A 72,089-nucleotide genomic window follows, 5' to 3' on the forward strand; every position below is an offset into this window, starting at 1 on the left:
CTTTGGGGCTGCAAATCAGATATTGGAGAGAAAATTCTACTTTATGCCTTCAGTGGTTGATGCAATTTATGATGCCATTTGTTAAATATCCCATTTGGTGTGAAGTCAAACTGGATTAGAATCCTAGCTTTTTATGGGAAGAATTTTAGATTTCAATTAATTCAGATTCCTCAAATGTGTAAAAATATAGCACACACACATACATCTTGTGTTGTCTACAATTAATCTATTTTGCTCCTCAGAAACCTCTATGTACAGTCATAATTCAGATCCTCAGATATGAGCTTTGGGAAACATTGATTTAGGCTCATCCTTCATGCTAATGGCCATCTGATACTGAAGATTCATTTTGGATGATCATATGTTAGGCTTCTTGTGGGGGCCTGGGGCTAGCTATCTCATAAGCTCCCTCTTACTTGTCTGGACATTTTGTCACTCCCCTTTACTCTCTTGCAGTTTCCCCCCAGAGAAGAAAAACCAGACACCTGCTAAACTCTGCATCTTAACATTGTTTCTTTCTCTCCAGGTTACAAAGGAACATGCTTTCCTTTTCTTAAATATCATATCCTAGCTATTCCCACCCTACAACATAAAGAAGAAAATCGCTATGACCTATCTTCCCAAGCTTTGCTTTTTTAAAAACAACTTATTTTTATTTTAAACAAGCTTTGCTTTTGATATATTGATATTGACATATCAATAGGAGCATAAAGCATTTTAGGGTCTTCCCTTCCCTAATGGCTCAGGCTTAGGGAAGGAAGACTGCAATAAAATAGAAATTGAACAGGAAATGAAAACACAATGCTTTAATATTTTCAAAACATTATCTTTGTTACCTCTAGATCAATGGTTGTGAATTCTGACTGCTTATCAATATCACTGGCCCTTTGAAAATAAAACTAATGCATAGATAGAACATGAAAGATAGAGAATATCAGGAACTGATCAACTTGATGCTGGAAGAGTTTATGTGAATTGCTCACTACCACTTAGTAAGTCAGTACCCCTTCCCAGCTTGGTGCTCTGCCTTCTTCCTACACTGCCAAGCTGATCACCATGATTAACAGCTATTTGTATTCCTAAATAAATATACAAACCAATCTTGTAGTTTATTTTATACTTATACTGTAACGTGTGAGTGTGTGTGTGTCCACAGTTTACACGTAACCTTTGCCAAGCATGGTGTTGCATGCCTGTAATCCAAGTGACTGGAGGCTGAAGCAAGAACACCACAAGTCCAAAGCCAACTTCAGCAACTTACTGATGTCCTAAGCAGTGAGACTGTGTCTGAAAATTTAAAATAAAAAGGGTTGGGGATATGGTTCAGTGTTCAAATGCCCTTAAGTTTAATCCCTAGTACAAAAAAAAAAAAAATGGTGAAGTTCTTTCAGGATGCCTATTTCTAAGGAGAAGTTTCTTTTAGGAAAATGTCCTATGCGCTTGTTCTACAAAGAGCTGCTCCCTGCTGTTTGCCAGTGGTTGTGGAAAGCAGCTCATTTCTGTAATCATACCAGCACTGCCCCCTTGCCCTTCCCACCAATCCTATTCCAACTCCACAAAAATACTTCTGCAGTCACATTCACAGACATCTCATGCTTTTAATTTTCTTGCAAACTGTGAGAAGAAATAGAATAGTTGAGCAGAGATGTACAACTTGATTTCTTTTTTTCACTAATACCAGAGATCCCTAAATCCTATACCAAAAACCTGGAAGCATGGAAACACAATTCATGTAAGCCATTCATTTCTAATTACTTCTAAAGAATGAGTTCCTTACTACCTCTAAGATACCATGTCTTTCTGAGTCTCCTTTTTCTCCAATTCATATTCCTCAGCCTTTGCCTACTGCTTCCAGAATTGCTTTGGAGGAAAAGTTTGAAGTATATTCCCATTCATATTCTGTCTTTCCACACTCTCCTCCTCTTCCCCACTCCTACTCCCTTTTTCTCACTCTCCTTCACTCCTACTCCCTCTTTCTCACTCTCCTTCCCTCCCAATTTTCCTCTCTTCCTCTAAATACAAAGGGAACTTACAGCTATTTGTTTCTGTGTGACAGACCAGTAATTCTAGCAAAATGAGGCTCAGAAAATTAGCAGCAGGCAACCTACTCTCTTTCTCCAACTCCCCTGTTTAAAGGGGTTCTCCTGCCTGGAAAAGAAGATGTATAGTATATTGACTACCAGTGTTTTTCTTTATCTTCCTCTTTTTAGCTATGAACTCTCTGCTATCTGTTATAAAAAAAAAATACACTGTGATTTCTCAACTGAATACAATTTTAGTTTTCCATCTTGGGAAAAACAAGTAGCCATATGAAAGTAGTGTTGTTGTCTTCCAGGTGTGGTGGAACATGTCTGTAATCCCAGCAATTTGAGAGGCTGAGGCAGGAGGATCACAAGTTCAAGGCCAGCCTCAGCAACTCAGGGAAACCCTAAGTAACTTAGCAAGACCCTGTCTCAAAAAAAATTTTAAGAAAGTGCTGGATATGTGGCTCAGTCATAAAAATCCCCTCTGCATTCAATCCTTAGTACCAGTAACAGTAAATAAATAAATAAAATCTCAATAGTCAATAAAGACCTGTTCTACAGGATGCTGTGTACAGATATCATTGTGGAATATTACCCCATTCCTCTCAGGACACCCCTGTTCTGTCTGTTCCATTAGCAGCTATAAATAGCAACATCTACTTTACATGCAAAACACAATTTTTTCTCCTGGTTTCTCTAGGAGTTGAGAAAGGTATCAGTAGAGTAGAAGGGAGTCATGTATTTCATTACTGATCACTGCTGATGGAGTGGTTGTGGCCTTCTAGGAAGTGCTGCTGGTGATTAGGGTCATCACAGCATTTCTAGGTTCTAGAGAGCAAGTGACTATGGATGAAGGTACTGGCCAGATTGTTCACACCCAATTCCTTTGTTTCTCTGTTTTTCCATTTCCAGCCTGGATGTGTAAATACTACTGAAGTGGACATTCTCCAGAATGAGAAACCCACACAAAACAAGGAAGGTAAAATGTTTGTTGTGGCTGATATTGCTTCACACCTGGAACCACAGAACACCTCTATCCCTTTCAAAGAGCCTTTCTTGCTCCTCCAGATCTTCAGTCCTCACTTTAGGAATTGTGTCCCACCCAAGTTAGAAGGGCAGTGCTGACTGGTTCTGACAGGAAAGGTCAGGGAAACAGCCTCAAAACTGTCACAGAAAACGAAGTTCTGAAAAAATCTAATAGCAAGTAACATGAATACCATTGTTTTCTACATTAGAGAAAAACTGATTATCTCATTTTTTGATCAGTATAGCTTTTTGTGGACTTGAGTGCTGAATTTGCTAGAATCTTCACAGATGGTGATGATATTGTACATAGAAGACTTCAGGACTCCAAGTCACATATTGACTTGTCTTTTAGAATTATTGAATTATCACCCAGTAGAGATAATGAGACATGCTTATGTCAAATATGTGAAGAGAAGACTTGGTTGTATAGCTTTTGCAGATACTTTGAGTTAGGTTATATTTGGTTAGGAACTGGAATGATCCATTCAATTAAAAAAATTAGCAAGTCTCCACTAAATGGAGGTCAGGGAAACTTCGAACCTCCACTCCTACTAAAGGCTTAGGAAAAGAAGTTGGAAGTTATTTGAGAAAAAGTGATAATAGTGAGGGCATTTTTAGATAAAAGTCAGAGGAAAGGAAGAGTCTAAAAGGTATCTAATTAGAGAAAAAGTATAAGGACCCCCTTTAGCATCTAACTTGTGTGACACAACCATAAGTTAATGGTAGTGAAGCCAGAATTAAGGACAGGTAGTTAGTGTAGAAATAGAAAATCGGGTCAATTCGAGGAAATGAAGCCATGAAGCCATCTGCCTTTGGAAGTTGGAGACTGCCCCTGGAAGAATGGAATATCAAAGATCTCCGGAGCCCATTGATTACCAAATTTACCTGCCTTTATCAAGGACTGCAAACAAGGAGCTGCTAATTAATGCCCCCTGGCCCTTACCCGCCTGAATCACCTTGGCCCTCCCCCTGCCCTTGGCTTCTCACTTATGCAAAACCGGGCCTAGTCATGTAGGCAGGAAGGAGAGAGAGATAAGGGGGGAGAGAACTGGAGAACAAAAGAGACTTTAACCTATAAAAGATGCAGGGTGTGCTCACTTCTTGGGACTTTTAGAACATCAGCCATGGCCCCCTTCTCCCTGCCGGGAGAAGTCTGTATTATTCCCTTTAAATAAACCTGCTTAATATGCTTGCCTTGGCGTGCTTCTCTAGTGCTTAATCTTCAACATTAGAAGAAGCAGAACTCGTCACCGGTAAACGGCGGTATCAGATTTGGAGGTCCCACCGAGACTTACGCCAAGGTAAGTAAGCTTCTCTCTCCACACACCCCACATCTGTTTGAGGTGCATCTTTCTTTCTGTCTCTTTATTTTTGGAGGGCAAAATGGGCACCCGTCGGCTACTTAAATGCAGTTAGTGCAGCCGCCATCCTTAAGACTCGGGTGAGAGGTTTCCCGGCCCAGGCAAGTTTCCAATCACCTGCTCTGTAGGCATGTTGGACTGTGCTGAAGCCGTTTCCTACTTTTCTGTCCAGGCCCGGAGCACAATTGCCGCCAGTACACAGTGTCCCTAGTCCTGATCTGCCCAGGATGCGTGGAGGTGGAGGAAGGGTTGGAGCAACTGCGGGGTTCTCGGCCCGGGCTACTCTCGGGTGGACCCCAAAGGTTCCTTCTCCAGACTCCCCCTCCCGACAGCCCTGAAGGGTATCCAGGCTGATCGGTAGACAATGGCACTGAGGGAAAGCACCAATCACCTTTGCCTCCGTATGGGCCATACAGTGCACAACACTCCCGCACATCCACTCCCTCCTGGATGCTCCCCTTCCCTTGCCGGTCAGACATTAGGAATTCAAGCTGTAGGATTAAGGCCTGGGATGATTAGTATGAAAATGCCCAGGTTCCCTTTGTTCACATAGTTAGCCTTCACTAGTCTATCTAGAGTCTCCCCATTACTGTTCCCATGCTTAAATGTGCTCACTGTGTTCTCTTTAAGCTGCAAGAGGGAGGCATTTAAAAACCCCTCCCGTGAGACCCTCCAAGCAAAGGGTGTTATACGCCTAATAACCAATAGATGTCCCCTCACCCTCCGGAGATTCCTTTAGTTTACAGGGCAAGAAGATAGGTAAAAGGCACACTTTTTACTTTTGTCATCATTTTTCATAATTAGGAGTTTATAGTGGCAGGGAGGAAAGCAGTAATGCCCTTAAGTCTGAATCCTCCCAGGGTCTCTAGCACAGGGCAAACTAGAGCCCCAGCACTTTGCCAAAGGAGGCCAGAAATACTTTGGCAAAGCCAGGTAGTGAGAGACGGGTTTTCTGGACCGGATTGAAGCTCAAACTTAGGGAGACGTCCCTGCACATAGTCTCCGGCGCGGGCGCCTGAGGTCTATTTTTCTTTTCTTCCACTTAGATGGGAGCTTCACTCTCAACAGTATTGCCAGGTTCACCACTAGCCTGCATACTGCTAAATTGCAAATGATCAAGAAAAGTGCCTTTCATATGTTACCATGCTTGACAGCAATAATCTCTACCATGAGAGGAGAAAGCCTTGAGGAATCGCCCACTAAGGGAGGAAAATTGAGGGAACCCTCCCAACTTAAGATAGACAAAAATTTAAGGAGGCTTTTGGAGGATCCTAATAAATATTGAGATGTTTCAAAACTTATGCCAGGTATTTGACCTCACCTGGAAAATTATGCTATTAACCATCTAGAGTACAGGCAGTTCCCAGAAACCATCCTAACTGGGATTCAAATAATGAGTAGGATGCGTAAAAAAACTATTATGCAGCCTTCAGGAAAGTCCTGCTATTTTCATGGAGAGACTTAGGAAAGCAATAAGAAAGCACACCACTCTGAATCCTGAATCCATAAAGGGCCACCTACTTTTAAAGTATAAATTTATCATTTAGTCAGCCCCAAATATTTAGAGGAAATTTCAAAATTGGCACATGGCCCTGATCAATCCTCAGATGATCTTCTCCAGCTTGCATCTTCATGTTTTAATAGACATCAAAAGAAAAAAGGGAACATATAGGCAAGAAAAAGGACTTATTAAAGATCATTCAAACTGATAGAAACTTTTAATGCCTTGCAATAGTCCATGCAATTTGCCCATTTTAGGAGTTAAAAAGCAAACTGCCTAGTCCAAGACCTTAGAATAATGAAGCAGTAATTTCCCCCACCCTGTAGTTCTTAATTCATACACTTTTATCTTGGATTCCAACTGCTGCTTGGTTTACTGTTAGATTTAAAAGATGGTTTTTCCTGTTTATGCTAGACTCTGAATAGCAATTTGTTTGCCTTTGAGTAACCAGATACTGTATCTCAACTAACCTAGACAGTATTGCCTCAGGATTTAGATGGCCCTCACCTGTTCCGGACAAACCTTAGCTAAGGACTTAACAAAATTCAGAGATAAAACATCTGTGATTGTTCTCCAGTAAGTAAATGACATCCTTTATGTGTCTCCACCCAGGAGGAATATCAAAAGGCCATTGCAGAACTCCTAAACTTCTTAGCTAATAGGAATTAAAAGATCTCAAAAAATAAAGCTTAATTATGTCATCAACAGGTTCAATACTACAGGAAATAGCCACCATAGGACAATATTCTGCCCCAGGAAGGGGCCTTACTTCAAGCTCCTGTCCTCAGCTTACCTATGAAGCAAGATTTAACCTGTTTGTCACAAAAGGGGAAAATAAATCCTGGATAGACAGCCATAGGCAACTCAATAACCAATGGCATATCTCAGTGAGGAACTTAGCAAAGTAGCTTCATTCTCAAAAGAAATGGAAAATAAGGTCTCATAATTTTCTTTGACATTCAACCTGTCCTGATGAGATGACTAAAATACCCTAGGCACAAAGTTTCTGTTAAAACCTGTTAGGTCCTTCCAGATCTCAGTCAAGGCTTACATTGAAATGTAAATAAAAGAAGCCCAAAGACTCAGTAGGAGACCGGTCTCAAACCCAAGGAAAAAAAAGCTAAAAAAGAGCCTTACCTAAACTCCAGCAAAAGTGAATTTTATGGTGCTTTACTGAAGTAATTAACGGCCGTATCATTTTTCCAGGACTCTTGTTTTTTTTTTTTTTAATTCTATATATTTTTTGAGCTCATGATTTTTTTGATAAGTTCTATTTTTCTATTCAACTAGAGTTTTTGAACATCTGTTACATTGCAATGGAGATTCACCTATAAAGTTACAAGGCCTTTGATTTTGTGTTATTTGTATGTCGTGCTGTCTGGTGTTGTCTGTATCAAAACTGAGCGCTCCTAAAATTAAAATTTAAAAATGGATCCAAATACTTTTAATTCACGTGATTTAAAGGTTCAATTCAAATTGGGTACACTAATAAAAGTAAAATGTCTTTGAAAATAACTCACAAGTCTCTAGGTGGTCAAGCTAATAAAATATTGATGTTAATAATATGTCTAATATCAGTGCTGGCCATATGGCCCAACTTGCAGAGTGCCTGCCTCGCATGCTCCAGACCCAGGTTCGAGTCCCCAGCACTTTGGAATTGCGGAAGTAAAATGTCTAATATCAATTGTTTCTAAGACTTTTCCTCAACAGGAAAGAGACAGCAAATACTGTTCAGGACACTTGTCTGATTTCTTGGTTTTTACAGAATAAGTGAATTAGAGTTAACATGTATGGGATTATTCAAATGTGTTTGTAGAGACATCTAATTAATTTGCAAAGTTAAAATGCTAATTGTTAAATAGCATCAAGTACTCTTAACTCCTTAAATTCCATGGGGTATCATACTCAAACATTATTGGTGTTTTCATAGGTTAGTAAATAAAAGGGTTTAAACTTGCTTTGTGTCATCACTAAACTAAAAACAAGGTTACTAAGAGTTATGTCCTAACAAGTGGAATTCTATGTACAAAGGGTCCCAAAAGTTTCAACTGTGTTTCAATTAGAGTACTATAAATAACAAAATATTTAATCTTATTAAAATAGAGCAATTTATCTAAATTCAGAAATTTCATAAGAGTTGTTTCAGAATGTGAACAAAAAGGGGTCAACAGATAGGAAAGAGAAAATAAAAGGTTCTGGGTATGGAAATATATTTAGTAAAAGGGGAAAAGGAAATGTTTCTGTGTAAGAAAGTGATTGTGTGATGAAATACATGAGGGTCTAAGTAAGTGCTAAGAAAGTCTGTGTAAGTAAAGGGCAAGTTTCAACAAGTTTGCGTGTAACTAAGTTGGTTGTATGTATGTGAAACAGCTAAAGCTATTTAAGGTTTTTCCTAAAGTGAAATACTAATGTTCTGATATAAACCAAAGTTTAATCTATATGGTAAAATGACATGGTTAAATGGCAAGGATTTCTTAGAAACACTAATTTACTCTTAACTTTGTGTCTATTAAGTTTTTTTCTTTAGAACAATTAGTCTTAAAAATTGGGGCTTATACAATTATGGTTAAACAACTGTTAGAGTATTATACTGTGTTACAGAGTCTACATTTTTCTTTAAAAACTAAATTTGGTAAGATAAAAGTGTCAAGGTAATTGTGAAGTGGTCACTAGTTGTATATTAAATGTGTTCATATTTTTCAGGTATACAAGTTTTAAAGCAGGGAATTTATCAAGCTGCTATTCTCCAGATAAACTTGTCTGTAATGGTAATTTTAAACTTATAAAGAGTAAATTTTATTGGGGATTAATTTCTATCATTTAATGTTCTATTATAGGACCTGTTATCAATAGGGTATATGCAAAATTGGTTACTTTTTACACTGAGAAAAAGAATTTCAAATGTAAATGTATTTATAAAAGTTAGAGCCTGACTTGTTTAAAGGTTAATATTCTGAAACATGAAAACATTTTGCCACTTTGACATACGAAAGGAAAGTTGAAAGCTCTCTCAGCCTTTCTTTGATTCATGTTTTAGATACAATGTTAAATTGCGTTAATTATAAAGTTTGTATAGGCTCAGGAAACAGTATATGTAAACTACTTAATGATATTTAAGGAAGAAGCAAAGATCAACATCAGAATTAGAACACTTAAGATCTGTAAAGAGCCACGCCTTACCTGAGAGAAGGCTCTGCCTCCCACCTTACTGCATGTTAGAGTGACTCCAAAATAAGTCAGACTTCAGCTTATTTAAAGTTATAATCAAAAGATTGTTTTTTTGTTGTAAAATTACTATGATCTCAAATAGGGAATATAATGTGGTTCTCAGTCAAAATTCAAGATAGCTATTATACAAGCAGAATATATTTTTACTCTTGCTAATTTCATTTTGTAAAACTGTTACCTGTTAATGTTTTGCAGAAGTAGCTGCTTCAAGAACACGCAACCTAGGTAACTTGTGATAATAAGCCATCACCTAACAGATAGTGGTAACAGATACCAGAACAGATAGTGGTAACTTCCAGTACTAATGCAGACTCCAGTTAGATAAAAGGGTAAATAACTGTAAAGTTATGGACATTAAAGTTAAAGCCCAGTACTCTTACTTTATGACTGGTGAGACTGGCTTGCTGGATGATTAAGATCAAACTTAGAGATTGGAATTAAATACAGAAGGCAAGATAGACCAGTATTTGGATCTTTTGCCCTCAGTCAGCCTGAACCCAGGGAATAAGAGGACTTCTCTAAGGAGTGCTGCAACTCTGGGTCGCACAACCTCCTGATCAAGGAGATTGTTGAGACTAGAGGATGAAAAATCACTCAGTGCATCTGCTGCAAAGGAGGGTCATGGAAAAAGGGAGACATCCCTTTATGCTTCCAAAGGAAGTCACCTCATCAAGGAGACCCTACCTAACCAATAGCACTGGTGGAGCTAAGAATGCTGCTCTTAAGTTCTCTACAAGTGGCCCCTGTGGGAACTCAGCTGACTCTTTAACAAGACAGGAACCAGGTCAATTTGACCAGCTTGATCTTAGACACCCAGCAAAACAGTTAAAACCAAAATATAGCCATTCTTGGGCATTTAAAAGAAATAATAGTTAAATGTAACTTAAGATGTACACTTGGATTAGCCCACTAGAATAGAGACTGGAAGCTACAAATAAAAGATCCTTCAGCAAATGTGCCTGAAAACTCTCAAGAGAAACTGCCAGAAGTTTTTAGTCAGTTTAAGGTCTGCAGACCTTCCTAAGCTACACAGGTAGACTTAATCTATGTTTGCTCGTATGATTATCTAGCCCTAAGTAACGGAAGTATAGAGATCTCTACTAAACACAGGTTATACCAATAAAGGGATATTTTACAAAAATCAGATGACATTAAGTAGCTTAACTCTATTTTTTTGGGGACATCTATGACATTAAGAGTTAAATGTTGTGTTTACATTCCTGATCACCTGGACAATGTTAAAGTTCCCAAGTAAAGGACTTGTCCTTTCCAGCCTTTGCTAGGTCTAGTTATGGGAACAATTTCTCAGTTCTTCCACCTCCTGGTGAGAGATTGACTTCTGTCATTTTCATGATACTCAGTGGCATGTTCCAGATGCTGCAACATTTACTTTGTACTAATCTCATTTCAGTACTCATGTCTTTTTGTTCTTCTATCATAGAAGCACCCACCCCCAGATGACTTTACAACCTGCTCTTCCCCAACCAGACTTCTACCTTGGACCCCTCGATTGACCCGATTTTTAAAAAAGGAACTCCAAACTGCTTTACCCCTCGCTGCCCCCTTTCAGCTTCGAAGCAGCCAGAACGACCGACGCCCCCTTTTCCTTAAAGCAGTTAGGAGTTCCTATAGCTAAAGGGGGGAATGAAGCCAGAATTAAGGACAGGTAGTTAGTGTAGAAATAGAAAATCGGGTCAATTCGAGGAAATGAAGCCATGAAGCCATCTGCCTTTGGAAGTTGGAGACTGCCCCTGGAAGAATGGAATATCAAAGATCTCCGGAGCCCATTGATTACCAAATTTACCTGCCTTTATCAAGGACTGCAAACAAGGAGCTGCTAATTAATGCCCCCTGGCCCTTACCCGCCTGAATCACCTTGGCCCTCCCCCTGCCCTTGGCTTCTCACTTATGCAAAACCGGGCCTAGTCATGTAGGCAGGAAGGAGAGAGAGATAAGGGGGGAGAGAACTGGAGAACAAAAGAGACTTTAACCTATAAAAGATGCAGGGTGTGCTCACTTCTTGGGACTTTAGAACATCAGCCATGGCCCCCTTCTCCCTGCCGGGAGAAGTCTGTATTATTCCCTTTAAATAAACCTGCTTAATATGCTTGCCTTGGCGTGCTTCTCTAGTGCTTAATCTTCAACATTAGAAGAAGCAGAACTCGTCACCGGTAAACGGCAGTATCAGTAGTACTTTAGAGTTTGTTCTGGGAAAATGTGTAAGGGAAAACTGTCTGGAATTCAGTGACATTTCAGTAGCCCTTTGAAGCTGGGCACAGTACAGCATGTCTGTAAATCCAGCTAGTCCAAAGTCTGAGGTAGGAGGATCACAAGTTCTAGTAAGCCTGGAGAACTTAGTGAAAGCCTGTCTCAAATTTAAATAAAAAGCATTGTGGATATGGTGGAGAACCCATTGGTTCAGTCTCCAGTACAAGACAAAGTAAATAGCCCTCTGAAAACTCTTGGCTGTGATATCTGCATTTTTTTTTATTAATTCCACTAAAATTTTTGATACATATAAGAATTTCTAGCCTGTAGCAAGCATTCTGAGGACACAGTCCACAGGTTAGTCCGGCCTGAACATCCCCCAAAGTCAAGGTTCTCAGCCTCTGTTCATTTCTTTGAGAATCAGCTGTAATAATATTTCTTATGATTATATGTAATAACCCAAATAAATAATCCAGTAAGTTCCTGAAGTAATAATCTAGTTTTATGTGCCTAAAGAATATCAGGGTTATTTTTGCACTTTATTTTGAGATGTGGCATGTAAGTATTGAGTTTCAAAAATGTTTATCAAATATGTGAAGAGAAGACTTAGGTGTATAGCTGATTCTAAATATTCTAAAATCCTGGGATTGGTCAGTTTTCAAATATCACTTCTTAATTTTATTATGCTTTACTGAAATCCAACAAAATAGTTAAGATGTTTTTCCTCAGTCTCTAAGAAAGAATAATAGCCATAAAAGAAATTAGCCTAATATAGACAAGTTTTAAGGGATATACTATGCCTGATGATCTTTGATTTAATACAAAAATTTTTAAGAAGTTGTGTATTAGGGTTTTCCAAAGAAATAGAATTAACAGAATGTGTGTATGTGTGTGTGTGTGTGTGTGTGTGTGTGTGTACAGAGAGAGAATAAAATGTTTAAGGAATTAACTTAAGTGATGGTTTGGAGAGGCCAAAATCTGATGAGGGAGAGCAGAGGACAGAGAAGCACTACAGATTGAATCCAGAGGCAATCTAGAGGTAGAATTTCTTCTTATTCATGGGAAGCCAATCTTTGTTCTATTTAGACCTTCAACTGATTGATGTGGCCCACCCGCATTCTGGAGGGCAATCTGCTTTACTCAGAGTTCACCAAATGAGATGTTAGTCATAGGCATAACAAAACTCTCACAGCAACATCCAGAACAATGTTTGGCCACATATCTTGGCAGCATGGACCAGTCAAGTTGACACATAAAATTAACCACCACAGGCAGGACCTTTTATATGACAACAGCTAGGAAGGTTCAAGAACACAAGACTGAGGAAAATGACAAAATCATTTGCATATGTGACTGAACCACACTTTGAACTGCCTCTTATGACTTCAGAACTCATCTTCAAAAGCAAAAGTAAGCTTTTTCTGTGTCTTTTTTCCCCTGTCAGCTTCATCTGGACTTTAGTGGCATTTACTACTACTGGCCACAGCTCATGGACTGAACCCTCAGGAGGAGGCAGGGCAACACTGGCTCTGGGTGTGCCTGGACCCATGAGCCCATTGGAGACCATCATAGCTCTCATGCCCTGTCTCTCCTCTTTTCTCTGGTGTGCTGTGTGTACTGGCTTCCTCCATATAGAGGCAGACCCAGTCACAGTCTGTTCTCTAGTTCAGTTGAACAATCCAGAAGGATTGTTCCAGCCCCAGTAACAAAAATACTAGAGATTGCATTTCACACAGTGCACTTTGCACTTACAAATTCTATTTTAAAGGTCCATTTGGACCGCTATACCAGAATATCTTAGACTGGGCAATTTGTAAAAAACATAAATTTATTGCTGATGGTCCTGGATGCTGGGAAGTTCAAAGCAAAACGCAGGTCCTTTTTTGTAAGGATATTAATCCCAGTTCTGATGACAGAATTCTCATGGACTCTTCACATCTCAAAGGCTCCACTTCCAAACATCATCACCTGGAGAGATTAGGATTAAACATATGAATTGTGAGTGGGCACAAATATACAGATGGTAGTAGTCCCCCACACAGAAAGGGAAAAAAAGAATTTTTCTTAGTTGTAAAATGTGAAAGGAAATCATATGTGAACAGATTCATGTGCAGTAGAATCTGTTTCATTTAATAAATAATTTACATAGCACTATATATGAAAAATGCCTGTTCTAGACACCATGGGGAATAAAAGGACGTGTTAATCAAGTTAAAATATCTCAATTAAATAGTTGATTTTGCTCACAAAGTTCAAAATGAATTTCAAGTTATTAATTTAACTTTTGCCCATCTATAAACATTAAGACATTACAAAGACTTCATTTCTCTAACTCCCTAACCCTGTCAACTGCTAATTTTATTCCACCTCACTCTGTACCACATTGTATTATAATACATTTCCTTTTTATACAAAATGCTAAGTCTTTCACATTGCAAATAAGCCTCATAACTTTGCTGCCAAAAAAGGATCAATTTTTTATCTTCCTTATTCATAAAGTGATATTCTTTGTGGCTGTTTTCATTAAAGCCAAGAATCAAAGTTAAAGAATAAAAGTTAAAAGCCCTCAGTCACCAGGAAAAGAACAGCACTCTGACTAATGAAATTTGGACCTCTGATGTTTACCTGCACGTTAGACAAAAATTAGAAATTCCATAGTAACCTCAGCACCAGTACTGAGTTTCCTGAAGATTTAAAGCAACACCTCCCAATGATTTGGGCCATGGTCTTACACAGAATTTCATGATGCTCACATGAAGTGCATGCATGTTGAAATAATTATGGAAATATACAGATAGCATGTAACTTATCGGATCATTTTAGTATTATGACATCACAAATTGCAGCATTTTTTTCTTTTTAACAGTCTTTTTAATTACTTTTCAACTTAGCCAGAAAAAATTACTCTTATAACTCTCAACTTTTTGGGCACATTGGCACACGCCTGTAATCCCAGCAGCTCCAGAGGCCAAGGCAGAAGAATCAAGAGTTCAAAGCCAACCTCAGCAACAGAGGCACTGAGCAACTCAGTGAGACCCTTTCTCTAAATAAAATACAAAATAGGGCTGGGGATCTGAATCAGTGGTCAAGTGCCCCTGAGTTCAATTCCTAGTACCCCCAAAAAAGAAAACAAAATCTCTCAGCTATATTGTTTTATAAGCTCTGTTTATGTGACATGTAGATTCTTTTTTTTTTTAATTTAAAATAATTAAACCAAGATCTGAACATGGCATAGGCCAGTATTCCCAGCTGCTCCAGAAACCAATGTGGGAGGATGGCAAGTTTGAGACCACCCTCAGTAACTCAGCAAGACCCTATCTCAAGATTTAAAAAGAAAAAGTGGCTAGGATGTATCTCAGTGATAAGGCAATCCCTGGTACTGCAAAAATTTTTTTTAAAAAAATTAAGGGTAAAAAGAATAGAAAGTTCATATCTTAGAAGCTTTATTTTCCTTATCAAAATTTAATGTGATGCAACTGAAAATATAGCAGACACCAAAAATTTCAACTGTTATTATAACTGGTGGTCTTTCACTTGTCTAATTAAAAAAATAAATAAATAAACCTCAAATGTTATTTCAGAGTTCAGAAAACTGTTTAATCATGTTCAAATATGGCTAGTATCAGTTTATTTAGGCTTTTCTGTTTTTTTCAAACTGTAACCTTTGGTACTTCAGTCCCTGTGTCATTTAATTTTTAATTTTTCTTTGTAATACTTATCACAGTTTTAATCATATACACATTTGTGTGTCTGTGAAACTTGTTTCCCTGGTACAGGGTTGTAAGTGCCAATGAAGGAAGCAACATATGTATTTGTTTTGCTTCTATATCCCTTATGCTTAGCACTATATCAAGCATATAATAAATGTTCAATAAATGTTGAATGAGTGAATGAATGTCTAAACAAATGAAAGAAAAGAGCAGGACCAAGTCATTTAGCCCAGTCCTATTAGTAGCATATGCTGTGTTAAAGTGAATGGTCAGTGACAGGAAATAGGTTCTAAGGGGTTTGAGTTAGGACAAGAGAGGAGATTTAAAGGGGCCTTCCCAAAATAGTCTGGAAATGGATGATCCAGATGATTAGACTCAAGTCAAAGTGTGTTTTAAAAGGGCTAACACATAAATAATGGGAGCAATATATATAATGGGAAAAAATCAAGTCCAAAGGGTCCAGGTACAGAGCCAAGAAGTAATGTTGACAGAACATTTAGTTTCCGTCCAACTGAAAGTAGGTCAGGAACAAAACACGTTTGAACTTAGAGATACCAGCAAGTTTGCTGATAGGCCTGAGAGTGGACTCCATTGGGCATTTGAATCTACCCTCATCTAATTTTGACAAATTCTTTGCAAACCTATCTGGAAACTTTAATTCTGCAGGGCTTGAGCAGTTTTACTAGGCTCTCATCTTTCATTTCCATGTCTAAAGAAGTGCTCCAGGACACACCTAATGCTTGTTTTAAAGTAATAATACTTTGATATGTAAAAAAAAAAAAAAAAAATGCCATTTGGCTTCTTTCTTGAACTAACATTTTGGGGATAATTTTTTATCCCTCAGTCTCTAGATCTTTCTAAGCAACGGGTCTTTCTCAAAAAAGAGTCTTTAATGACTAGCTCTGACCTTTTGGAAAAATTAATTTAAAAAAATAACTGCAGCATCAAGAATTTGAGATGTGTGAAGCCTTAAGGTCACTAATTTTGCCAAGGTACCCAATAGCAAGACTAATATCATAACATAAATAGGCAGTATTAAGACAGGAAGTCAGGGCACTCTGGGGTGTCTGATCACACCATCAGAAAACAAGGCAGCAGAATCTGCAACATAGTATTCCACTCCATTCCTACATGAAAATCAAGGGTTATTTTCATCTTCTCGAGTTATTAAATTTCCATTTTATTTTATATCTACCTCTATTTTATTCTTAAATCAATACTTAATAAATGTTACTTAGCTTTGTCATTCCCCAACTCAGCACTCCCACCCTGCCCCCAAAATTTTATCAAACCTGCCATATTTTCTACAAATCATCAATTATTCCATTCCAATCAATATTCTTAACACATATGTTTAAGGACCAGTACCTCTATTGTGCTTGCATGTGATGTTTATGACAGCAGTGCCTTTTGGACTTTGATAGAAGTTTCATCAAACAATTTTTGAGTTACTTTACTGAATATGTGACACAAATTTACTTTCTAGAAAATCTGTGACTATGAATGGTATTTTGTCTTGATTCATTTTTCATTTTAATATAGCCTATGGTTTACAAAATATTAGAAGTCACAGTTCTACCCACACACCCACACCAACAACCTCCAACAGAAGGTGAGCTGCACCAACAGGTGAGTCAACCTAGAAAATGACCTTCAAATGATTATTTGTCACTATTAACGTTCCCTATCTGGTTGTCAGATCAGATCTATACAACCAGATAGTGAATGTTAATAGTGGATATTTTGAAAGATAATTTGTGTGGTCACCTATTTCATATAGATTTGCAGGTAAAAGGTGATGGAAGTTGCTAATGAGAGGACAAAATGTTGGGGACATTAAGTCACACATATGAAGTGATCACCAGGAAAAAGTTCTAATTCTTATTTCTATGGTACTGATTTCTTGAAACCTTTGGAAGTTTTTCCTTATCAACACTGTTATACTATTATAGTATATATTGCTTCTTTTTGAAAAATCGTTGATCAATAGTTTTTTCTTCAATAAATATTTCAAAGCAAACATCAATTTCTAATTTCCAATAATAATTAGATTTATTTATTGGTTTAGTCATAGCTCCCCACACACACACTTCTGACTCTTTTCTCCTAATATTTTACTGAAGAATGATGGTTCATTAATGATGTGACATAGGCTGCGCCAACGGCTGCGGATGGCCGCTCGCCGCTGGCCGGGGCGGGCGGTGGCCGGGCAGTGTCGCCGCCGCGCCAGGCAACGGGGCCAGAGCTCGCGGCCCGCGTCCGCTGCGGTGGAGTCCGCGCGCCCCCGCCGCCCGCGGGCGCGCCCCGGCGACCGGCCGCCCGCCCGCCCAGCGCTGAGGCTCGGCCGCCCCTCCCGAGGCCTCACGTGAGGCCGCCGCGCTTCCGGTGCGGCCGGCGGGGCGCCCGGCGTGAGCGGAGGGGCCGCGCTCGGCGCCCGCTCACGCCTGCTCGCAGGCATTTTTCCTGCAGCGATGCGCTCCCCTTCCCGTGCAGCCTTCGTTTCGCTGTTCCTAGGGTCTTCTTGTTTCTTTGCATTTTTCGCCCCCGCGGACTCCTTCCGTAGTGACTCCTCCAGGGTGGTGTCCAGTTCTGCTGCCTCCCCGAGCCCGCCGTCCTATCTAATCCGGATCAGTTACTCTTCAGGCGAGCACAGGTTCCATCCCGGTAGTGTTTCTTATTGTGCACCTGACTTGCTTTAACCGTGCCTGTCTGCATCACTTCAGTGAGAACCTCTGCCAGGAATTCTTACTCCCTTTGGAGAGAGAGCCTCTTCCCTCCGGGCGTCCTTAGGATCTTCTCTTAGGCTTTGTGACATTTTATAGTGCGCCCAAGTATGTAGAGTCCCACTCTTTAACCCTGCGGCCTGTCCTTCAGCTCTGGGTCCTTCAACTCTGGGCACTTCTCTGGAGTCCTTGGAAGAGCTTTCCCCACTTCCATTTTGCTCTTCCTTCTTTGAGGAAGACAACATTGTATTCACCCCTTCAACCTTGTCTTTACCTTTCATGTGCCATTTTAATTCTCATTTCCCGGAGAGGACTTCGATTTGTTCTATAATTCTGTTTTAACGCCCCCCACCACCACCACCACCACTACTGGGGTTGAACCCAGGGGCGCTTTACATTCCCAGTCCTTTTAGGTTTTGTTTTGTTTTGTTTTTTAATTTGTTTTAATTGGTTGTACATGACAGTAGAATGCATTCTGACACATTGTACACAAATGGAGCATAACTTTTCATTCCTCTCTCAGCCTTTTAGTTTTTTTGTCTTGAGACTGGGTCGTAAGTTGCTTAGGGCCCTGCAAAGTTGTCCAGGCTGGCCTTGCATTTGTGATTCTTCTGCCTCATTCTCCCGAGTAACTAGGATTACAGTGGTGTCCTATGGTGCCTAGTTTTGTTTTAAATTTTTATTTCTACAAACACTTTTTAAGAGTATATGTGCCCTACCCTTACAGTAGTCTACTGTTTTACGTGTTAATTCCTTGAGGAAACTATTCAGATCTCTTTGTGTTTGGATTTCTTGTTAGTGGCAGTTTTTTTGTGTGTGTGGGGGGGGTAAATGTTGTCTTCTTGCCTTGCATGGCAGGTCCTGGTTCAGTATTTGTATTATTATTGTCTAAGGCAAAAGGAAGCTGGCACAGAACCCTTGGTCTGTGTGGGGCTGGTTTTGAAAATGGGTGGGTTTTCCCTGGGAGCTTGTTACAGTAGGATGTCAGATCACACATTTCTCTCTGGTTTGTGCATCTTTCCTCTAGAAGCCCTCTTTACCTGGAGTCTGCTCCACTTTCTTCGTGGGGGCCTTAGGAGAGGGTGATGTTAGAAGCAGGCCTGGCCCCCTCTGCCGAGGTCTTCAACCTGCCTATGGGCTTCTGTGGGGTCAAGAGCCCCACTCCCTGTGTTGCCTGGATTGGATCCTCTGTTTGTTGGAAATTAGTGAAGCCTTTTGCTTGCCTGTGCATTCTCTTTCTTGTGGGTTTATTATGTCTATTAAAAATGTTTTTAATGGAACAATTGGCCAGTCATCTTGAGCAAGAATTCAAAACCTGTTCTCTTCATGCCACTCCCTTGCCTCCTTGAGGTCTTGGAAGAGGACTGGTGTCAGGTCCATAGTCCCTGTGGTCTCCTCAAGTTGAGAGAATGGTCCTGTCTTAGCTGGGGAAGACTAGTCAGACATGTGCAGCGAACATCACAATTTCAGACCTCATTTGGCTTTTCCCAGGACCAGGTGCATTGAGCTACACTGGGCAAGTGGCTCAGTTTGAGGCAGATCTGCAGTCAGTGATGGCTACACTTGGAGTATAGCCTGATGCAGTCCAGTAGTCTCATGCTTGCAGGTTGTGCAGGACATTAGCTCTGTCTGCCAGTCTTACTAGCAGAGTGGTCCATGGCACTCCCACAGCATTGATCAGCATCACTTTGTTTGAGTTTGAGATATGCAGACTTTCAGGCTCACCAGACTTAAATGGAATCAGAATCTACAACTTGGGATTGAATCCAGAGGTGCTTAATCATTGAACCACATCCCCAGTCCTTTTATATAGATATATTTAGAGATAGGGTGTTGCTGATTTGCTTAGGGCCTTGCTAAGTTGCTGAGACTGGCTTTGAACTTGTGTTCCTCCTGAGCTCAGCCTCCAGAGCTGCTGGGATAACAAATGAGCACCACTGCCCCCGGCACTAATGTCCTTTTTTGTTTCAGTATCTAGTGCAGGACTACTTCTGCATTTAATTGTCATGCCTCCTCCAAGCTGTGGTATTACCTAATCCCAAAGTATCTCTGCCATGATATTTATAAATCACAATGGGAAAAATAAAATAGTAACTACACAGTGGTACTTCCTGAAGCACACGACCAACATTAATGTTAACTGGTAATGAGACACTGATGTCAACCCTCCATGAGACAGAGCAAGGAGACATCACTCTGGTGGTGGTGCCAGAAGTGCAGTCCTGTCACAAGGAAATGCTGGACTCAAGTTGAGGGATGTTCACAGAATCCTGACCAGTGTTCCTCACAAGTGGCCAGGTACTGAAGGTCAGAGAATCTCAGAATTTATGGCAACAAGAGGACCAGGTGATGTGTATGCACATTAACGCTAAAGAAAGATCTCCAGACCAGGAAATAGGTGAATAGGTGCTTAGAGACATTATAGATGAGTTTGCAATAATTATTTTATTGATAGCATTCCATATGACTTGTCTTTTTTCCTTATAATTGTCATCTATACTATGTAAATCCCCAAAACTTTAGTTGCTTGAGTAAATAAATTACGCGATGAAAAGAAAAATAATGTGACATAGAATTTTCTACTGTATTTAAAATCACCATAAAGGAAAATTAATTCAGAAAAATTTTTATGGTTTTCCCTATGTGTTTATATGTCATAAGTTGATAAAATTATTCTCAAAACACATATTACTGATATTTTCTTGGGATAGTGTTAGGAGATAGGATTTATTTTGAAAATGTAGTAAAAATTTTAAAAAATATGTTTATTTTCTTAATTAAATATTTCTGGTGAAATGTAATTCTGGATTTGGTTATTCACCATGAATGAATGTTTTAAAACTCTGGAACATTTTTGAAATAAAGTTACATTTTGTTAAAGTAAGCAGAATGTTCAAAGTGTGCTGTTCTTAAGTTATATTGGTTATAATACATTCAAATATAGTTTCATTTTTTGTTAACTATTCAGAGCGCTCTGCTTTTGTCAACTTTGAAATTTTCCTGCCAGAATATAACACCTGTTTGAAATTGCCTGTCAGAATTTAGAGTTGAAAACTGTGGTGTTGCCACTTACATAACTAATTCTCTAACCTTCTTTTCAGATAAAATATTGGCAAATACAGTTAGACATTGGTTAAAAATATCAAAAGTTGCTGATAGGTAAGTATGTCAAGATGTCTACGTAAATTTAAAAGTTGCACAAGACAGTTAAGTTTGTAGTAAGAAACAATTGTTGGAAGGAGAGTTAAGATAAAAAAAATTGGTTTTTGTACTTTCTTTATACATATAGAAAACTTTCAAAGCATTCTTTTGTTACAGTTTAAAGGGCAACATGATCATTATTGCCGTAACTCCCAAGAGGTCCTATCTTTGTGCAATCACTACTCAGATACATAAGATAAAGCCAAGGAATTAAATATTTTCACTCCTACTCAAAGAACTGAATGCTAATTTACCGGCTATTTTTTGGCAACTCTGAGACTCTATAAATTCATCTGAACATTCACAATTTACTCTTGTTATTTCATGGTTTCAGAATCTGAATTAATCTCAGAGTTTAGATTTTTCTTTTTTAAAATCTGCTCTTAATGAAACACATATTCTTCACTTTGGGGCATTACCAAGACCTCTCTCTCCAACATTTTTTCTTTCTTCTCCCTTCAGTTTTTAAATTCAGATTTTTTTTTTTTTTTTTTTTTTTTTTAGTGGTAGTTTATTGGGATTGAACCAGGGGTGCTTAATCACTGAGCCACATCCAGCCCTTTTATTATTTCTACTTTGAGATAGGGTTTCACTAAGCTGAAAGGGTCGTGCTAAGTTGCTGAGGCTACCTCAAACTTGTGATCCTCTTGCTCAACCTCCCAAGTCGCTGGGATTACAGGCTTGTGCCATTATAACCAACCAAATGTAGATGTTTTCTAAAAAAAATATTTTTGTCAGTGATTCTTCTTTTACCTCATTTCTGTCATTACATTTGACAAGCACTTCCTTTTAATCCCTTCTCCTGGTTAACAAAGGATTGGAATGGACCCTTACAGCTGCCCTTCAACATGCAAACCTTTTCAATGTTGCTTCATTTTAATGGAAGAGTAGTGACTTAATGGCTCAGGTGTGGAATAGATAGAATCTTTAACTATATTTGTCCACCAAAAAGCCCACTGAGTGATTGCATGCATGTTATTGAAACATGAAAATTGCCATTGGGCTTTGCTCTGTAAGTGGGCAAGGATTCCTTGGCCCAATATTTTTATATCGCTTCTCTTACTGTGGAATGAGTATAACTTCAGGCAGAAAAACTAAGTAAATGTTTTTTCTCCCTAGTCTACTAAGTTATATGGAAAACAGTATGTAGAATATGACCCATTTCTTGTGCCACCTGACCCTTCTAATCCATGGCTGTCTGATGATACTACTTTCTGGGAACTTGAAGCAAGGTAATGACATTTTCTTTTCCTCCCAAATATGTCACTTATTCCAGGGACTGTGTGAAATAGGAATAACCCTGTCATTTATTAATTGTAATGATGATTTCCTCTTTACATTTGATTTGTGATTTAACATTATTGTTTGCGGTTTTTGAATCTTAGACATTTGCCTCTGCATTAAGATTTGCATTGTTGATGGAATGCTATTCAGCCTTACAAAAGAATGAAATCTTGTCATTCATGACAACATGGTTGGAAGTAGAGATCATTATGTTAAGCAAAATAAACCAGGCACAAAAGTATCATATGATCTCACTCATATGTGAAATGTAAAAAAGATGATCTTATGGAAGTTGAGAAGTTGAGAATGGTGGTTATAAGAGGCTGGGGAGAAAAGGAGTGGGGAAAAGTCCACCAATGGGTACTAAGTTATAGTTAGAAGTAAGTTTTGGTATGGTATTGTACTACAGTGTGACTATAGATAACAATTATGTACTACCTCTTAGAAGCTAGAAGAAAGAATTCTGAATGTATTCACCATAAAGACATGGTAAACATTTGAGGAGATAGATGTTTACCCTGATTTACACATTACATGATATATACATATCTTGAAATATTATGTCACTTTATAAATATAAACAATTGTTCATGTTTTATGTGTCAGTTTAAAAGTAAATTTAATTTTAAAAAATATTTGTACTGCTAGAAAAATTGCTTTAAAATTTGAAGTGCAAGTTTCTAGATGGATTAGTCAGATTTCAGATCTTCAGTTCTTGAAATATAGCTTATTGATATTAGCTTCTTTGAAAATCTACACAGCCCAAAAGGCCCATGTATTCAAGCAAAATGAGTGCTAAATCTGTACTTCTTAAGTTTAATACAATTATACCCTTATAAATTCAGTTTTAAAACAAAATTAACTTACAAACACATTAAAATACAAACTAATATTATGGCATTTGCAGATAAATGGATGGAATTGGAGAATATCATGCTAAGTGAAATAAACCAAACCCAAAAAACTAAAGGTCAAATGTTTTCCCTGATAAGTAGATGATGATACATAATGGGGGTGGGAGATGGGGGGGTGAGAGAAGAATGGAGGAACTTTAGATTACATAGAGTGAAATGAGAGGGAGGAGGGGGCAGGGGTATGAAAGATGGTGGGATGAGACAGACATCATTACCCTATGTACATGTATGATTACATGAATGGTGTGAATCTAAATTGTGCACAACCATAGAAACGAAAAGTTGTACCCCATTTGTGTACAATGAATCAAAATGCAGTCTGTAAACATAAAAAATAAAAATAAAAAAAGAAATCTAAAGCACATGACTCCAGTTACATAGGGGAAGCATACTATCTATCTGGATAGTTATGCAAAGATCATTGCATGTCTCTTTATACAGAGAGGATTAGGACTCTAACACTTCTCTAAATTGCATTATGGACCTTCTTTTACTTCTACAGCCAGCCATGGATCTTGAACACTTGACAAGTGTTTAAGACCTTAACACTTGACAAGTCCAGACTCCTCAGCCACAAGTTATAGATTTTGCAGATGAGGAAGATGGAAATCCCAATAGTCATGACTCGCCAGGATTAGGTCGCATGTTTAATTGCAGCAGAGTTATACATTAGTATGGCCTTTTGAACACTGATGCATCTCACCCCCACCACCAGCACTTCATTTTTTAGTGGTTAAGAAATGGGGTTTTAGGGCAAGAATGTCTGAATATTACTTATTACTTGTCTGACATCTCTCTGTGCCTCCATTTCCTCATCTATAATATGAGAAGAATAATAGTACTTATAAAGTTACTGGGAAAAAACTGAGAGATCATTTATTTAGATCACTTAGCACCTAAAACTGAGAGATTATTTATTTGGACCATTTAGCACCTAATGCACCTAATAAATATTAGACATTATTGTTACTCTAACTTATATCACACAGTGATTTATTAAGAGCCATCTATCAGATATTTATTTTTCTCCTGAATGATTAGTTAAAGAGGGGAACTTTAAAGCATACATGATTTTGAGGACAAATCTAATAACAGAAAATAGAAATTGTACTGAAAGAACTATATTTGGCTTTATCTCCTATAGCAACAAACTGAGCCAACAGAGGGTAAAACTATGGGGGTTTGGCATGGATGAGGCATTGAAAGACTCAGTTAGAAGAGAACAGTTCCTTAAATTTCTTGAGTCAGAATTCAGCTTAGAAATCTTAAGGTAAGACACCTGCTTGATTCTTACAACACAAGCCAGAGCAACACTCTCTCTGATGTAAAGTTATTTTGGATTTATGAAACCAATTATGCTTCTGTCAACATCGTAATTTTATGAATCTGTTGAACTTCTGCCACCTAATGGGAAGAGAAAAAGACAGAAGCAGTCCAATATTATCAATTCCTCCCAATAACTGACTTTTACACTGTCTTTGGATTTTTAACTATATACATTTAGTACTTGTGAAATGAACTCTAGAAAGAAGTATAGTATTTAGAACCATGTTTGGCAAAGTGGAGAATGGCAGTGGTATTTGTGCTGTTAAAATGTATGACCTATTTATCATACATAATTTACTTGTGATTATAACTTCTCAAGTAAGATGGAGAAGGGAGTCAACAATATATCAAATATTTTGAGATAAAGCTCTAAGGGCAGCTCCTTTTAATACAGCTTCAGGGCAGGTAAGAGCCCTGAAGAGCTGTTAATGAGGCAACGCATTTTTTTCTGCTCATCTGTAGTAACATCATTCTTATGTATTTTTAAATTTTCTAATTTAAAGAGCACCTGGAAACACCATTATTTAAAAGGAAACATTAGAATGGATTTTAATAGTTCTATTTAAGATCATTGAAGTTAGTGATAACTTTTCACTACAAGAAACTTGCATGAGTTCTTTTATTCATTATTCTTTTGAAACCTGATACCTTATTTTTACTTTTCCATGACTTAGAGTCCTGTGAAATTCGAACAGTATCTGGAGGAGTTGAATTTTCTACGTGTGCTCTCCTGCACTGTTGGGTAGCACTTGCCTATTTTCTTTCAAGTTTATGAGAAACCTTCTGGAAGGGCTTTTTTAAGACCTGCAGTTTAGCTACTGTAATTTTATTAGGCCTACTAATAATACTTGGTATATCTAAATCATATTACCAGTGAGTGAAGCAAGAATGCATAAAAAATAAACATAAAAGGATTTGTTTTGGAATAATAGAGAATGGGATAGTGTACTCTGCTCTAAAATTTTGAAAAGATAATGACATTATATAATTATTTGTGATGAGAAAATAAGTAATGAGTCTTACCTAGTCACAACACAAAATGATGGATGTTTAGATAGAAGTACAAAAGAAGGCCTAACCTGGAATTAGACATTGACAAAGGCATTCTGGGAGAAATGGCTTCCAGGCTGGGAGCTGGTGATGAGAAGATAACCAAACAAGACAGGAGGAGGGAAAAAAATTATGGGGCAAAGAGAGTAGCATGTGAATATTCTACTTCACACATGAATCAAATCACTTCCCATTCCTTATTCAGTCAGCCTTAACCATTTCAATTCTATACCTACTGATTTTTCATGCTAAGTAATTATATATAAAAATGTATTTAATATTTTATACATGTATATGCACATATATACTCTCTGAGTATCTACTACATACCTATCATGTTTTCTTTCTAAATATAGATAAATGAATTATAGAAAGGTATAACTAAATTATAGAAACTGAATTATATATAAGTAAATTATAGAAACTGAATTATAGAAAGATATAACTAAATGAATTATAGAAAGATAAGAATTTTGAACACCTGACATATACAAGAATGTTTTATATCCACTACTCCTCTGAATAATGTTATACTACATTTGCCTTTCATTATTTATGATCATCACACTTCTAATAATTCCAACAATGTAAGTAGTATTGCCTCACTTTAGAGAGAAACAAAATAATATCTGAGTTCAGTTTACACCTTGTGCAAACTCAGATTCCATGTACGTGGCATTCTTGGTTTTTTTTATAGACTATTTCCAAGCTACTGTCCACTTATCCCCAAATCTGAGCCCCAACCTGCTTCCACCTACTATCTGAATCACATGCTGAGGGAGACAAAACAGTTCACTTAGCCAAGAGGACTGTGAATTATATGTAAGTAAATTTTAGTACATTCTAAGTGGCAGCAGCCTTCTGAGGACCTACTCTTCATGGGAACATGCTAGTCACGTGAGCTTCTACTTTAAATATTAGAACAGGAAAAAAGTGAAGAGAACCTACTTATCCATCACCACTTATTACTCAAATACACCCTCTACTCCCTAAGGATGTGTGTTTTGCTCATTCCCTTTTCAGGGAAAGCATAAAGAGAATACTAAATAAATAAACAGCATAAATTTTATCATTGAGGGCCTAAAAATATACCCAGCATTTGTCAGTGACTTTTACATAAATTTATATCATTTAATCCAATGAAATTTCACCAAGATGGGCATTATCATTCTATTTTATTGATAAAGAAAGCAAGACTTTTCTTGAAGACATTAAAAAGTTTCCTTAGATTCCAGCTACTGTTAAATTAAAAAGAGTGGGATTTTAAATGAGCCTTTTTCATTCTACTAAGCTATTAAAACAATTACAGCAATGATGAGGATAAGGAAGGCAATGATGCTCTTAGGGAGGCAGTGGGAAGGAGTGGTTATGAGCTACAGATTTTCCAGAAACGAAACCCCAGTTATGCCACTAATGGAGGACAAACTTAAATAATCTTAATCTTCATATGCTCAGTTTGTCTTCTAACATGAGGGAAAATAATATCACCTAGTTTATGGAGTTGTGGAGACTGATTGTAGAGATAGATTAGGTATGTGATAGACACCTAGTGCCTGTATCCCCTTATCAGTGAGTGTGCTATTATTAATGTCTCTACACTTTGACAGTTTTTCCTTATTTCCAGGCTCATTTCATCTCGCAAATCACTACATCTCAAATAGCTTTCTTAGACCGCCCACTTTACATCCACATGCTAGCCTTAGCACTGGGGCTTATTTCTGGCTCAGCATTCCAAGACTGTCTAGCATGTACTCTTCCAAAGAGATTCTCATGTGCTTCCTGGGATTCTGGTCTTTTTCATGACTAGTTCTTTGAGAACTGACACTTTATTTTGTTTGATGTCTTCAAAGCATGCTGAAATCAACTTAAATGAGCATCAATTACCACACTCATGCAGCCTCAGATTGTACATCATATTCCTATTAGACTTCACAGTGTGTAAATCTGTGTTTTAGAAAGACAGTCTTGATCCTTCCTTTCTGAAAGTAATAATGGTTGTTTCATATTTAAGGCTTTGTCCACATTAGATTATCTACTATTATGTATCTCTGTAACAAAACAGTATCTGGAAATAAAAACTGGAAAATCAGTAGTCTGACTAGTATTTGATACTCTAATTGTAGTTAAAGTGACTTTTTACTGATTTCTGGTCTTTCATTAATACCCATATTAAAATTTAGTGGAGGGCAGAGCCAGAGAAACTGGGGGTGGGGGACAATGGGTCAGTTCCTGGTGCGACTCGGTGGAGTTCTTTAAAGGGGAAGTGAGCTGGACTACAGGGCGGACGCAGGGTGCGGTGGCTGGCTGCGGAGGTCCCCCGCGTTTTAAAATAATGCTGGCGGCGGAAGCGCGACCATGCAATGGCGAGCGCTTGTCCTAGAGCTGGTGCTCCTCCGGCTCGGCCTCCATGGAGTGTTGTGGCTTGTCTTCGGGCTGGGGCCCAGCATGGGCTTCTACCAGCGCTTTCCGCTCAGCTTCGGCTTCCAGCGCTTGAGGGGCCCCGAGGGCCTCTTGTCACCCGCCTCGGGGTCGGCGGGTCGGTCCGGGGTCCCCGGGAGTCCGTCGGGGCGTCGTGGCTGCAGCCGCCTGCGGTCGGGTGGCGGCAGGCCGGCCCTGGGCTCGCGGCGGCCCGCGCGGGGCGTGTGCGACCCGGGTCACTGGGGCTACGTGCTGGGCGGCCCGGGCTGCGCCCGGAGGAGTGCGAGAAGGGCTACAGCGGCGCCTTCCCGCCGCAGCTGCCCGCCCAGATGCGCGACCTGGCGTGGGGCATGTTCGTTTTGGGCTAAGACAACTACATGGCCGCACGCCTTTCCTCAGGAGGAGCTCAACCCCATCCACTGCCGCGGCCAGGCCGACTGCGGGGACCCTTCAAATCTGAACATCAATGATGTCCTGGGGAACTATTCTTTGACTCTTGTTGATGCGTTGGATACACTTGCAATAATAGGAAATTCATCCGAGTTCCAGAAAACAGTCAAGTTAGTGATCAACACAGTTTCTTTTGACAAAGATTCCACCTTTGAGGCCACGATAAGGGTTCTGGGAAGCCTCCTTTCTGCCCACAGAATAATAACTGACTCCAAGCAGCCCTTTGGTGACATGGCAATTAGGGATTATGATAATGAATTGTTACACATGGCCCATGACTTGGCTGTGCGGCTCCTTCCTGCCTTTGAAAACGCCAAGACAGGGATCCCCTATCCTCGGGTGAATCTGAAGACAAGCTTTCCTCCTGACAGCAATAACGAGACGTGTACGGCAGGAGCTGACTCCCTCCTGGTGGAGTTTGGGATTCTGAACCGACTGCTAGGGGATTCCACGTTAGAGTGGGTGGCCAGCAGTGAAAGCCCTATGGAACCTCAGGAGCAATGACGCGGGGTTATTAGGTGTGGTGCACCTTCTTCTGCCATTGGGTCTACGTGACATATGGTCCCCTCTCCTTTCACCTTCTCTGGCTAGGACTTTCCTTCACTGTCGCTTCCTTGTACTAGTGAATCTGAAAACTGACAACTCAGAAAGAGTGGCCCTCAGTGTTTCTACATTCAGATTCTTTATGTGACCTTTGGCTTAGAGTGAGGCTGTAGGGTTTGATGGAAAAGAACAATACTTATGCTATTTGAGAACTCACTTCTGTTTTGAATCCCTTAGCATATTCATTTGAAAATTGTTAATGGAAATGCTATAAAAAGTACAACTGCGAGGCAGATTTTATTACTTTAATATAAGATTCTAAATATAGGAATTCTAGAGTTACTATGCAATAACTTTGTCCTAAAAAATCTAGGAGTGTGATGGTAGATTGAAAGCCCAGATTAGACCTATATTAGGTGGGCTTTTCCCCTTGAGAATGTTAACATAGTATTTAAAAATTACTATGGAATATTTCAAACATCAATAGAAAGAAAATATAATGAATAATAATGCCTAAATATTTATCATTCATCTTTAATAATTATCTGTATGTTGCTAACTCAAGATGGATTTTTACCTCATATACTTGTTTGGGACACGTTTTCTTTTGGTGTTGGAAAGTAATTGATTGAGTGCTCTAGAATCATAGTGGATTATTGTTCTGATTTTTAAAAATGATTGTGGGGATACGGATGTGGCTCAGTGGTGAAGGGCCTGCCTAGCATGCATGAGGCCCTGGGTTCAATCTCTAGTACCACATGCACACACACAAAAGTGATTGTGTATTTTTTTTTCTCACGTTCTAAAATTTACATATAAATTTCTTGTATTTAACAGCATAAATAGAAAGAAAGTCACTTAAACTGTCAATCCATCACCAAATGGTTTATATGTATCATCATAAATTTTAAATCTTATAGTCTGGGATATGCAACTGTTATATATTTTTAATTATAACATTAAAAAACAAAAGATTTTTATTCTTCCTTAAATTCAGCAATTCATTCCAGTGTTTCTGAGTTATCTTATTTTCATAGTCACCATGTTTACAAGCTACATAATTGTCTATTAACTCTTTTTCTTGTGTTAGACACTTTTATTTCTTTCTTTCTTTTTTTCTTTCTTTTCCACTTTACAGATAATTTTCTGGTGGACAGTAAAGATCCACACTCCCGGCCCCTAAACTTCTTTTAAAAAGAACATTTGCTCTTAAAAAAGAATGAAATTATGGCATTTGCCAGTAAATGGATGGAGCTAGAGAATATCATGCTAAGTGAAAGAAGTCAATCCCAAAAAACCAAAGGCTGAATGTTTTCTCTTATATGTGGATGCTAATTCACAATAAGGGCAGGGGTCGGGGGAAGAATAGAGTTACTTCAGATTAGGTAGAGAGGAGTAAAGGGAGGGGAGGAGGCATGGGGTAGAAAGAATATAGAATGAATCAGACATTGTTACTCTAGGTACATATATGACTACATGACCGGCATAATTCTATATCATTTACAACCAGAAAAATAAAAAATTATACTCCCTTTATGTATGATGTATCATAGTGCATTCTACTGTCATGTATAACTAATTAAAATAAATTAAAAAACAAATTAAAAATTAAATTAAAAAACATTAGCTCTGAAAAGCATCTTGTTTTTAATATTACTAACATAAAGTATAGATGGTAAAGAATGAGATACACAATTCTTCCTTGCTTCTACTTTTGGTAGAAAATAGCTTTCTTCTTGGCTCTAGTTTAAAGAAATGAATCAGTATGTAGTAAAATAACACAGATTTTAATAACTACCCAGACATCCCTATTTCCCATGTCTCAGCCATGGTCTCCTGTATAGAAATAATTACATTTTACAATGGCACATGACAGAGAGCAGAAAGAAAATTCTGGTCCCATTGATCACTTCCTTGTGATTTATTTTTCTTTTGATTCAAGATAAAATGTGGGCATTTTCTAAAGCCTATGATGTGTAAAATGTTCCTGAAGTCTTACACAGAACCTTTCTTTGTTGTCTGTGTCATTAATAGGGTCCCCAATAAAACAAAAAGGGATATTTATCTATGGGGAACATTACTACCAGATCTTAGAGTCTACCTTTTATTTTTCCAATTAAGCTCAGATATTTAACTTGTGTGTGTGTGTGTGTGTGTGTCTGTGTTTTTGTTTGTTTTCCTGCTGCAAGATATAATACCAGAAATTCCTGCCATTATTTGAGAAGAAATGTGATGTAATGGTTAGCAATAAAGATTCTGGAGCTAAAATACCTGGGTTCTGATCTGAGCTCTGTTGGGAAACATCTTAGAAATATTACACTTCACACCTCAATTTCTTCATATCTTATATGGACATAATATTGGTTATCAACCTCTTTGGGCACTGTTGAGGATTTAATTAACTAACGTAGACCAGTGCTTGATTAGAAGATCCCCTGGCCTATACTCAAATACATATGAGCATTTACTGTGTATACCCCAAACTCTGCTAAGCATTTATCATTCCTTCAATCCTCACAGCAATACTATTTTATAAATTAGAAAATTAAGAATTGGAGAAATTAACAAATTTATCTAAATTGAAGCTGTTTATACGTGGCTGATCTTAAGAAAGGCAGGATCTGAATTCCAAAATGCCTAACTTCAAAACCAGGAATTATTCTACTTTTATATAAATTCCAATACACTTCCAAATTTACCATGTTCTAAAAGTTCAACCTTGGGTAGATCATGAGATTTAATTAGGAATGTCATTTAGTGGTTTTTTAATAACTTCAAATTATTACTGGTGTGTTTAAGACCAAAAGTCACTTCTTAAAATATGCATTTTTTTCCAAAGATTGGGACATCCAGGTGACTCTCAAACAGTTTATACATTTGACTGATATTTCACTAGACTTGGAAGATTAAGGAGCATTTAATCTTTCTTGAACTACAACAGACCAGAGCAGAATCATCCATGAATGGATCAAGTGTGAATCGGATAAATAGATATTTTCTTTGTTTGACTTCTTTTTCTACCAACATTCATCACTACAATAGAATGAGGGCTGTGAGTATAGCTTGGTGGTAGAGCACTTGCCTAGCATGCACAAGGCCCTGCGTTTGCTCCCTAGAACCACATAAAGAAAACCAAAATCAAATATGAATGAATGATTTGATATTTACCTAATCTTTCTATGCATGAGTGAAATGAAAGAAAATGAATTTGGAGATTTAACAATTAAATATCACAAATTTTTTTTTGGACTTGAGCTCTGATTCAAAGTAGGTGTAGATGACAATTTTCCATATAATTTGTACCAAAGAGATGATTCATCTGAACTGTCTGAACCCTCTCAGAAAATGTGGAGGCCAAAATTATCTAGGATGATTACTCAGGTTTGACTTTACAACATCTGCTTGTGGCCTGCAGTAATTTTAAAAGATAGCAGATATATTTATATTCTCAAATGTGCTATATAAATCAACTACTTGATTAGAAATTATTTCATTACCTCCCATTAACCAAATTCCATCTTTAAAAAAAGATGACTGGATGTGATTTTCCTCCACAGTAGCTCCAAGACCAATTTAAACATTGATCCATGAATCAGATAATGAATCAGAAGATCTAAATGTCCTGTAAACATAAGCTTTACTTTGCCATCACTATTTTTAGCTGCTGCTAGATTTGTTCTTTTACCACGTTTGATGTTCTTATAATATTTCACTTTTCCTAAAAAAAAATAAAGAAGTGTCTCAACCATTTTTTTAGGAGCATATTTACAAACTGATGAAAAGTGATTCATACCCACGTTTTATAAGATCCAGTGCCTATCAGGAACTTGTACAGGTGAAGAAAAAGGTATTGGTTCTTTCTTGAACTAATTCTCAGTTATAATTATTTGGACTAATTACCTCTGCTTGGCCCAGGGTATCAAACAAATGGTAAGTAATCATACTCCAAGACCCTCCCCCAATCCTTTTATTTTCTAAGGGCCATTTAAGTTGTTTTTGTTTGTTGGTTGCTTATTGTATTATTTTTTTGTTTGTTTCTGCAGATGTTCTTGCCTTACAAAATTTATGAGAATCTGTTTTCAGGTTTCATGTTAACCTTCTATATGCCTAGTTTAAGGAAATAAAATATTACAATAAATAAAAGGAACAAGGTCAAAAATTTGAAAAGGGCTTCATTAAGAAAGCTAAAATTATGTTCATAACTAAAAATAAACCTGTCTCTTTTCAATGATAGTTGCCAAAATGTACTTAAGTTTTCATTTTCATTAGGAATTTATCCCAAATTACAAAGTTTCTCTGTGATGAATTTTACACACCTAAGATCATAGCCAAGCACATATTCGAGGGACCTCATTATTCAATTAATGTTTCTAATCAAAATCTTACTGTCCATAATTCCTTAGGTGATCAATATAGAAATGTATAAAACAGAAACAGAAACATTATTTATTGCTTTTTAATGTAGAAATAATCCATAGTTTATTGAACTTCTGAGATTAAATTACAGCTTTATTCAATTCATGCATTTAACCTAATGAGATTTTTTTAAGTGTATTGTTTTGCATCTAGAAAGATATTCTGTTTTTGTACTATCCAAATACAGCAGACACTAACCACATGAGGTTGTTTAAATTTAAATTTTAATTAATTAAAATTGCACAGTATTCTAGCCAAATATCAATTGTTCAGTAACCAAAGCTAAAGGTTTTAGCACAGGCAGTGTTTAATGAAATTTACATCCTTACAAAAAGGTCTATTCTACAGCAATGGTTTAAAGAATTAATAATGTCATCTAAAAAAATTTAGCCCTGACAGAAAATTATGAGAAAATTTCAAATATATAATATGAGATTTTCCAAATACTTAGGCTTTGCAAATGTCTGCATAAAAGTGTCACCTATATGCTTAATTTGATTTTACTTGGGATCATACCATTTTGTTTGCATAAGAGTTTTTGGTGTTAAAAATAAAAACACTAATGAAAACAACACCCAGGTCGTGTGGCCAGAGGCCTACTTTGGCAACTCTCCTACCTTTGTGGGCCTGTGATTTAGAACATGGACTTAACGTTTCATCATTTTGTCATTCATTTTCTGCTCTGTTTTTCTTGCTGCTTCTTTCTTCTTTCTTTCCTTTTTTTTTTTTTTTTAATGTTCCCTTACTTCCCTTAACCCTACACCAATCCACATATATAAGTCTGGAAACTCATGGATCACAGAACATCTTTTGAGAAATTTGCACAAAATGTGGTAAGTTTTATTTTTTTCAGGAGTTACAAGTCATTAAGTCCAATGAAATTTTCTTGGTTTCCCCATTTCTAGACCCATTACTGACCTTGCATTCTTAGGTGTAAAAGCAAAAGTATTGCCTTTATTCAAATTCAGAACTTCATGCTTACTGTTTATCTTTCTCTCTGGGTCCTTTGTAGAATAGATAAAGATGTCACATGAACTATGACCTTGTGTTAAACTAAGATTTGGAAAAAAAGTGTGTATTATGATATATAAAATGAAGGAATTAAGAAAATTTCTTTATATTTTGTTCCGTGTATCCTTTCCCTTTTTAAAGATATTGCATGCATTTCTATACTCTTACCCTTAGCTCTCTCTTAGATTTAAAATATTAAGAACAAGAAGTGTTGCTGGACACAGGGGCTCACACACCTGTAATCCTAATGACTCAGGAGGCTGAGGCAGAAGAAATGCAAGTTGGAGACCAGGCTCAGCAACTTAGTGAGACCCTAACCAATGTAGTGAGATCTTCTCTGAAAATAAAAAATAAAAAGGGCTGGGGATGTGGCTCAGTGGTTAAGCACCCCTTGGGCTAAATCCCCAGTAACACCTCCTCCCAAATAAAAGAACAAATGTTCTGTGCTTTCTACCTCTGAAGGGAGAAAATGATCTTATACCCATTTTAAAGCCAAAGACTTGACATGAATGTTGGTTGGTGACAAGATAATAGCTCACCACAGACTCACTAGCATGCCTCTCTTAATATTTATTTTTCACAAAGGTGTTAAAAACTTTTGCATAACTCATGCAGGATGCCAGTAGCTTTCCCACTAGAGTGTTCTTAGTTCCTTGCCATGTGTTTTGGTGATATATATTTGTTTGTGGGATTTTTTTTAATTTATTCATTTTTGAATTGTGCCAGTGCCTTTAGAACTTTCTGACATTGTGTAAGCTTAAAGTAAAGCCTTCGACACACTTATTTTCATAGGGCAGAAACATTCCTATTTTCCCATGCCATAAAAACTGTACACCAACACTGAGGGCCAGCACTAACCTGTTATGAAAAGAGGTAGAAAAATCTTGGTTTATACTCAAGTTTGTCTGCACTGTCTGTTGAGTTGTGTGGTTAGCTCCATGCTGTGTGTGTGTGTGTGTGTGTGTGTGTGTGTGTGTTGTGGCTTTTGCTGTGATAGCCAGTTCAGTGGAGTTATATGTGTTGAAATATAAGCAAACTGGATTCAACAAAGATGTGGTTTTTGTTTTCCATTTTTTTCAAGGATCTTTGTGGTGGGGAATGTCAGTTAATTTTACTTTTGAATTATGATTGTGACTGTACACAGAGTATTTGAAAGACTTCAAACAGTAATATATATATATATATATATATATATATATATATATATATATATATAACTAATGGAATAACAAAAATACTACGATATACAAGGAAAAGATAAACTGTTGAGAGGTGGCTCCAATGTAATCTGAGAATTCCCAGAAGAGGTAGCATTTAACTGGATGAATAGGACTTCCTTAGACCAAGAGGTAAAACTCTATTTAAAAAGAAGTTGGGGAAAGGCTAGAAAGCAAAAGAAAAAGAAGTTGATTAACATTCACATACACACACACACACACACACACACACACACACACACACCCCTATGCATGCATATACAACATACAAATGACATTCAGAAAACCCTAATTCTTTTTTAATCCAGGGAAATAAAAGTGACATTTTTCAGTGAATATTGTGTTTTGGTGTTGTTCAGAAGAAATGGAGTTAAGAACATCAAAGAAGCTCTCTGGATTTCCTTGTTAGAGTGTTCCTCCGTATTATTGTGACTTTTAGGGTCAGCAGTGGTATCAGGGTACCTAAGCATCTACAAACTAAGTTCAATAGAACCTCTTTGCAAGATAAATAGAACAATTCAAAGACAACATAAAGAATGGATGATTTTATTTTAATCAGATAGATATGAGATAGAGTTTACATTAAAGGACCTCCATGTGCAGATCACCCTGGTAGACACAGGGAGGCTGTAATATAGGGACAGGATCCAAGACAGAAGTGGAACAGGGAAAATATGGCAAACAGTATGTGCAAGTATGTATGGAAGGAATTGGGAGAGATGTGATAACAAAAGACATTCATTGGTACCTACATTATTAGGCTCTGCTGCACACATTCTGTATTATTTAAACTAATTTAACTTAATCCATACACTGATCCTGCAAGACAGGTATCATTACACTCAGTATTTTATCCTTTTATAGGCAGAAAAACAAAAACTGAAGTTTAGGCAAGGTACATAATTTGCCCAGAAGCAGTGTATACTGACCCAAAATTTATCATTACTAGATTCTTTCTCACTCCACTCATCCACCTTACTGCTCCCATCATAACATCTGTTTGCCACATAAACCTTTTAGAGAAACAGCAAATAAAGGGTATGCAGGGAAGGATTGATCACCTTGCCTTCTACCATGAGCCAACTATATGTCTCACCTCCTCTCTTTAGTTTGCATAGAGGAAATTAAATCAGCTTGGTTTTTGGCTAGAAAACTAGGAGAGTAGAGATGAATACTAGGGAATGTTCACATCGAACTTTCAGGAATTCACTGATCTAACCTTTTGGGGAACAATTTTCAAAGAAGACTGTGATCTACAGAGACTTTGAAAGAATTAGTAGCAAAGCTCTGATGGCCTCCTTGGCTATTCCATCCCCTTTGCATTGGCACACTTCTAAATTAAAGTGCTCTGAGTTTTTTAGGTATGTTCTGGAGACTGCAGTGAATTACCAGAAGTGGTGGAGACTCCGTGAGAGAACATTAACAGAAAGAGTGGGTTGACACCACAATGAGTCCATCTTTTGGGATCAAATCTGTACCTAACTCTATTACCCAATAAGCTAAATATCACAGAAACAAATGTAAATATAAATCTCATAACTTATTTGAAGTATTAAAAAGATCCAAAACTTAGGTTCTTTTAACATTCTTTTGGGTTAAAGCAAATTAAAGTATCTAAACCCTTTATGGAGTCACTGATAAAAGTACACTTATTAAGCAGGACTTTTATAAGTAGTAAAATGTGATAAAATGAACTTGGGCCTGGGAGTTTAATGAGTTTTATTTAAATTTGAATCGAGTCCCATATCTTCCTGTCAAGTGAATTTTTAGAAATCATTTAAACTGCCGAACCTGTTTTTCCATTTTTAATCTTACTACACAGATATGATTCTAATTTGCACTTAAATATTAAAGAAACAGGATTAAATAAGTATATTTTTGAAACACTTTATTCATTTAAAATGTTTTTAAAATATTTTCCAATTTCATATTCTCTATAGCATAGGTGATATGCTGATACAATTTTAATTGTTTATTATACAAAAATATCATAACAATGTGTATGTATAGAAAAATTAGAAAATTCTGAGCAGTAAGTTTGTGTGTCTGTGAGAGAGAGACAGAGAGAGATGAAAAAAATGTCACTGCTATGATCTATGTAGTTGTACCCCCCCAACCAAATGTTGAAAACCTAACCCCCAAGATGATGGTCTTATGACATAAGGTCTTTGGGAGTTGATTAGGTCAGAGAGTGGAGCCCTGTGTTAGTTAGCTCTTTGTTAGTGTGACAAAATATCTGAGATAGTCAATTTATAAGGAAGAAAGTTTTTTGTTGTTGTTTCTTTTTTTTGTTTGTTTGTTTATTTTTGTTTTTGGTGGTACTAGGAATTGAACCCAGGACCTCAGCTCCCCATGGAGGAAAGGTTTATTTTTGACTCAGATATTTAAGTCCCTGGCTGCTTGGCCTTGTTGCTTTGGGCCTGTGGTGAGGCAGATCACTGTGGCAGGTAGCACACAGTGGAGCAAAGTTGGAACTGGGAAGCAAGGAGAGAGAGAGAGAGAGGAAGGAGGGGCCAGAGTTTCAATATTCCCTCCAAGGGCACATCCCCCAGTGACTTCACTTCCTTTCACGAGGTCCCACCTGTGATAGTTGTGCCATCCCCATATGGTGCCAAAACCTGGCAACCAAGCCAGGGAGACATTTAAGATCCGAACCACAACAAGCCCATTTGAAGGAAATTATGCCCTTATAAAAGAGGCTCCAGCGAAGCCCCTCACTCCTTCCAGCCTATCAGGACACATAGGAAGTTGTTCTCTATAAGTCAGAAAGTGGACCCTCACCGGACCCTGAATCTAATTGATTCCAGCCCCAGAATGATGAAAAATAAATTCCTATTGTTTATAAGCAATGAGAATGGACTAAGATACCTATCTTAGCAGTAAACAATGTCAACACCTTAAAAACAACTTTTCAGACTTTTTAATGCAAATATGTATGTGTATATATATATATGAATGTGTATATATATGTATATACATATATGCATATATAGAGGGAGAATTTCAACATATATATACACATATACACATATATACATGCATATTTATAAACACTTTTAAAAAGAGTAAAATGATGTGTATTCTGTTTCATCTACTTTTGTATCAAATATATCTCTAACAGATTTCTATGCATAAAGAACATTTTAAGTTCTTTGGGTATAGGCCAACAAGTGGGATAGCTGGGTCAAATGGTGGTTCCATTCCAGGTTTTCTAAGGAATCTCCACACTGCTGTCCAGAGTGGCTGCACTAATTTGCAACCCCATCAGCAATGTATGAGTGTACCTTTTCCCCCACATCCTCACCAACACCTATTGTTGCTTGTGTTCTTGATAATCACCATTCTAATTGGGGTGAGATGGAATCCTAGGGTAGTTTTGATTTGCATTTCTCTTATTACTAGAGATGTTGAGCGTTTTTTCATATATCTGTTGATTGCTTGTAGATCTTCTTCTGTGAAGTGTCTATTCATTTCCTTAGCCCATTTGTTGATTGGGTTATTTGTATTCTTGGTGTAGTTTTTTGAGTTCTTTATATATTCTGGAAATTAGTGCTCTATCTGAAGTATGAGTGGCAAAGATTTTCTCCCACTCTGTAGGCTCTCTCTTCACATCGCTGATAGTTTCCTTTGCTGAGAGAAAGCTTTTAAGTTTGAATCTATCCCAGTTATTGATTCTTGCTTTTATTTCTTGTGTATGGGAGTCCTGTTAAGGAAGTCTGGTCCTAAGCCGACCTGTTGAAGATTTGGACCTACTTTTTCTTCTATAAGATGCAGGGTCTCTGGTCTGATTCCAAGGTCCTTGATCTATTTTGAGTTGAGTTTTGTGCAGGGTGAGAGATAGGGTTTTAGTTTCATTCTGCTGCATATGGATTTCCAGTTTTCCCAGCACCATTTGTTGAAGAGGCTATCTTTTCTCCATTGCATGTTTTCTGGCACCTTTGTCTAGTATGAGAAAACCGTATTTATTTGGGTTTGTGTCCGTGTCCTCTATTCTGTACCACTGATCTACCTATTTTGGTGCCAATAAAATTAGCATACTACAGTGATGCAGCCACATCAATGTTCATAGCTGCTCAATTCACAATAGCCTGGTTGTGGAACCAAACTAGATGCCTCTCAATTGATGAATGGATAAAGAAACTGTGGTATATATATAAAATGGAATATCACTCAGCCATAAAGAATAATAAAATTATGTCATTTGCAGGCAAATGGATGAAATTGGAGAATATCATGCTAAAGGAGACAAGCCAATCTCAAAAAACCAAAAGATGAATGATCTCACTGATAAGCAGATGAGTGGAATTAATTTAAAACTACTAGCTGCCTGCTTTATTGACTGAACTGAAGGCAAACACATTGCTACTTACATTTATTTCATAATAGTATTTTTCAAGTATGAGGACTGTGGTACACTTAAAAGCCTTCCTTCTGTACTCATCCTGGCCAGAATTGGCATTGTACTAAAATTTTAAATGTTTATTTATTTATTTATTTATTTATTTTTTGTATTGGCAAAAAGGGTGCTTCCATTGCGAGGTCTGCAAGGTGGTTCTCAACATGAACAACTACAAAGGCTATGAAAAGAAGTAATGCGTAAGTATTGTCGGTGTGGCATGCCAGGTGTGGCATAGCATGAGAGCATAAAAGTCAGTGGACCTGCCTCTTCTGAAAAATTGACTCATTGTGTCACCCAGGTGTGCTGATGGCCATGTACTTTGTTGAAGGTCACTGCATTTATGTCTTGCTAATGTGTAGGATAATTTGCCTTCATCTTCTACTCAGTTAGTTTTTGAAGGTCATGGCATTGCGGAGTTAGGGACATTTATTAGAAGTTGCAGAACTTACCTCCTGAGAATGTGTGGCCCCTGACATGTATGTCAGGTAGGTTTCCATTTTAATCATATGTCAATTTCCATTTTAATCATAGGATGTTGCCATCTTACAATTTTATATCTGAACCTAGTTGCTAGGGAGAGTCCCATTCGTTTGGCCTTAGCTGAGACCACTTCAGGCTTTGTGGGGCTTAAACAGGGAAGCAAAGATTTGAGACACGGGTATTTCTGGCTGGTTAGTAGTAGGTCTGCTCTAATTGATTGGGTATTTCTGGCTGCCTGGTAGTAGGTGGGGATTAAAGAAGTTAAGCTTTCTTTAGCAAGCTTTTCTGTAGGCATGCTTCTACCTTATAATAGCAAGTACTTCACAGTGATGTAGTGTTTATCATGTGTTAGGTCCTCCTTGTTCTGAGCAGTTTATGCATACTGGTTCAATCTTTACAATGACCCTGCAAGTTAGGGGGCACCATTATGACCCCTATTTGATAGATAAAGAAAGTGAGGCATTAGAGGATGGGCCTCAGGAAGGGGCCCAGATTACCATGTTGGCCAGAACTTCCAGATGGCTATTTTGTGCGTTGGAACACTTGTTTGCACTGCTGTGAGCATTCCCACCAGAGACTGTTTTCAGCTGTGGGCTCTTGGCCCTGAATCTGGAGCCTTCCTCAGTGAGCCTTCTTCCCAGTTCCCCTTTAGGGCTGGCCTACTCTACTAAAGGTGGCAGAGGGACCTCTGGATTGCTGGCCTTTTGACTGGAAAGTTGCCAGAGCTTCATCCTTCCCAGGGTATTAGCAGCAGCTTCACTCAGGTCTCCTAGAGATGGAGGGTCTGGTTCCATGCTTCACCCCATACTGGGAGTCTGTCATCATAGACAGCGAATTTTTGACAAAACAGATGTAATGTGCTCTTACCTTTCTGGTGAAGGTTTTTTTTTTTTTTTTTTTTTTTTTTAAGATTTTATTCTCCTTGTTTTCCTTCAGTTTAGTTAGTGCTAAAAGGTAGGCCATAAACTTTTTAAGAAATCAGATGTCCTGTGCAGATTTCAGGACATCCTTGGATAAGCAAAATCCACAGATTTTCCCCAAAGTTCTTGTTGTCTTCAATCCTCCTAGATCATGCCTCTTATGGGGAAACATGAAACAAAAATGGGATTTCCATATCAAGATCTCCTGCTTCCCTTAAGGAGAGGTATAAATGCCTGGTTAGAGATCAAAGGCAGATGACAGTGAGGAGAAGGAAAAGGGCCCCACAACCCATAAACAGGGTAATTGTTCTTTGATTAAAGGAGAGTGAACTGTTCTTCTTGTGACTGCTTCAACCCACAGCCTGACTCCATCAGGCTTTATGGGCCACATCAGGATTCTTTACAGCTTATGCCCACCCAAGTGATAACAATGCCTTTGGGTGCTTCTGGTAGGCCTGAAGGGTTTGGGAGGGAAAGGGGAGGAGGAAGAGGAAGTAACAGTTGCAATAAAGATGACTAGATGGTGAATTGAATTCATGAGAGAAAAAGAATTGGCAAAAATAAAAAGTACATAAAAAAGATGCAGCTGAAGTGGAGTTATTGATTATTTTGGGTCACTTGAAAGTCCACTGCTTTCTGCTTAGTGTCAGTTCAATGTGAGTCATGGATGACTCAAGAGGATTGGTTTCACTCTGACTCAATGGTGAAGTAGTGCCCAGAAGTGTTGAGATGTGGACTGCCCCCTCCAAAAGAAAAAAAAAAAAAAAAGAAAAAGAAAAAAAGAAAAGAAAAAACCTTGATTTTAAATAGGAAATACCCTACTGTGTAGCTTGTAGGTCTGTGTTTTATTTTCAATACTTTACCCCTAAATCAAATGTTCAGATGTTCTAACATTTCTCATGATTCCAGAACTTTATGGTGAGTTTTAAGTCAAAGTTTTAGGGTGGCTTCCCAGGGTTTTTTGCTTGATATTGAACCTGATAGTCCACTTTATTGAGCAGATTACAAAAGGAAGAGTGGAACCCACTTTTTTTAGTGAGTGAATGAGTAGGGAGGGTTGATGTTTTACATATATTTGTTTTAGCTTTAAGTTCAAGCCATAGCTTGATATACTGTCTCCAGATAACCAGCCCTGGCGAGTTGCAGGTTCTGTCTGCCACTAGGGTTCCAGGCTTAAAGGCATCTGTAATTCCTAACCCATATTTTTCTAGGAGTGCGTGTTGTCATGTAATGTGGTCCACATGGATTACCCTCTGGGGAGCTCAATGCATCTGCTCTAATTCAGGTGGTGTATGTTAATCAGCTGTTCCCTGTGGTTGCAGCCAGAAGGGCAGCCATAATTTCTTTGGGGCAATGGTGGAAAATTGATTCTCTAATGTATACTGCTCCCAGAAAAATGAAACATTTGCTGTCCATGTAAAGCAATATTTTATCTTTACCTAGTTTCGTTCTGTAGTCAATCCACATTCTTTTTCACTCTGTCACTTTTTATTATGAATATTTTTGTGCTTACAAAATGGTTCAAAGAATAATACAGTCATCCCTTAATATCTGAGGTGGATTGGTTCCAGGACCTGCCATATCAAAATCAGTGGATGCTGAAGTCCCTTAGAGAAAATGGTGAAGTACGTGCATATAACGTTACACACATTCTCCTGTATTTAGCAAATCATGTCTACAGTACATGTTATACTTAATGCTAGGTAAATACTATGTAAATAGTTATATTGTGTTGTTTAGGGGATTACAGCAAGAGAAGTGTATACATCTTTACAACCAAAGCAATTTTTCAAAGAATATTTTTTATCTGAGATTAGTTAAATCTGTGAATGTGGAACCTACAGAGGAGGAGGGCCTTTACATCTGTATATGCTTCCACTGAGAGTCAACTCTTAACATTTTGCCATACTTACTTCATATTTTAAATCTAACTGTGCAGAATTTCTAAAAATGGTTGGACCATTTCAGTTTCATATCATGACATTTTATCCCTAAAAACAATAGGCACTAAAAACAAGGACATTTTCTTAAAGAATCACAGACCTGTTATCACACCCAGGAAAATTAACAAAGATTTGATAACTTCTGTATCCTGTTCATGTCTACATTGTCAGCATTGTCCTAAGAATGTCTTTTATAGCTCTTTTTTTGTTTTTAACCCAGGATCCAATCAAGGTACATACTTGTCATTTTATAACAACGAAATGTAAACTTTTCATGGTAATTGGATATTCAATATCAGTTATTTAAATTCTGGCATTTCCCTTAAGCATGAATGTAGACATTTAGAATTTGAAGAAAACATAAAGATTTCTTATTTTAATCCACACCTGAGGGCATTTTTTAATGGAATGCAATAGTGAGTACTTCTTCAGTTTAGATATGTTGCTTGTTTATATTCTCATGTGTTTGGAGAAGAAACAAGTATTCTGTTTGATTTCATGAAAAGGAGAACATGTATAAAATATAATTTATGATATTTAAATTTTGATCTTTTGATAGAATGATCAAAGTAGAATACATATAGATGTAAGCTCGGGCATAAATACACATTTAGTTCCTAACACAACAGTGCACACTATTAAAATTATTTAAAAACTAACTGGTCTATTTGAGTATGTGCCATGTTTTCACAAGCTTTTAGGTTTCATAAGCAGGCAATGGATTCTTTAGTACATTGGAGATTTTTTTAAAATCTTAGAACTTGCAAAGCAAAGAGTACTAAGCAGTATTATTGCTGAGAGATACTGAGAAAATAACGAGATGATTAGACAAAAACCATAGCTCGTATTTACATGTAAATTGATATGCCAAGTTAAACTATAAACATTTTCCTATGCAGCATGCCACACAAAAAATATAAACCCCAAGACCATTTGTCAAATTATTTATTGTTTGCAAAAACTTAATTGCATTTGCAAAACATACATCTGTTCCTCAAATTTCTGAGAGAGATTATCAGTTAGAAGTGGCTATTGCCAATGAGTGGCCAGTGAACTTGACATTTGTTGATAGTGCATTATCTTAGGTCTGAGGAGAGACCTAGGTAATGAGCAATGGTTTAATATGACCTCACCAATCTCCTCCAAATCATTCCTTCTGCAGAAAATTTGGGGGGCTCAACATTGGTCCTGACCTGTTCACGTTTACTGTGTCTAAAATTTTGGGGCTAGAAGAACACACACCTTGGTTAAGTATGTTTGACTACCCTTCCAAATAAGATTCCCTTTCACCAAAAAGTCTCAGATAACATGATTTTGGAAGATTTTTAAAAATGAAGCAGCAGGAGCTGTGTGCTGCATCTCCTTTTTCTCTGGCTGTGCTAGCAGTCCTTCATGTGACTATTCATCAACTGTCCCCAGTGTTGGAAGATGCTGAGCCTGAGCCAGCTGCCGCTCATTATGAGCCACCCAGAATGGTCAGTGCACTTCCACCAGCCTGTCCACTCACCTTGTGGGTGGTTATCTAGGCCAACATTCTGCTGGCTCTTACTTACCTTTTCTCTGTTGGTCACTCCTTGTTAGTTCCTTTGCTGAGGTTATCAGAGGGCAGAGAAGAAAATGCAATAAACATAAACCAGAGAGTTTCCCCACAATCTATTTCTCTTATCTTGGTTTAGGCCTCCCAAATTTGGTTCTGTAACACTCCAAGGACTTGAGTTATCTCCAGGAGATTTATAAAATTCCTGCTATTAGGTGAGCTGTGATTGCTTCAGAACCTTTTGTGAAGTGTGGTATGTTGTAATCAGAGCTTTAGAGCTTGACGGAGCAGGATTTGAATCCTGACTTCATCCTGTCCTACTGAGCAAGTATCTGGATCCCTAAGCTTCAGTTTCTTCATTTATATGGATCTGGATCCCTAAACTTCAGTTTCTTTATTTATAAAATGGGAATGGTACATCCAGACTCACACAGCTGGGTGAGGATTAATGAGATAGCACATGGAAAGGGTCCAGCCCAGTCCCTGGCATATAGCAGTCAGAGACAATAGTGCTCCAGTTTCCATGGTCAGGCTTTTAGGAAGAGTGTACAAAGAAGTATATCAAATAATAGGCCATCACACCTAGTGAGTCACTTATACCAAACTTTTTACACTGTGGATTGCTACCTATTAGAGGGCTGTAACCAGAATTGAAAGAAAGAGGAGGGTAGGGAAAGCATGAGAAGTAAATATCAGAGTGCATTTGAGAAGGAAAAACAATAAAATGATAGAGGTACATCATAGGATTAGGATGTAGAAAATATATTTATTGGAAGTGGTAACTGAAAACATTAATTCTGTTCCATATTATCAATGCTCCCATATATCAGAAAGTGTTGAAATCTGTCTAAGTATAATGCTGTAGGATATACTCATGGATTCAGGCTGCCATTGCTTTCACATGCTTCTGTCTATACCATCCACACCCAGTGGAGGCCAACATAGCCTTCCCTCAGGTCTCAGCCTGGCAGTCAGAGTCTATCCTGCACTGTGTGGGAACCATATGCTTCCTAGTCATATCCCCTTCTGAGGGGCCTGTCTCATCCATCCACATGTCCCTAGAGCCTGGCTCTTAGGAGATGTTCAATTCTTATTAGTCATGACTGTGTAGATCAAGTTAGCATTGCAGAGTGTAGTCTCTGTTCTGAACCCCAGTTCAGGATGAGGCCCAGGCAGATTTCTTCTGGGAAGGCAGAAAGAAGTTGAGCAATTTACAGGAATCCAGCTGGTGTTAGGCTTTGAGGAGCCTGCATGGTGGTTATCAGTTTCCACTAAGTCCAAACACCAGTGGATAAAATATCTCTATTGATGGGTTAGGCTCACAAATTCCAATCCATATTGAACATAATGGAATTTATTTTCATTGCTTAGAAGGTCAGTTTCAAAATATGACATTTAAAAGTGTTTCTTATTGATACTTGCTTATTTTCTTCTGGGTTTAGCTATATTCTGTAAAATGGGAAAATAAATTTTTTCCTAACAGGAATTTTACACAGATTAAGGGGGAAATGTTTGTAAGCCTTAGTGTATCAAACAAAGCCTGATAGGTACCTAAGTGTTTGTTCACTACCTTGCTTATTATAAATTGAAAATTGTCTCTTTTTTCCCCCTCCTTAAAAATAGGAGAAAATGTTACATTGTTAAAAGTGACAGTTTCTAGGGAAGGTTATTGGGGCATATCAGAGTCCTAGTTAGTATCCATTAGAATGTATTTTACCTGACTAGCTAAGTTTGCCAAGCTTGGCTTTGAACTTGCAATCTTCCTCCCTCAGCCTCCTGAGTAGCTGGCACTGCAACTTATCTGACTTCTAAGTTGTATACTTCCCAGAAAAAAAAAAAAAAAGAGAGATCTTTGCTTCCTTCATGAAAGAATGACAGTTTTCCTTTTTCTTTTCATTATAACTGGTTGGTTGAAAAGAAGAGGACATATTTGGAGCCACACAAAATGTTCTAGTATATATGAAAAATGCTGATTTTTCTGTTACCCGATTGACAATATCTAATGCATTTTAGTATTTTTGGAAATCATGCTAGAGAACCATGTTAACAAATCTTGCACTGAGTTCTGTCCCATTTTAGAATGTTTCCAAAGTTTCCCAGGATGTGTAGCTTCTGACTCTTTATGATGATGTATTAATTATGGAGTGATGTCAGATTAGAAAAAGGTTCAAGATGAAGCACAGCAAATATCTCCTGATCATGGTGAAATGCAAGGTTAATGCAAGATACAGATGTGTGTGCTTAAAGGTGTATTGATTATGTGTCAAGGGGTGGTGTAAGAGCACATTTCAATAGGTCTTCTTTAAACATTTTCAGATGAGTGCTTTACAAAGTGGTTCCTGGGAATGTCAGGGAGTAAGAGAGATACAAAAACCATGCATGGCACCCTGTCTTCCAGAGCATCAAGTCCGAGAGTCTCTAGAGGAAGAGGAAGTTGAATTTCTTTTCCTCTTTGTTTCTTCTCTATAGATAGCATTACTGGGCAGACCTAGGCTTTTAACAGTTGAAGGGGGATCTAGAGTAATTTTTATGAACTAGTATCTAGCACATTTCAGCGACTGAGTAAACAGATTATTCTTGTTTCTTCTGTGTTCAGGTTTGCTGCTGGATTTCAGCAAAGTCCTGCTAATGAATCAAATGGTTCTGCAGGTCTCTCTACTTAAACTTACAGGCACAGGCATAACCATGAAAGCAGGACCAGATTTGAATGACCATGATTGTTTACTGCAGCTCTAGAAATGCAGTATTAACTTTATAATTAGCTTTGCATTTTCTTGGTGGTGTCTTGGAGGAAGTGGCTTTGCATTTAGCTGTGTTTACCTTTCTACACTTTCTTTTGATTCATTCCCTTAGAATTTTAGAAGGAACTAGAAGACAACTAGTTCTATGTGTGCATCCCTGAATTGCACCAATAATTAGACCAGTGGTCTGTTATACCTCTGCTTCAGCTCAGCAGTCTAAAAAGCCATTTAGACAAAAATCCTTGATTAGCTCCCTTGGTGCTCATTATCCATCAAAGACAGGTGCAAACCCAACACAGGGAGTCTGGAGGAATAGAATGACTGTGCTCAGCCCCAGGTCTTCAGATCTGGAATGTAGAAGGGAGTTAAATGGTTGCCTGCCAGTGTTGAACAAGGTCTTTAAACATGACTTCATTATCTATTAATTGATCAAGATTATGAATTCCACCAAATTCAGGCTGTGCACAAAAGCAATAACATTGAATAAATGTGCACATCAGTATACACAGATTATTTTTTTCTGGATATCAGGAACTGAACTCAGGGGCACTCAACCACTGAGCCACCCCCACTGCCCTATTTTGTATTTTATTTAGAGACAGGGTCTCACTGAGTTGCTTCCCCTAACTGGTCTCTCTGTTCTAGTCTTTCTCCTTTTGTGTTTTTTTTTCTGGCCTCCACAGTTATCTTTCAAAACATGAGGTCACATTACTCAGTGTCCAAACTCATTTGATGGCTCCTCATTGCTGACAGAAAAAAGCAAGAACCAAAACAAATTGGGTTTTGACATGCAGGGGCTTTCAGAACCTGCCTTCTTCTACCACTTCATTTACCCCGCTTCTCTCAGCCACCCTGTTCTACAGCCCTGAAGTCTACCTCAAGTTTAGCTGAAGTCTCAGTCTCCTCACCTACAAAAAGGGAATTATAAAATATTTGATTTCATGGGCTTAAGGATGATTCATCAGAATACACAAATTGAGTTTCAGGCACATACTAAGGAGTTAATAAAAGACTTAATTTGCATCATGGTAAATCAGCACAGTGATTCAACCCATTATTCCTGCTGATCTGGTGCCTCCGTGTGTAAGACTTTAAGACTTACTGCCTTTGTGAAGGTGTTCTGAATCTTTCAGGCAACTGCTGAACTCTTTCTTTATGCATTCATTATAGTTTCGTAATTGAGTATCCTTCAATTACATCCCTTATCAAAAAAGCCTGTCTTATGCTGTAGTTGTGTTCTGCTACCCATTTGAGGAACTTACCTGCTGAGATAGGGCCACCTAGGTTCTCAGCCTGAGGTGGGAGGTGAGTTGGGGGTGGAGTAAGCTATAAGAGATTGTCTTCTTAAAGGGACCATTTCAGGTTCTGAGTGTGCATGTTGCAGTACTCTAATGCGCTGCTGATGCTAACCACCTGGAGTTAGCATGAGCTCCACAGGTTATGGGTGTAGTCCCCAAGGAGACTGCCCTCACTTCACATGCCAGCCACAAGTTCAGGAGTTCTCAGGTTGCCTTTCTAAGTTGCTGAGACTTGCTTTAAACTCTTTTTTCCCATTTTCATATATTTTATTTAGAATTATAATACTGCATTAACAATTTTTATGAGGAAAAATAATTTATGATTATAGATAAGTAAATGGCAGGTCTTTTAAACCTTTTCTTGAATAAAACTAAAAAGCATTTTTCAGTTTAAAGGATACAAAATATATGTAGGAAAATAAGCTACAAGAACTTGTACATAAAAGGTGTCCTTATATTTGGATAAAACTTTTCCTAGAGCCTTGGCATCATCCAAATCTCTGGGAACCTTCATGTTCACTCTTTCTTCTCTGAAGAAATAAAATTAAAGTGAAAATTTTTAAATAGAATTTTGCCATCATAAAATTGAAGTTAAGGGTTGGGGATATAGCTCAATTGGTAGAGTGCTTGACTTGCAAGCACAAGGCCTTAGGTTCAAATCCCCAGCATGGCGGAAAAAAAAAAAAAAAAAAAACAATTGAAGTTAACATTAAAACAGTTTTAACCAAAATGCTTTGATGCCCTGATCTTTGTTAAAGCCAAATTAACAATTTTTTCATGTTCAGGGATCTGTAAATTAATTGTTTTTAAATTTCTCTCAAGATATAATCTACATATGACAGTCTAGGATGACCCAAATTTAAGGTTAAAAACATTACCTCCAATAATCAGCTTAAAATTTAAGTTTACCATTAAAAAATGAACCACTGATGTTAGCATATTAAAAACATATTTAACATCATTTTGGTTAATTCTCTTGATAATCCGAAATCAGTAATCATTCAAAATGGAAATTAAGTAAAGCTTTCAACAAATTTACCATTCACACTTTTCTGAAATATCTCAGTTCATAGTTCAGGAAAAAAGTTAAAACACCTTTCCTTTTCTATTAATTTTACTTCAAATTTGGTGCCTTGTTTGGATTTCTTACTTGTAAAAGCCTCAAATAATCATCTTTGTGACTTGGTTGCTTTTTGTTGTTGTTATTGTTGTTGTTGGTACTGGAGATTAAACCCAGGGACACTCTACATTCTCGGCCCTTTTCTTTCAAGATAGGGTCTTGCTAAGTTGCCCAGGCTGCTCTCAAACTCACAATCTTCTTGCCTCAGCTTCTCAAGTTGTGGTACAAGCTACAAACACAGGTTCATCCTTATGTTCAATAAGTATTTGTGCAGTCTGTAGAACAATGATAGAGTGCTGCTTTTTAATTTTATTTACTAACCACTGAGCCAGATTCTCACTTTTGTTGCCAGTTGGTCCCAAAATGTGGAGCCAAATGATCTTTCCCCTCTCAGCATCCTGAGTAGCAAGAACTACAGGAGTACGCCACCATGCCCAGCTGAATGCTGCTTTATTAAATCCTCTAAAAATACCTGTTTCCCAATGTGGTAGCACCAGCCTGTAATTCCAGCAGATTAGGAGGCTGAGGCAGGAGGATCAAAGTTCAAAGTCAGCCTTAGCAACTCAACAAGGCCCTAAGTAACTCAGTGACACCCTGCCTCTAAATAAAATATAAAAAGGGCCAGTGGTGGGGGGCTGGGGATGTGGCTTAATGGTCAAGTATCTCTGGATTCAATCCCAAGTACCAAAATAAATAAATAAAAAGATTCTGAGTATGCCTGCATGGGCATGCTCATATGCACATATGTAAAAGGTTTTAGCAGTACATTACTTTATACAAGTAATATGTTATTCTTAGAGAAGAATGGGAGCAAAAATAGCCTTAATTTGGAGTCTGTTCTTTCCCTCTTTCAATCAATTCTATTTCCTACTCCTTGATAAAAAAGTAGAAAGGGTATAAAATTAAATCATAGTAATGTTAACTTTGCAACATAACATGCCACCATCCTAAAAGCATTGTTGCTAAAGTAGGAAAGTAAAATACTAGAGCTAGGAATGTAGTTTAGTGTTAGAGTCCTTGCCAAGCATGTTCAAGTTCCTTAGTTCAATTCCCATTACCACAGAAAATAAATGAATATATAATAATATAAATAAAAAAATTAAGTTTAACTATAAAATTTCAAGTGGATGATGATATAATGGGGGAGGGGCTAAGAGAAGAATGGAGAAACTTTGACTACATAGAGGGAAATGAGGGAGGGGTATGAAAATGGTGGAATGAGACAGACATCATTACACTATGTACAAGTATGATTATACAAATGGTATGAATCTACATAGTGCACAACCATAGAAGCAAAATGATGTGCCCCATTTGGATACAATGAATCAAAATGCAGTATGTAAAAATTTTAAAAAATAAAAATTTCAAGCACAAATAACTGAATAAGGAATTGGGAATGTAGCTAGGTGGTATAACATCTGTCTTGCATGCACAAGGCCCTGGGTTCTTCCCCAATTGGAGGTGTGATGGGGACAGACTGTGAATAAAAGGAACTTAGAGGACACATAAACTTTCTGATGCCTTGAAACCCCATTTCACAGATATCTAGTACCATATCAGGCTGGCCTTTGTTGAAAGTCCAAACATATTTTTATAATTCTTTATATAATCTATGATTATGCCAGGGTGGTATTAGGGTGGTAAAATAGCCCTGAGATATTTTGATCTCCTAAAATAGGTTTCAGGTCTTTCTTAAGATAAAATAATTCTGAAAACTAAAATTTCTTTATAATTTATCAGCAAAAATTTGTTAGTAAAGTTAGTCATAGTCTTTATAATGTTTAGTGTTATTATGTGGGCTTTATTGCATAGATATTAATGTACTGGATTATGAGATGCTACTCTAGATTCTACTGGAGGTATCACATATTATGTGTTATCCTTCCAAAGTGGAAAATTTCTAAATTCTGAAACACATTTTACCAAGATTTTTGCTAAGGAATTATGGATGTGTACTAGATATAGTTTTACAAGATCAACTTCACTGTGAGAAGTTATCTATCCAGACTAGATGATTTCCATAAAACAGAGGAAGAAAGCTAGAAGACAAGATATATGGAAAAAAAGAAATGGATGAATAAAAGCAGACAACAACTGAGAGCAAGGAAGAGTACAAAGGGAGAAAACAGGGATAGGAAAAAAGAAAAGAACACCTTTTTATTCAAACCACAAGTCAATATCTAGGATGAACCATGAAAATAAATTTACTTGGTCAATAACACTAAACAAATGAAGCAAATACAAAATACTAGAAACACCATCAGTTTCATGAAACTTTATTGTTGTTATTTGCTGTTTTTTCCATTCTAGGGATTGAACCTAGGGTCTTGCTCATGCTAAACATGTACTCTGTCACTGAGCTATATCCTCAGTCCTACTTAATTTTAATTATTTGCAAGTGTAACCAGATGCAGTGGCAAATGCCTATAATCCCAGAATCTCAGGAGGCAGAAGCAGGAGAATTGCCAGTTTGAGGCCAGCCTCAGCAACTTAAGGCCTAAAGCAACTTAGAGAGACCCTGTCTCAAAATTTAAAATTAATTAATTAATTAATTAATTAAAAGGACTGGGGATGTGGCTCAGTGATTAAATGCTCCAGAGTTTTAATCCTTGGTACCCTCCACCCCCAAAATATATATGTGCACTCTCACACACAATTGTGAGAGAGAGAGAGAGAAAGAGAGAGAGAGAAGGTTCATGACATTAAAATGTCTTTTCTTTTGTGGTTATATTTTTTAAAAATTTTGGAAGCCACTGGAAAGATGAGGCCTTATTAGACAAGCAAAGCTAGGAAAACCTTACATAGACAATCAAGAGGCAAATTTAGAAACAAGTTTTTTTTTTTTAATTGTAGATAGACACAACATCTTTTATTTTATTTATTTTTATGTGGTGCTGAGGATCCACAATGTCTCACACACACTAGGAAAGTGCTCCTACTGAGCCACAATACCAGTTCTGAAAACAAGTATTTATATAACAGTGCTGATATGAACTTGCTATAAGCCATGAGAACTGAGACACAATCATCATGATAGTTGTTGCTTAAAGTAAGTTCAGCTTTTAATTCACTTTCATCTCATCTCTATCTAGACATTTTCAGTTCTCTCTGAGTATACTTACTAAGCCGAGGAAAACTTTTATATACCCAAAACAACAAATGCTGCAGACAAGAAAATAGACACCAATATAAGGAGTGACATTCTTGCTGACCCAGTTTCTGCCCAGGCTTTTTCCTTCACGTGGTCTCTGCCACCTGGTGCCTCAGGGCCCCGTGTCCCCACGTTCCCATCCCCCACTGGGGTTGTCTGGAGTGCTCCAGTCTGCGATTCTTCAGCAACTCTGCCTTTTGCCATGGCTGCTGCAATGGAAATGGAGAGAAGAGGGTTGTGCTGCACCCCCTTAACCTGCTTTAAACTCTTGATCTTCCTGCCTCAGCTTCCTGAACTGCTGAGAATACAGGTGTGCATCTCCATGCCAGGCACATGGGGACATTTGAAAGAATTTAGAGAAGAGGACATCACAACTTCCCTTAGATGTTTGTTTTTATTTTTAATAATTGATCCTGTTGGAAAAAAATTTCTTTACTGTTCACTCTCATTTTCTCAAGTTCTGTCCTGAGAAATCTTCACAGACCTGTCTGGGTAGTTTTGCCATGGGGTAAGGTTGAGGCAATCAAGACCACATTGTGTCATCACATGGTGCCATCAGAGTAGGTGAAGCCAGAGTCTGCATGGCTACAGAGTATGGGTTGGACCAGGTGAGGCTAATAGAGAGGGCTGGTACCAACCTGGGTGAAGCTGTAAGGCTGCTTGATTGCTCTGTCTGGTCTTTGTCTCAGAGAAGAGCCAGGCATATTTTGAGCCAGATTATCTGTATATCAGGACCACCACCAATGATGGGTCATATTACCAAGGAGAATGCTAAGAGAATTATTGTTCCTACAGGTTTTCCCACTGAATTAAGGTTTTTTTTTTTTTTCCTGTTACAAAGAGTAATTCCAAGTCCATTAGTCCTGGCCTGGCTGGAACTGGTGTGTGGACAGCAGGGGTGGAGCTAATCTTCCATCTAGAAGCCTTTGCTATTGGGCCAGGAGGAAGATTTTCTAGAAAAGGCATCTGTTGGAAGTATTGTGATGGGGTAGGGTGATCACCCTCTACCTCAAGTACCCTATTGGGTAAAACCTTGGGCAGGTATTTGTTGTGAATATCCTACCTACTTGGGACAAGAGCCCCTATCCAAAGGGTTACAATTGATTTTGGGTTCAAGGTAGATTTAGCAAAGCTTAATAGGGTTTAAATACAGCCTTCTCTCATTTTCAGACTTTTATTAAGAATGTAGTTTTCATTTTGTACATTTTATTCAAACCTATTATGCTTTCTTAGATTTATACTTCTAAATGTTAATTTTTTTGTGCTTATTTGTCAGTGGTTGATTTTTGATGTCTTAAGATGAAAAAAATGGCTAAATATTAGTTTTTCCTCCTTTTAACTCTTATTTTGATATAATACTAGACATACAAAATATATTATGAAGATTTCCTTATATACTTTATTCAGATTTTCCAAATGATAATATTTTAATACATTTCATTTATCATTTTCTCTTTCTCTCTTACTATGTATTTTTTTATGAACCACTGAATTAAGTACATTGGAGATATCTCTTTGCTCCTAAGAAAAAACACTAATTCCTAAAAGCAAAGGTATTCCCTTATGTAAATACCATATAATTTTAAAAATTGGGAAATTAGCATTGATACCATAGTATTATCTAATCCACAGACTTTGTTGAGATTTCACTAAATGAAACAATAATGTCACTTTTAGTGAAAGAAAACCTCAGTTTATGAAATTTATTGACTTGTCCCTTGGTCATCTTTATTCTGGAACTATTTTGTCTTTTCTCTCATGACAGTGATATTTTTGAATAATATAAATTAGTATTTTTGTGGAATAACTATTGTTTTACCTTTATTTGATTGTCTACTCATGATTAGATTCAGGCTATGCATTTTTGGGTGGACTACAATTGTTATTAGTTTTAAATATGGATTTATTAAAGTTGGAAACTAGATTTATTTTCATCTCAATATCTTTATTTACCTTAAATGTATATATTCTGTACATAAATCTAATAAGTAATGTATAAAACAAAACAGTTTTTGGGTGTTTGTTTTAAATAATGGTTAAAAAATGCAAGTCAGATGGACTAAATTTCCATTAATCCATTTGACTTGTAACTTAAGCACATTTCCTTAAATATTTAAAGTTGTCATAGTAATTAAATAGGTCCAGTTTGCTTTTAAATCACTTCAAATCTCCAATAAGGCAAACCTGAAGACTTTAGCACTTTCTCAAGTACTTGAATAATTCTTGTCAACTAAAACTTAAATTTACAAATACAGTATATTCCTCATTTTTAAAAAAATATTCTAATTTTATTTGAAACACTCATTTTCACTTTTGCTCAGTCACAGGTTTAAAATCAGTTGCACATTCTCAAAGATATTGGATCCTCCAGATTCTCAAATATTCCATACACTTTTTTTTAAATATTTTTTTTAGTTGTAGATGGACCTTTATTTTTATTTATCTGCATGTGGTGCTGAGACTCGAACCCAGTGCCTCGCACATGCTAGAGAAGCACTCTGCCACTGGGCCACAGCCTTAGCCCTTCCATACACTTTAATACTGAATTTACAAAGATAATTGCAAACTTCATTCAAAACTATTAATACCATGGATTTTATTTGCTTTAACATATTTGTATTTTGTCGTGTCCCTCGCCCGCAAGAAAGCACGACACAGGAATCTTCCTTCAGCAGTTTAATAAGGACCTTAATATTATAAAACCATGGTTTTTCTTCTTCCTTCTTGAGCCGAATTCATACACTTTTATACTCTTGCAATAGCCAATCTACTCCTGCCACTTGGCCTATGTTCATAGGTACTCCCATTTGCAACAGTTGGCTTAACCAAATATGGGCTTGTTTACCTAGAAAGCACTTCAGGAAACCAGCACCATCTTATCATGGTGGTGAGGCGGCTCGCCACAGCTACCCCTTCTTTATTTTATGAACACAGGTGAAGGTAGAGGCCCTATCCTACTGTGCAAAAGTGGAAAATAGTGAACGTCAGTCCCAGAGTGGCGCCTTCTCCGGGCCTAATATCACCTAAGCCGATGCCTTTTTTCGTAGGGTGGGACGTGGACATCAAACCCACATGCAATAGGGCATGCCTTCCTTGAGGTTTAAAATAAAACTCTCAAGTGCAGTGCTTTGCCTCGCATCCTGTGTCCATGAAGACATAGCGGTATGGAAAACCATACTAGGGGGAGCTTATCCAGCTTACGCAACTGCAAAGGCCTGAGGTAGGAAAACACATTACTCTTCTTGCCAACGCTGCACAATACAGGGGCACCATAATGAACACAAGGCATACAGTAACAGTTCTCTCCTCTAACATTATTGTTATAGCTCAAGATTAAAGGTGGAAGTTACAAGGTAATTGAAGCTTTAATTAGTACAAGAAATCCCTAGGATGTAAATTCACAGTCCTCAAAGAAAAGTACATAATAATTACAGCAGTACTCTGCAGACACCTAGCGTAAATGATAATTCTAACTCTAACAGAGATATATTAAAAATGTCACTTATTCCCGTGCCAGATTAGCCAACCACACAGAAGGTGACACCCCTTGTTCAATGGCTAACACAGCTTGAATTAACACCGCCTTTTCACGTGCTTGACGCACTCTTAGCTTGCAAATAAACCAAAGGCAAAGGCAAATGCCTGCAAAACAAATACATCCAAAGATCACCACACCAACCCATTCTTTAAAATAACTAAAGGCAGAGGTGAGCCAGTTAGAGAACTGACTCAAAGTAACAGGCTCAACACGAGTGTCATTTAAAATCGCAATCTGCAATAATTGTTGATTCATCATCTTCTCAGCTTCTAGGGACCAGTTGCCTGCAAGAAAGGCGGAAATCAAGTGGCTTTGATTCTTTGCTTCTTCATATCTTACTGGAGTTATACACATGTGTTTATGATTCCCGATGCATCCAACTTGTGCAATGTTGAAAAGTTCATCCAACTGTACTTGTAGTAAATCTATCCTTTGATTCGCCGCCAAGATCCCTGATAGGATATGTCTGTTGACGTGGTCTTGGGATTCTAGCACCTGTGCAGTTTGCTGTATGACTTGATTAATGGTTTGTGCTGTTTGAACTTGATTGGTCATGGCTAGAGCAGTGGTAGTGGCTGCAGCAGCAGAGACAGCAATAGCAGTTATTATGGCTGCGGTAATGCCAAAGTCTCTCTTTTCTCTGAAGAGGTTCACCAATGGAAAATTATCTGGATTGACCTCCACTGGGACAGGTACAAAGGTGGGTACTTTTACAATCACAGCAACAGATTCACTACCATTCCAACACTCTGAAAGCAGGCAGGTAATATTGTCATTAGAACAATTTAAAATCACTTCTGAACTGTTTGATAATAGAAATAGAAAAAGGGGGGGCAGGCAGCGAACAATGTCTGTCAGCCGCAGAATTATCATGTGCATCCAAAGTTAAAAAATTAATGGTAAAAAGAGCCAAAGACAAACGCTCTTTAGGAGTACAGCTTGCTCCTATTCCCCCTTTTTGTCTTTGTAAAAGTTCTTTAACCATTCTATGAGCTCTCTCCACAATTCCCTGACCTAGGGGGTTGTAAGGTAAGCCATGAGTCAGTTGCACTCCCATAGTGGAGCAGAAAGAGGTGAATTGTTGACCAGTGTATGCTGGCCCATTATCTGTCTTCAAGGAGCATGGAAGGCCCCAGGCGGCCCAAGCCTCTAGGCAATGGGAGATGACATGATGGCCTTTTTCTCCTGCCAAAGCAGAGGCATGCATAACTCCAGAAAAAGTATCTACTGAGACATGAACATATTTTAGGAAACCAAACTCTGCAATATGAGTAAAATCCATTTGCCAAATCATAAGAGGTCGCGAGCCTCGGGGGTTAACATCAAAAGAAGGGAGATGATGAAATGGAACACAATGAGAACAATCTAAGACAATCTGTCTCGCTTTTGCTCGAGGAATAGAGAAGCGCTTATGAAGTGTTTGGGAGTTAACATGAAACTTATTATGAAAGTCTCGAGCACTGTTAAGAGAAGAAAGAAAACAAATTGTACGGGTAGCGGCATCTGCAATAGGTCCAGGAAGAGCTGTATGAGCTCTTATATGTACAGGAAAAAAGGGTGCAGAACGGCCCAAAATCAAATTTTGTAACTGAGTAAATAAAGATGAAACTTTGTTGTTAGGATTGATGGCACCTACAGTTTCCAACACCTTAAGTGCTCCTTAGAGAAGTCCTCTTATTCCCTGGGTTCAGGCTGACTGAGGGCAAAAGATCCAAATACTGGTCTATCTTGCCTTCTGTATTTAGTTCCAATCTCGAAGTTTGATCTTAATCATCCAGCAAGCCAGTCTCACCAGTCATAAAGTAAGAGTACTGGGCTTTAACTTTAATGTCCATAACTTTACAGTTATTTACCCTTTTATCTAACTGGAGTCTGCATTAGTTCTGGAAGTTACCACTATTTGTTTTGGCATCTGTTACCACTATTTGTTAGGTGATGGCTTATTATCACAAGTTACCTAGGTTGCGTGTTCTTGAAGCAGCTACTTCTGCAAAACATTAATAGGTAACAGTTTTATAAAATGAAATAAGTAAGAGTAAAAATATATTCTGCTTGTATAATAGCTATCTTGAATTTTGACTGAGAACCACATTATATTCCCTATTTGAGATTATAGTAATTTTACAACAAAAAAAACCAATCTTTTGATTATAACTTTAAATAAGCTGAAGTCTGACTTATTTTGGAGTCACTTTAACATGCAGTAAAGTGGGAGGCAGAGCCTTATCTCAGGTAAGTCGTGGCTCCTTACAAATCTTAAGTGTTCTAATTTTGATTTTGATCTTTGCTTCTTCCTTAAATATCATTAAGTAGTCTACATATGCTGTTTCCTGAGTCTATATAAACTTTATAATTAACACAATTTAAGATTGTATCTAAAACATGAATTAAAGAAAGGCTGAGAGAGTTTTTTAACTCTCCTTTTGTGTGATAAAGTGGCAAAATACCTTTATGTTTCACAAAATTAACCTTTAAACAAGTCAGGCTCTAACTTTTATAAATACATTTATATTTGAAGTTCTTTATCTCAATGTAAAAAGTAACAAATTTTACACGTACCCCATTGATAGCAGGTCCTATAATAGAACATTAAATGATAGAAATAAATCCCTAATTAAAATTTACTCTTTATAAGTTTAAGATTACCATTACAGACAAGTTTAATCTGGAGAATAGCAGACCTTAATAAATTCCTTGCTTTAAAACTTGTGTACCTGAAAAATATGAACACATTTCATATACAACTAGAAACCATTTCACAATTACCTTGACACTTTTTTCTTACCAAATTTAGTTTCTTAAGAAAAATGTAGACTCTGTAACACAGTACAATACTTTAACAGTTGTTTAACCATAATTGTATACACCCCAATTTTTAAGACTAATTGTTCTAAAGAATAAAACTTAATAGACACAAAGTTAAGAGTAAATTAGTGTTTCTAAGAAATCCTTGTCATTTTACCATGTCATTTTACCATGTAGATTAAACTTTGGTTTATATCAGAACATTAGTATTTCACCTTAGGAAAAACCTTTAATAGCTTTAGCTGTCTCACATACATACAACCAACTCAGTTTCACACAACATGTTGAAACTTGCCCTTTACTTACATAGACTTTCTTAGCACTTACTTAGACCCTCATGTATTTCATCACACAAGCACTTTCTTACCCAGAAACATTTCCTTTTCCCTTTTACTAAATACATTTCCATACCCAGACCCTTTTATTTTCTCTTTCCTATCTGTTGACCCCTTTTTGTTCACATTCTGAAACAACTCTTATGAAATTTCTGAATTTAGATAAATTGCTCTATTTTAATAAGATTAAATATTTTGTTGTTTATAGTACTCTAATTGAAACACAGTTGAAACCTTTAGAACCCTTTGTATATAGAATTGTACTTGTTAAGACATAACTCTTAGTAACCTTGTTTTTAGTTTAGTGATGACACAAAGCAAGTTTAAACCCTTTTTATTTACCAACCTATGAAAACACCAATAATGTTTAAGTATGATACTCCATGGAATTTAAGGAGTTAAGAGTACTTGATGTTATTTAACAATTAGCATTTTAACTTTGTAAATTAATCAGATGTCTCTACAAACACATTTGAGTAATCCCATATATGTTAACTCTAATTTACTTATTCTGTAAAAACCAAGAAAGCAGGCAGGTGTCCTGAACAGTATTTGCTGTCTCTTTCCTGTTGAAGAAAAGTCCTAGAAACAATTGATATTAGACATTGTTTAACATCAACATTCCATTAGTTTGACCACCTAGAGACTTGCAAGTTATTTTTAAAGACATTTCACTTTTATTAGTTTACTCAATTAAATTGAACCTTTTTAAATCACGTGAATAAAAGTATTTGGATCCATTTTTAAATTTTAATTTTAGGAGCGCTCAGTTTTGATACAGACAAAACATGACACCAGACAGCACGACATACAAATAACACAAAATCAAAGGCCTTGTAACTTTATAGGTGAATCTCCATTGCAATGTAACAGATGTTCAAAAACTTTTGTTGAATAAAAAATAGAACTGATCAAAAAGAGAAAAAAAAATCATTAACCTAGGTATGCAAGATCAAAATTATGAGCTCAAAAATACAGCATTAAAGAAAAACAAAACAAAACAAGAATCCTGGAAAATGAGTTAGTTCTGTGTAGCGACCCAGAAGTTTAAAACAGACACCCTTTTGTTTTCTTTTTCTTATCTTCAGATTACCCCCCTTTCCCGCTGAGACTGTTGCAGTTTACATTCCAATGCAGGCTTCAGCAAGGCCAGGCAGGGGGGAGGGAGGATCACCCAGGACTTTTTTAACCCTTTTTCTTCCTGGTTGAGAAATCAGGTTAGGTTTGAATGCAGAAAATCACAAAACATTATTTCTTACTACTTTTGAGGAATGGAGCTGCTGAGATCTCTGCCTAGGGGGAGGACTGCTTCAAGGACATGGGTGTTCCCTCCCTAGGTGACCATGGAGCTGCGTGGAAGGGATCAGGAGGGGGGCCTTTTTCTGTCTCTTGTGATAGTTTCTCTTGATCCAACAAGCCCTTATCTAAAAACCAAGGGGCTTTGTCTTCTACAGCTTTTAAAAACTTCCTAGCTGAGGAAACCTCTAAAGGTGCTCCATTAGCCTTTAATAAAGCCTTTAATAGTCCTTCCATGCGAAGGAAGGCAGCGGCTAAGCCTGCATTTGTTAATGGGCCACCTATTTCTCTACAAGCTTTCATCCATGCCTCTATGTCTTTGCTTTTAAATGGATTAATAGCATTTCTGCATTCTCTTGTACATTGTTCATATACTAATTGTTTAATTAAAGGCATAGCTACATCAGCATCCCCGAAGATCTTCCCTGCTGCATCTACCATTCTAGCCACGAAATCTGAAAAAGCTTCTGTGGGGCCTTGGGCAATTTTTGTTAAGTTACCTCGCACCTCTCCTTTATTAGGGAGTGCTTTCCAGGCAGCAATGCAGATCTTATTAATTTGTTCATAAACCTCTAATGGAAAGCCTGTTTGCTGATTGGCAAATCTACCCTGCCCCAGAAGCATATCCACATCCCAGGCAGGTTTGCCCATAGCTTGGTTGCGTGCAGCCTGTTCATTGGCCCCCTCTAACACGAAGGCTCTCCAGTCTAAATATTTACCCGGGGATAAACACAAACTTTCACTAAACTGGCCCACTCCGAGGGGGTCATGCAGAATCTATTGAGCCCCTCTATTTGGGCAATAGTGCGGACAGATTCTGTTATATTCTTTATCGTTTTAAATCTTATGGGTTCCTGATGTCTTCCCCCATCATTGCCCTGGAATACAGGACAGGCAAACCTCAACTCTACATGGGCAGCCCTCCAAGCTGCAGAGTTAAAAGCTCTACCCGTGCCTGGAACCCCTCCCACATATGGGGGAGGATCATAGGCTAGAGCTGGCTTCTGTTCTTTCTCATAGTCCTCCTGTCTGAAATCTTTTTGCCTCTTAGTTCCCCCTTCTTTTATCTTCACCTTCCGTAAGTGCTGCATTAGCTCTTTCACTTCCTCATCACCGTCTGATTCTGACTCCCCTGTTTCTTCTGGTGTTCTAAGGGCTTTTAAATCTGGGTACAGTCTCCTCTTTGGAATAGCTCCATAAACCTGCTCTCCTGCACTATGTTTACTGGAAGTACTCATAGAATCCTCGGACTTCTCCTCATGTAGTTGTTCAAGAACTTCCTGTCCTTTATGAATAGCTTCCTGACATCTACCATCAAGAATACATCCTTTTATTAATTTCCATAGTGGTATCACCCCTTTCTCCAATTGTCCCTGCTCCTGAAGGAAATCCAAATCTTTTTCCAACTTATCCCAGCTAGCAGGAGTCAAGCTTCCGGAGACAGCAAACCATGGGGCTGCTTTATCAATTCTTACAAGGAATGTTTCCAAAGTACTGCGTTTGACCTTGAGCTCTTTGGAGCGCAACAAAAAATCTAAAGACTGTACTAATGAACTAGATGGAGAATTGCCCATAATGAAAGCAGCATTCAGAGCAAGCAGAATGAAAGCGAAAACAAAATATTTTTCTTTGTTGATCGACTATGCAAGGTCGATTAAATATTTTTCTTTGTTGATCGACTATGCAAGGTTGATTAAATATTTTTCTTTGTTGATCGACTATGCAAAGTCGATTAAATCTTTTTCTTTGTTGATCGACTATGCAAAGTTGATCAAATCTTTGTTGATCGACTATGCAAAGTCAATTCCCGCTCTCTCTTTCAGAGAAGCTCCACAGACCCCACTTACCTGTGGTACTTACCGGTGCACCCCCTGACCACTGAAAGTTCTGATTCCCGGGTTTCGGCACCACTTGTCGTGTCCCTCGCCAGCAAGAAAGCACGACACAGGAATCTTCCTTCAGCAGTTTAATAAGGACCTTAATATTATAAAACCATGGTTTTTCTTCTTCCTTCTTGAGCCGAATTCATACACTTTTATACTCTTGCAATAGCCAATCTACTCCTGCCACTTGGCCTATGTTCATAGGTGCTCCCATTTGCAACAGTTGGCTTAACCAAATATGGGCTTGTTTACCTAGAAAGCACTTCAGGAAACCAGCGCCATCTTATCATGGTGGTGAGGCGGCTCACCACAGTATTTGATTACATTCCTTTCCTAGGGCTGTTAAGACACAGTTCACTGTGGGAAGCAAATCTTTTGTAGGAGGTGGGCTAAAGCTTCCATGCTGATAGTTGAGGACTGGGCCAATAATTTGTGCCCATATACAGATGTTTATCTGGCAGAGATTTTGGGTCAAAGAGACACATGTCCAAATTTTGGGGGGGAACTACAGATAAATCCATTTTCTAATTACTATGGCAACCTAAGGCTGAGTCCTAAGTTGCAATGACAAGAGCAATCCACACCCTCCCCTTGTGATGGATTTTCAACCTTGGTCTCCTGGGTTGATACTCATATGTCCTCCTTTCATCTGATTAAGGTGGACATATGTCTGCATCCTTATTAGGTTGCGACTGATTTCCTCCAGTGCTTGATTGCATTTTGTATTTCTTTAGCTGTTGGCAGCATTTCTGTAGTCATCTTTTCTATCTGGTTGGATTTTACATTTTCTTTTGAAACCTTTGGCACAAGTCTAAAGCTTCATGCTAATGAGAAGGTCTTTCTCTAATTTCTTCATGTTACTGTGAATTATATAGTCTTTAGGGCTTGACTTGGATTCCCACAGTTTCACTAGTTCTATGTAACTTGATTATGAAAACTCCCAAGCCTGTTACTGCTCTCCACGTTGGAGAGCTCTGTGTGCATGCTGTCAGGAGAGATGACTGTGTTCTCTTTAAAAATTTTGTTGTTGAATTGCTCTCAAAAAGATCTGAAGGTTAAATCACAATTGAACCAATAGAATTCAAGTAGGAATGGGTCATGAATCCTGCCTAGTGACTATTTATTATGATGAACTATTTGTGTTTGGTAATTTAATTTCATTTTGCTTTGAGTATCTTGGATGATAGGTCACTCCCTGCTGACCTTTTCTTTGTCTAGGGAGGTTATATAAAAGCTCATGTTTTGGAATTGGTGGGCCTGGGTTCAAATTGCAAATTCTGGAGTTTATTAGCTGTGCAACTCTGGGCAAGTTGCGAAACCTCTCACAGCTTCCTATGGTTCCATCTTCCTCACAAATTCGTCATAAGGATTAAGTGGGATGTGGCTTGCTGAACACATAGCTTGGCCCCTGGAGTCTATAAGTGCTCAAAGAATTAAGTTTTACTTGCATTTGCCCTCCTTGTTGGATTTTGTCACCATTCTTTACGTCTGATCTGCTTTACCTGCTCTGACATCTTGTTGAACCTTGGCTCCTCTTTTTATTTTTCTATAAGCTGGACATTGCTTATATTCACTGTGTATTTCTTCTACCTTGTAATCATGGTGGAGACATAGTTGACAGTACATTTATTTTAAACATTTTTTTCTCTGTGTCTCCTGGGAGAGCCCCTCAGTTTGACCCTCTGGGACACCAATATTGAGCTCAGAACCCAAAGGCCATTAACTCTCTCCATCTTGGAAGGCCATTATTTCTATGTGCCCATCTCTCTGTGATTTTGGAAATTCACAGCAGAAATTAAACACATTTTGCTGCTGTTTATATTGAGTTGGGACAGTGTAGTTTGTTGTGCCAAAGATATAAGACTCCCTTGGTTTCTCCAAATTGGAGAGGCTAGTTTGATGCTCTTTCTCTTTTGTGGTTATAGTCATCATTACCCTCCAGGAGAGGACTCTGGCAAAGAGGAGCTGTTAGATGGATAGAGCTCACAGTTTCCATCATCCTAACATGCTCAGGTCCTTTCCACTTCCAGTTACATTTTTGCTTAGGTGGTACCACCTATAGGGATTGTCCAGGGAGGTAGTGGGTTTAGTGACCATGATGAATAAATTTCAAAGACCAAAAACTCAAGGGGGAAATTAGTCACAGTAGCCATAGTGTTTTTAGAAGCTCAAGTAGGAGTAAAGTGGATTAATCCTACAGATGTCTACTGGCCCAGGCCAAAACCATGTTGGTCATGACCACTGATCTCCCCAGTTTATCAGAGTTGTAAATGAACACCAAGACTTTCTGAACAATGAGCCATGATGACCAAGCACACAAGAATAATTCTGTGTTATTGAATGCAGGAAAGTTATCAGATGAATATTTGTTATATATACTCTTACAGAGTTGATAATAATAATAATAATATAAGTACCAAATACTTTGGAAAAATGTTTCTTTGAATTCTAACAAGTCTTTGAGATAAGTGTTATATTTACCTCTATTTGTACAAATATGAGGTCAAGTACATCGCCCAGAGACACATGGCCAATAAGTAGTAGGGAGGACTTAGACCCATATTTGCCTAAGACCAATGAGCATACTTTCATTACTTTCCTGTAGGCATATGTTATAAGGAGTTGTGTAATAGTTCTTTAATGGGATTTTTCCCTTGTCAAATAGGGAAAGTTTTTGTGCCAGTCAGGAAAGTTAGGAGAAAGTACCAATTCAAGTACTTTCAACTCTGAGACTGTTTTTCTCCCAATGTCCCTTAATCCCACCAATCCATGAATTATTCAGGTAATAAGCAACTCCCCTTTTTCAAGAGGAAGAAGTTATATTAGTCATTTTACCCTAGGTGTGAATTAATTTATCCAGCTTGCTTTCCTAATAGTGAACTCTAATGTATTATGTGAATAAAAGATTTGATGGTTGGAGGAGAAATTGTAGATGATTTTGGAACAAAGATCCTTCAGAATGGGTAGATTTTGGTGAAAGTTATCCAGCCATCAATCACCATGTCATAATGGTTTTTGGATTCTTGAGGGTATGAAAGAAGAATTCAGGATGAGTCAGGACAGGGATACAGAAGGCATGGGGAGGCCCTTGGAGACACGTACTCCTCTCTCCTGCTCTTACTGACCCTGAATATTGCTGATATCAGAATCTTTCTTGTGATGAGGGTAGGTATTTGGAATAAGAAGTAGTCAGGACATCAGTCCTTGGATTTCAGTATTCACCAGACATATTCTTTGCTTTCTTAAAAAGTGGAGATTTTTGAACTCTCTCCTAATCAGGGACTGATTTAGCAAGTAGCCTGAGAAACTTGGATTTCATCAGTCTCACAGGGGATTCTAATACAGATGGTCTGAACACTAAAGTTTTGAAAACCTTCGGTGGGAGTCTCTAACCCTGGGTTAGTAGGCAAGTCTAACCCTCAACTCAGGAAATTCTCCAGTGATTGCCCTGAGGGTGTGCACTCCCTGGCTGAGCAACTGATGGTGACTGAATGAAAGAAGCGCTTCTTCTCTTTGAGAAGTCTCCTTAATCTAAGCAATCAAACCTCTGTAAGATATAAAAAGTTCTGTCTCAGGGACAAGCTGCCTTTCTCCTCTGTAACTCTTTCCTGGCCTCTGGTGTCCTGCCTTGTATGGTCCTGGTTTGGAGGCAAGGTGATGAGGGAAGAGCAGCCAGCAACAGAACCAATGGCAGCATGGTGGTCATTGGAAAAACACTGGATTTCCAGACCTGAGACTGGGACAGTCACAAGCCAGCTAGGATGGCCGGCGACCCTCCTTGCACAGAAACCCTCATTGTGTAGAGCCATGACCAACCCCCTATGCTGCTGGAGGGCTGTGCCATGGTGTCTCAGGTCAGTCGAAGAACCCTATGGGTATGTTTGCTTTGCCTGTCAATATTATTCCTTTTTTCTTTAGTGGAAAACCTCTTTGCCTCATTTCCTAGAGCTCCAGGAGGCTGAATGCAGGCAGCCTCTCCTGGCATAAGAAGTGACTACTCTATGCCTTACTTTTGTCAAAGAGTATTATGTTAAGGCTTGGTCTTAGCTTTTTTTTTTTTTTTTTTTTTTAAATTTCCACTGAGGCTATAACTAGGATGTGGGCTTCCTAAGATTGGAGAAATTAAATCTTAAAACATCCCCTTGGGAGGATGAGGATGAAGAATTGCTAGAAAAAAGAGTTCCAAGCGGACGGGCTGTCCTGCTGGTCAGAGACGCTATCGCCTGCCTCACCCAATCGTTTCCCAGTTTTATTTGCTGAGAGAGACCTCAGTGCATGTTTACCGAATTCAGTTTGGAAGTGGAAAGTGTGTTTTCTTACATGAGGTCTCTGGGGTGGAGTTCAGGCTGTTTTGCTCTCAGCTTGGGATCTGGGGTGAAATAGAGCCTGTTATAAACAAAGCTCTGTTTGAACTGAAATGAGTCACAAGAAGTGTCTGGGAGGAAACAAGTGAGTGCTGGGACTGGAGGAGCATGGCCCTTAGTAGAGGGTAGGCTGCATGAGTGATCCACCTGAATACTCCCATTTTTGGTTTAAAAAAAAGGCATAAAATATTGAAGTTGTGTGATGTGTGTGTACATAGATAACAAATGGGGTCAGAAAAGAATTCTTTTTTGTTGTTTTTTTTTCTGCAGTCCCGGAGATCAGACCCATGACCTTGAATGTTAGGCAAGTGCTCTAACCCTGAGCTACACCCCCAGCCATGAAAGTAAGTTTTAAGAGGAATTGTGAAAATAGTTTTAAGCACAGACACACTGTAGAATAAGTGTAGCATACCTTCTGGGTGGAAAGAGAACAGTGTTCAGCTGGTCAAACACATCTTGATATTTGTCAGAACTCAGTCATCGCCCTGTCCATGATTTGATTTGATTCCAGGCAGTTTCCCTATCTAGTTACTCTTTGCAGATGCTGACATTACAATGACACTAATTTGCAATTGCTTAATGTACACTAACTGATGGGCTAGTTGTGAGGGTAAGGAGAAAAATATTCCAGAAGCTTTCTAACTGGTAAGAAATCTCTTTGGAATGGAAACCTGTCCAAATCTGAATCATTAGGGATTGACGGTATAAAAGATGGTCCTTGGAAAGGAGTCCTCAAATTGCTTATGATATGGGTTTTCATGGGTGGAATGTGTCTCCAAAAGCTTAGGAAGCATGTGCAAGAAAATCTGGGGAAAAAAAGAAATCCTTCCCTCTGACTCTAAGGTTGTGAAATATTACTTTTTCTTTTTTACTTTTTTCTCTTTTTTTCAGTACTGGGGATTGAACCCAGGGGTGTTTTACTACTGAGCCAAAACCCCAGCTCTTTTTGTTTCTTATTTTGATATAGGTATTCACTAAGATGCTTAGGGCCTCACTAAATTGCTGAGGCTGGCCTCAAACTTACAGTCCTCCTGCCTCATCCTTCCTGGTGACTGAGAACATAGGCATGTGCCACCATGCCTGGCATTATAAAGTCTTTTGAACACTGTTGCTAAATGACCTGGAAACAACAGTATAGAGAAAGGATCTAGAGAGTGCAGTATTACTTAAGTCTGATTTTTTTTGTAGCATGGAAAATTTGGCACCTGGGTTTGTCTTAGGTAAATATTCAGGTCTGTGGAAAACCAATCAGAATGTGAGCCTGTCTCCATGCTGGTAGTGCTCCCACAGAGGTGGTAAAACCCACAAGAAAGTCTGTGAGAAGAGTGGCGAGCACTGAGCCCACAAGGAGACCTAGTACAAGAGGGCAGGGAATCTCTGCCCAGGGAAATCAGAGTTGGGACAGGAAGCAGTGTGGCTGTGGTAGGCAGATTAAGCCAATTTTCCATAAAAAGACTAAAACTCCTAAGAAGATTGTGTTGGGGTTGAGTGTGCTGAGCCCAACTGCAGACCTAAGGGAACACTGGCTCTTAAGAGATGCAAGCATTGTGATCCAGGAGCACATAAGAGGAGATGGGGCTGAGAGATCATCTTGAGGGTGTGTTAAAAAGGAAAAAAAGAGGAGTGACTGCATCAGAGCTACAGGCAGTTGCCAGAGGAGGAGCTGCGTGGCAAACTGTTTGGACTCAGAACGACCGCTCCTGAACACTGGGGCGCTGCCCGGAGGAAGAGGAGAAATGTGGCGGGTCACTTGGTCTAGGAGTGACTGCATCAGAGCCACAGGTGGTTGCCAGAGGAGGAGGCGAGTGGTGAGTTGTTTGGACTCAAAGCAACTGCTCCTGAACACCGCTAGCCTGCCTGGAAAAGGAGCGCGGTGGGTGGCTTGGTCTCCGAGTGACTGCTCCTGAACACCTGGGGGGCTACCCCAAGGAGGAGGAGGAACAGGGCGGGTCACTTGGACTCAGAGTGACTGCCTAGGGCTACGGGCGGTTGGCGGGAGGAGGAGACGTGAAGTGAGTTGCTTGGACTCTTAGTGACTGTGTCAGAACACCGGGCGGCTGTCCGGAGGAAGAGGTGTGTGGCAGGTCTCTGGGTCTTGGAGCTATTGTACGGGGCTTGAGGTGGTGGCTCAGAGGAGGGGCCACATAGCCAGGTGATTAGGTGCAGAGCAAGGGTCCCAGGACCTAGGCAGCTTCTAGGAGGAAAAGCCACACAGAGACATGCCTAGGGGCAGAGCGAAGTTTCCAGGACTGCGGGCAAATTCTCTGAGGAGAGGCAACCTAAGGAGACTCGTCTGCGAACGGTGAGGCTCCCAGGCCCAGGAGGTAGGTCCGGGCCCATGGGAACATTGCAGAAGAAGGCAGCCCAGCCCAGGCGGTAGTTGTAGATTGAGGGGAACCTCTAGGAGGGGAACTGACAAGCGAGACCTCCCCACCAGGTGAGTCTTCCCCACCGGGTGAGGCTTTCCCACAAGGATGGTAAAACCAGAGACACAGGCACAAACAGGCCTTGCCTCAGCCCGCAGCCTAGTTCCCCTTTGGATGACCATTGGTCAACAAGTGGAGGCACCTCTACCCAATAGCAGGGAATATACCCAACCTGAGGGTCACCAAACCTAGAGAGGCAGCTTCCTTGTGGAGCACCACATTATCAACTTCCTCCAAGACTTCAGGCTACTGAAGAATAATAGGGGATATACTAGCAATCTTCAGGGATATTATAAGTCAATAGAGGAAATCTGCAATATCTTAATGACCCACTGATTCCTGAACAATATGAGAAAAAAAGGGAAGAAAATGCCCCAAACAAATCTAGATGTTACATCAATAAAATCCAACGACAGCATGGCAGAAGAAATGACAGACAGGGAGTTCAGAATGTACATAATTAAAATGATCAGGGAAGCAAACGATGAGATGAAAGAGCAAATGCAGACATTGAATAATTGCACCAATCGACAGTTAAAAGAGCAAAAGATCTTTTCAATAAAGAGTTAGAGATATTGAAAAAAAACCAAACAGAAATCCTTGAAATGAAGGAAACAATAAACCAAATTAAGAACTCCATAGAAAGCATAACCAATAGGATAGAACAACTGGAAGACAGAACTTCACATATTGAAGACAAAATATTTAACCTCGAAAACAAAGTTGAACAAACAGAGAAGATGGTAAGAAATCATGAACAGAATCTACAAGAACTAGGGGATATCATGAAAAGGCCAAATTTGAGAATCATTGGGATTGAGGAAGGCTTAGAGAAACAAACCAAAGGAATGAATGATCTATTCAATGAAATAATATCAGAAAATTTCCCAAATCTGAAGAATGAAATGGAAAATCAAGTTCAAGAGGCTTATAGGACTCCAAATACACAAAACTACAACAGACCCACACCAAGGCACATTATAATGAAAATACCTAACATACAAAATAAAGACAGAATTTTAAAGGCTGTGAGAGAAAAGAACCAAATTACATTCAGGGGGAAACCAATGCGGATATCAACAGATTTTTCAATCCAGACCCTAAAAGCTAGAAGGGTCTGGAACAACATTTTTCAAGCTCTGAAAGAAAATGGATGCCAACCAAGAATCTTATACCCAGCAAAACTTACCTTCAAATTTGACAATGAAATAAAATCAATCCATGATAAACAAAAGCTAAAAGAATTTACAAAAAGAAAGCCAGCATTACAGAACATTCTCAGCAAAATATTCCATGAGGAAGAGATAAAAAACAAAGAAGCATATCAGCAAAGAGAGGAATTATCCTAAAGGAACTGTCAAATAAAGGAGGAACCAAGGTGTGTCAAAAAATAAATAAATAAATAAATAAAAATTTAAAAAATGAACCAAATGACTGGGAATACCAATCATATCTCAATAATAACCCTGAATGTTAATGACCTGAATTCATCAATCAAAAGAAATAGACTGGCAGATTGGATTAAAAAGAAATATCCAACAATATGTTGCCTGCAAGAGACTCACCTCATAGAAAGAGATACCCATAGACTAAAGGTGAAAGGATGGGGAAAAACATACCATGCACATGGACACAGCAAAAAAGCTGGAGTATCCATCCTCATTTCAGATAATGTGAACTTCAAGCCAAAGTTAATCAGAAGGGATAAAGAAGGACATTTCATACTGCTTAAGGGAAGCATAAATCAGCAAGATGCAACAATCATAAACATCTATGCCCCAAACAGTGGCTCATCCATGTATGTTAAACAAATCCTTCTCAATTTTAGAATCCAAATAGACCGTAACACAATAATACTAGGTGATTTTAACATGCCTCTCTCACCACTGGACAGATATTCCAAACAAAAATTGAACAAAGAAACCATAGATCTCAATAACACAATCAATAATTTAGACTTAACAGACATTTATAGAATATACCATCCAACCAAGAGCGAATACACTTTCTTCTCAGCAGCACATGGATCCTTCTCTAAAATAGACCATATATTATGCCACAAAGCTAATGTTAGCAAATACAAGAAGATAGAGACACTACCTTGTATTCTATCAGATCATAATGGATTGAAGTTAGAAATAAATGAAAGAGTAAAAAACAGAAACTACTCCAACACCTGGAGTTTAAACAATATGCTATTATATGATGAATGGATAACAGAAGATATTAGGAAGGAAAT

The 72,089-nt window shown here is 38.2% G+C and overlaps 1 long non-coding RNA gene and 2 pseudogenes across 1 annotated transcript; 2 read left to right on the top strand and 1 right to left on the bottom strand.

Moving 5' to 3' along the window:
* The first annotated feature begins 20,885 nt into the window (after positions 1-20,885).
* LOC124962139 (uncharacterized) lies at positions 20,886-30,256 on the top strand. The gene is made up of 3 exons (XR_007104430.1): positions 20,886-20,940; positions 22,102-22,214; positions 30,106-30,256. It is a non-coding gene; the product is annotated as an uncharacterized LOC124962139 (long non-coding RNA).
* LOC124962138 (ER degradation-enhancing alpha-mannosidase-like protein 1) lies at positions 27,820-29,256 on the top strand (annotated as a pseudogene).
* A 19,058-nt stretch (positions 30,257-49,314) lies between the features above and the next one.
* LOC124961496 (transmembrane protein 41B-like) lies at positions 49,315-53,407 on the bottom strand (annotated as a pseudogene).
* Between the last annotated feature and the right edge of the window lie 18,682 nt (positions 53,408-72,089).

The sequence above is a fragment of the Sciurus carolinensis genome, chromosome 12, assembly GCF_902686445.1.
Source record: "Sciurus carolinensis chromosome 12, mSciCar1.2, whole genome shotgun sequence".
In the NCBI taxonomy this organism is placed as follows: Eukaryota; Metazoa; Chordata; class Mammalia; order Rodentia; family Sciuridae; genus Sciurus; species Sciurus carolinensis.